This window comes from Cannabis sativa, chromosome 1 (assembly GCF_029168945.1).
Source record: "Cannabis sativa cultivar Pink pepper isolate KNU-18-1 chromosome 1, ASM2916894v1, whole genome shotgun sequence".
In the NCBI taxonomy this organism is placed as follows: domain Eukaryota; kingdom Viridiplantae; phylum Streptophyta; class Magnoliopsida; order Rosales; family Cannabaceae; genus Cannabis; species Cannabis sativa.
In genome coordinates, this window is record NC_083601.1 from 73690985 (window position 1) to 73763073 (window position 72089).

At 32.0% G+C, this 72089-nt stretch overlaps 3 protein-coding genes across 5 annotated transcripts; all 3 read right to left on the minus strand.

The window, feature by feature from the left end:
• Nucleotides 1-31403: 31403 nt before the first annotated feature.
• On the minus strand, nucleotides 31404-35866 carry LOC133033713 (protein trichome birefringence-like 33). Of its 2 annotated transcripts, none has more exons than XM_061108769.1 (6): nucleotides 35119-35866; nucleotides 34791-35028; nucleotides 33262-33433; nucleotides 32957-33156; nucleotides 32695-32853; nucleotides 31404-32018 (listed from the first exon to the last, which is right to left on the minus strand). In XM_061108769.1, the coding sequence occupies exons 1-6, from the start codon at nucleotides 35309-35311 to the stop codon at nucleotides 31679-31681; spliced, it is 1302 nt and encodes a 433-aa protein (XP_060964752.1). In that variant the 5' UTR covers nucleotides 35312-35866; the 3' UTR covers nucleotides 31404-31678. The 2 variants fall into 2 exon arrangements, with proteins under 2 accessions (XP_060964752.1, XP_060964753.1); XM_061108770.1 differs by having other exon boundaries at nucleotides 34791-35019; nucleotides 35119-35522.
• A 1078-nt stretch (nucleotides 35867-36944) lies between these two features.
• LOC115706552 (uncharacterized) lies at nucleotides 36945-42004 on the minus strand. Of its 2 annotated transcripts, none has more exons than XM_030634240.2 (11): nucleotides 41641-42004; nucleotides 40909-40951; nucleotides 40477-40530; nucleotides 40314-40377; nucleotides 39960-40016; nucleotides 39746-39846; nucleotides 39620-39658; nucleotides 38153-38241; nucleotides 37993-38068; nucleotides 37698-37745; nucleotides 36945-37588 (listed from the first exon to the last, which is right to left on the minus strand). In XM_030634240.2, exons 1-11 carry the CDS (start codon nucleotides 41802-41804, stop codon nucleotides 37508-37510), a joined length of 816 nt encoding a protein of 271 aa, XP_030490100.1. In that variant the 5' UTR covers nucleotides 41805-42004; the 3' UTR covers nucleotides 36945-37507. The 2 variants fall into 2 exon arrangements, with proteins under 2 accessions (XP_030490100.1, XP_030490101.1); XM_030634241.2 differs by having other exon boundaries at nucleotides 40895-40951; nucleotides 41641-41747.
• A 7073-nt stretch (nucleotides 42005-49077) lies between these two features.
• On the minus strand, nucleotides 49078-50304 carry LOC133035788 (uncharacterized). Its single transcript, XM_061112054.1, has one exon. The coding sequence runs from the start codon at nucleotides 50302-50304 to the stop codon at nucleotides 49078-49080; it is 1227 nt and encodes a 408-aa protein (XP_060968037.1).
• Between the last annotated feature and the right edge of the window lie 21785 nt (nucleotides 50305-72089).

Here is a 72089-nt window from a genome sequence, read left to right on the forward strand (position 1 = left end):
AGAATTTATAACCTAAATTCACTAACTTATTAATTCTTCGTTGAATCCACGCATAGAACTTAGAATTGCACTCTCAGTATATAAAATGCTCTATATGTTCCACCATATAGACACATCATTAGTTATCCATTGTTATAATCCTAATTTTATCAATGATCCTCTATATGAATGATCTACACTGTAAAGGGATTAGATTACCGTTACACCCTACAATGTATTTAATCCTTAAAACACTTAACCCCGTATAAATGATATTTCAGCTTATGTGAAATGAGATCTTTACCATTTATTTTCGTTTGTTCAAGCTCGAAGGAGACCATTTTTTACTTACTATTCGCCAGATAGAAGCTATAGATTCCATGTTTATGTTAGCGCTCCCACTCAATTGCACTACCGTGTTCCCAAAATGTACGTATCACCCTGACCTAAAAGTAGGCTTAACTAACAAATCCAAGAACACGAATAGCCTCCTGAGATTGAGCCTAATCATAACAGGATTAAGATCATTTGATCTAGGATCAACTAGGCGATATTGACTTGAATAGATATTACGGTAAGTTTAATAAATCTAAGTCAAAGTTCAATATCGGTCCCTTCCGATGCATACTCCATGCATCCAACCTGAGCTTTACTTTAACCAATGCTCTGGAAAGGACATAGCATTTCTCCAAATGCAAGTAAACTCTGTTGTAGATTATCATATCAGTAAAACCCTGTGTCTGATAAATCTAGGAAACTTTATTCACATAGTCATGTTTACTTTCTAATGTGTTGACAGTACAATAAACAGGATCAAGTATGTGAAAAGGGTTTCAGATGAATTTATACATTATGTACATATAATCATGAAATAAATCATGTGAACCATGCAACATTAAATGTTATTTCTGATCTATATTAATAAGTAAATCTGATTATATTGAAATGAGTTTTATTTAGGGCATAAAACCCAACAAACTCCCACTTGCACTAATATAAAACAAAATGTGCATTTCAAATAATCTCAACACCTTGATATACAAATCAAGTGTAGTAGTAGTAGACTCCTCGAAATAGGATCTGAAAGGTTGAATTAACCACAACCTTTTCTCCACCATTACTCTTCCTTAATCACAAAATTATTGATAATGTGAAATTCCTCTCTATATGTCTACTCTCTTGGGATACTGGATTATATACTTTTGGCAACTACTTTCGGTTAATAGGGAAATAACACTAGTAGTTTAGGCAATTTGGAATGGTGCCAAAAATGTATAGAACTTTCCTTAGACTGAATAAGTACCTTTCCTGTAACTTTAACATTCAGTCCCTTCCTGGTAGACCTATAGACTTCAGATAGGTTTTTACACTTCTCCAAAATCAATATTCCACCCCAGAGTAACCACCATCTAATCAGAAAGATTTTCTAGCACAAAGGCAAATTTCAAAATCTTATGTGGTGTAGTCTAAGAGTTTTAAACACACTCTTATAGACTAACATATAGTTCCTCTTCTTAATCTTAGGATTTACTTGATTGTCTTCCAATGTTCTTCTCCTGGATTAATCTGATACCTACTCATTACTCCCACTCAACAGTAGGTGTCTGGTCTAAGGCATACAAAAGCATATATAAGACCTCTCACTGTTGATTTAAGAAATTCTTTCATGGCTTTATCTTTTCTGGAATAGTTGAGACTTTTCCTTAGATAAATAAAATCTATGCCTAAGAAGTTGTGAAGCTTCTATAGATTGCCTTTAGAAAGAAAATGCTTCAGCATCTTACTAAAGTAAGTTGCTTGCATTAGAGTAAGTAATTACCAGGTATACCATAAGCCATAGGTTTAGATAAACTCAAACCTATAGTACTAGGAACAGGAAGTTTTGTTAAGTCCATTGAATAGACTTATAAACGAAAATTTCCTTTTATGTCCTTGTAATAGAAAACTTTAGGTTACTCCATGTTAATGGATTAAACCATAGTTCTATTGACTTTTCTTCTTAGTTTCTTATCTTGACAATTCATTACTTGTTTAAACTCACAATGGATTTTAATCACTAGTGTCTTCCAAGAAGGTGAGTTCCTACAAACTCTCCCACTACTATAAGGTACCGTGAATTATGTCTAAGAAAATTAAATGGTATTAACCTCTTTGGTTGTGACAAGACAACAGAGGCAGTGGGATCATCATATGTCATATAACATGATAGAACACTTTTGGAATCAAGAAAAATATCTCCTTTATTTGCTACTTTATTTTCATGCTTAGTAACTTTCTTAGAAAAGTAGTATTTGTTTGAACAAACACTTTCTTATCTATTGACAATGGGATGGTCCACCCCTAATCACTTAGAATAGCTAACAAACCATGGTTAACAGTTCTAGGTTTTCTTAAGATTTTGATTAGGTCATCCATGAATCTAGTAATGATTTACATTAAGTATACAACCATTACATCATTCTGAAATTTTACTACCATAGAAGTGTTGGGTTTTATGCCCTAAATAAAACTCATTTCATATAATCAGATTTACTTATTAATAAAGATCAGAAATAACATTTTATGTTGCATGGTTCACATGATTTATTTCATGATTATATGTGTATATAATGTATGAATTCTTTTTAAGTCCAGAACATATGAGTTGGTTAAAGATTATAGTGTTGTCAGCACAGTGGAATATAATCTTTATTATATGTTCAAAAGTAGATTCCCTGATTTGTCAGAACACTGGATTTAGACTGACATGGTATAATCAGCGATAGGTATTCTTACACCTTGGAAAAGTGTTATGTCCTTTCCAGGACATTGGCAAAGTTTACCAGTATCGGATGCATGGAGTATGCATTGGAATGGACCGATATTGAACTTTGAATTAGATTTTGAAACTTACCGTAAATATCTATTCAATTCAATATCATAAGTTGATCCTAGATCACATGATCGAAATCCTGATATGGTTAGGCTCAATTTCAAGAGTATTATTCGTGTTCTTTGATTTGTTAGTTAAGCCAGATCTTTAGTCTGGGCAATACGTACATTTTGGGAACACGGTAGTGCAATTGAGTGGGAGCGCTAACATAAATATGGAATCTATAGCTTCTATTTGGCAAATAGAAGTAAAGGATGATTTCCTTCGAGCTTAACCAAACGAAGATAAATGGTGGAGATCTCATTTCACTTAGGTGAAATATCATTTATACAGGGTTAAGTGTTTTAAGGATAAAATACATTGTAGGGTGTTACGGTAATTTAATCCTGTACAGTGTAAATCATCTATATAGAGGATCATTGATCACATTAGGGTTATAACAATGGATAACTAATGACGTGTCTATATCGTGGAACATATAGAGCGTTTCTATATGACTGAGAGTGCAATTCCAAGTTCTAAGTGTGGATTCAATGAGGAATTAATAAGTTAGGGAATTTACTTGGTAAATTCGGTTCGACTTATTGGAAGCTCGGTTATATAGACCCATGGTCCCCATACTAGTTGAGGCCATACTGCTTGTAAGACTCAGTTAATTGATTTTAATTAATCAATTATAATTCTAAAAGTTAGACTATGTCTACTTTATGAATTCTCACAGTTTAAGGATGAAATCGTAAATAAAAGGGTTTCTAGGTTTAATTATTAATTAAGAGACTTTGTATGTCTAATTAATAATTATTTTAAATGACAATATTATTTAATAATCTATTTTAGTTATTAAATAATTAGTTTTGGCATTTAAATGATTAGAATTGGAAAAATGACATTTTTGGAGAAATTGAAATAAAATTGAGGAAACTGCAAAATCCAAGTGAGGCCCATTTCCCTCTATGGCCGAGCACTCCCTTTGTGTTTCCCAATTATTATTTTTATTTTTTAATTGTCATGTAATTGCTAATCAAAGCCTAGCTATAATAGGAAAGTGGTGGATCACACTAAATAAGGCAGTTAATCAATTACACAGTAAAAGAGGAAACTGTTTATTTGGAAAGTTGTGCTCTCCCTTTTTCCTATATAATGCAACCTTGTTCTCTTCTCTTGTATGGATACTATCAGCCACGAAATTAAGAGAGAAAAGAGAGAGAATTTTCGAAATTCTTGTGAGATGAGTAGTGCCCACACACATCAAGTGGTATCTCAATCATAGTATAGAAGACTATGGAATTTCTGCATCAAAGAAGGAGAAAAGAAGATCTAGGTTCAGATCTTGGTGATGATCTGCTACAGAAAGGAATCAAGGGCTAGAGATCTGAACGGAAGGAGTCATATTATTCCGCTGCACCCACTGTAAGGTTTTCTAACTTTATATGTGTTTATTTTCATTGTTTTAGAATTCATATTAGGTTGTTAATCCAACATACTTGTTAGTAAATCTAGATCCTGGTAAAATAATTTCCAACAACTGGCACCAGAGCCATGGTAATGATCTACTTTCATGTAATATGAATTAAAACGATGATTGTTATGTTCTGTGTTGATTTGGATGGTTTCATGTTGGTTTATGTGTTGTTTGATGAATGTTGATGTTGTACAGTTTCGTTTTCCATGAAAAATATTTTTTCATTTTTTGAAAATATTTTATTTGGATTCCTTGTGAAAAATTGAGCAATTTTCGTTTTTACGGAACTCGATTCCGATAAAAATTGAGAAAGATATGAATTTTGGAAAATCGGGATTCAAGGCTGTCAAGGGTGGTGCTCGTGCGCACCAGACCCTCGGATCAGCCTCCCCATCCCCGCGCGTAAGCCTGGGCATGCACCCTGCAGCTGACCGAGGCTTCTCGGTCAAGACCCTGCAAGCGCCGAGTTTTCTCGGCGCCCCTCCCTCGTCCGCGCGCGTAGACAGGCTGCTTGCAGCCTCGTGGGCTGCTGCATGCAGCCACTTTCCCAAAATTGCGATTTTTGGGGTTTTTTTCCCAAAAATCCAATTTTTTCATGGGATTGTTTCCCAAAATTCATTTTTCCAATTTTAAATATTTCTAAATTGAAATATTTCCAATTTTAAATATTTTCAATTTGGAATTTTTCCAATTTTTAAATATTTCTATTTTGGAATGTTTCCAATTTTAAATATTTCTTATTATGGTGAGATTTAAAAATTTGTTAACTTCTTTAATATTTATTTGTTATTTAATTATAAGATTGGATATTTTGATATTTAAGATATTTTAAATTAAAAGATAACTTTGTCTTTTTATTTAAAATATTATATTAAAATTATCTTATATGACAAATTAAATAATTAATAAATTTGAAATTAACATAGATATTTTTATAGATATACTTACCATAATGTTTTTCAAATTCAAAAATTTGTTATTTTGTCAAATATTTAATTATTTATAAATTATAAGTTTAAAAATGATATTTTTTCTATATATATATATATCATTTTTTCCTTATTAGAAATTTATAAATCATATCTTAAATATTTAAATAACATAGATATTTTTGTAGAGATTTGAATATTGCTTAATTTGAGATATTTTGACATATAATTATGGTAATTATTATTTAACCAAATCTATTTTAAAATTGGTTTATTTTATTAAATTATAAGATCTGAAAGTGATATTGGAGATTCTTTCCTTTTAAATCATTGATCTTATTAGACATTTAATTTAATTTGATTCAAATAAACCTAGATATTTCAAAATTAGTTTCCTTTATTTGGTTAGTTTAAGAATAATAATTTAATTATATTAATATCTTGATTCACATCTGTTACATGGACAATGTTTGTTAATTTATATTGTTTATTCAAAAAATTTTAACAAACCTATTATTTATCTGATCTAAATTGCTATGATTAACTTGTTGACAGATCTTATGATCTGATTTTAATCATAGTCCAATTGACGATAGATCTTATAAATAATTTGTAACAGGTAAATTTTGTACTTCTTTCATCTGTGTAAACCTAGTAACATGATAGGGTCCATCCAAATCATTTGACCTGTGTGAGCCTATATGTTTGCTTTTGGGCTTAGATACATATAGGGAGCCCATTTAAGTTTTTACTAAGTAAATGGACTAGGTTGCTAATAAATTTTGACATAAGGAAATTTATTTAGGCCCAATTAGATTTGGGCTTATTCAATGAATAACAATTGTTTATTTTAAGGTTAAATTCCTCTCTTTTGGGCCTTGTGTGAGAGTTGGGGGCCATAGAAGTGGGTACGACATACTGAACCCAGCTCCCCCTCACATGAACTACCCCAATTGTGAAGGCCCATTTGCCTTATTTAAATAATTGTATTAGGTTAATTATATTAGTCTAACCTAATTAAAATTGAATTAGCAACATAATTAACTTTTAAAATATATGAAATTTATTTTTCATTGTAATATTTTAAAGTTAATTTTAGAAAAACACTTAGTCAATGATATATTCTAGATAGTTATTTCTAGTACTAGTTATTATTTCTAATATTAAATAGGAAAATATCATTGATTGTGAAATTAATTGTCTCTTAATTAATTTTGGTACAATCTAAGTTTAGTATATTTTCCTAGTATTAAACTAGAATTAATAATTAAGTTTCCTCTTTACTTAATTATTTATTTCTTGAATTTAATACATTTAATTAAATTGAAAATTTCAATATCTAAGTTGATTTTCATCATGATACTTTAATATTGTTATTTTCATGTTATTTAATTAAAGTTGAAAATTATTTTAAGTTCGGAATCTTATTTTAGAATAACTTAAGTTTGAATAATTTTCAGAATATATTTTATTTTATTTTATTAATCATTTCCCAAAATTTCGAAATTGCATTTCTTTAATGCAGAAATTTCGAATTTTATTTGAAAAATAGATTAAAGTTGAAAATTATTTATTTAATTTTGGACCAACTTAAATCAGTGACTTTTTCATTTAATGGTTAATTAAAATAAATGAACTAAAATATATTATAATTAGAAAATGGATTAATTAGTCCATGAAAGTCTAGATAGATATTATCTATTTTGCTTGAAGTATTTTTCTAGTGTATTTAATTAAATAGAAAATTAATATTTAAGTTGATTTTTAATCATGACACTTAAATATTTGAGATTTTTCTTAGATATTTAATTAAATAGGAAAATTATATTTTTTTGTTGAAAATTAATTTTTATTAATTTTGGGCCAACATAAAATTAGAGTAATTTTCCAGGATTTATTTTATTTTATTTTAAAGCATTTTCGAAAATGCAATATATATTTATAGAAAATTAAATTTGAGTTGTAAATTAATTCAAATTAATTTTGAAACAACTTAAATTGAATAATTTTCTAAATATTTATGGAAATTATTACTAAGATGGAAATAATTCACGTTATTTATCTATCTACGTATAATTTATAAATATTAAATTAAAATTTATATTTTGAATTTTTCATTCTAAATTGGAAATTTTAATTAAATAAATATATATTTAAAATAAATGGATTAAAATAAATATTAGAAGAAAATACAACCCTTCATTAAATAATGAGCTTTATTATTATAAGGATATTCGATCTCCATTGTTGGTTTTACATAGCTATTGTTTTAGTGAGTAATCCTCCCTAATGGAGGAACGTTCATTAGCAAGTTAGCACCGTTTAATCTCGAAAGATAAGTAATCTTGTAAGTTTTTTATATAGTTTATGACCACCCTAATGGTGGCGACTGTATAAGACTTGCAAGAATATGAAACAATGGTGGAAGCTCATAAGATAGAATAGCCTTGACTCTCGCCTAAACGGGACAACGCGGATTCACATCTTGATCGAATAAAAGGTTGCTAGAATGTTTGACATTTTAGATGAGCTGACAACTCTATTCAATGAATGATAGCTTTGACTCTCGCCTAAACGGGACACTGATATCAGTTTCTTGAAAACCTTGGAAATTATTTAGGATTGTATGTTTTAGTATTTTCACTTGTCATTCCTACTTGCTATGTGCTTCATAATTTCTGAATTGTGTATGAATTTGTATTGAACCATGTTATTTTCTGTTATTAAATTGTAGTTTAATTTCGAATCTTCATTGTTGGTCTAACTTGATTTGTTTTTCTAATGAGATAAATCCCTAATGGATTTTCACCATTAGACTAACATAATAGTGTTAGATCTCGAAAGATAAATATTGTATATGCAACATCTAGCTGTTCATCAATTGATGACACCTTAGTCTAGTGTTTTACAATATGAAACAAGAAGATTGTATAAATAAGATTACTTTGACTCTCGCTAATCGGAGCATCGTTGGATTCTTATTTAAAACGAAATTATCCTAATTCCTCTTAGCTTATTCATTTCGAATTAGCTTAACAACATATCATTGGATGAATGGTCTATAAATCATATAAAGTCATATTTTCTCTTAAGAAATTAGATGACGCATATGATTATATTCCCAGAATTCTATCCTTAAATGATATAAATCCTCAATCTTAGATATCTCCTACTTGTATAGGCAAATCATAGAGTTAGATTAGTAGTGGTGGTCCAAGAAAGAATGACTAATTATACAGTTACACTTTCACAAGTGTTTCATAACAATTTTCTTTCAATGGATTCAAACTGTATGAGTTTAGTATTCTGTGACCAGAATCCACTTGCACTATTCTAAGAACTCTTTGATGTAACTAAACTTAAGTCATCAAAAGATACAACCACATATTTTATAAATCTAAGGCATTTGTATCTTGTTCATAGTGGTTTTGACAAGATCATTCTCTGCAAAGAGTTAATATGCCTATATCCACTGAAATTAAGTTCATCTCATTCGCAGATGGATGTACATTCAGGGGTGGATATGAGTTTTCGTTGTATTCTTAAAACGATCACTCTAGATTTTACCTTAGGCAAAGGAAATTTGAAATGTTTGAAAAATTTCATGAATTTCTAGCAATGGTGAAGGTAAGTGGTTAAAGATCTTGCGAACTGATAGGGGTGGAGAAAAAGTTAGTAGATATGCAGTTCAAAGATCATTAATTTGATTTTGAATAATATCCAAACTTACCTCCTCAGAAATTCGAGTTGCATATTGATGATTAGTTACTAGTCGTTGCCTAAATCCTTCTATGGAAATATAATTTCAGAATGATGCAATGGTTGTATACTTAATGTAAATCATTACTAGATTCATGGATGACCTAATCGAAATCTTAAGAAAAGCTAGAACTGCTAACCTTGGTTTGCATGTTTGTTAGCTATTCTAAGTGATTAGGGGTGGAGCATCCCATAGTCATTAGATAAGAAAGTGTTTGTTTAAACAAATACTGTTTTTCTAAGAAAATGACTAAGTCTAAAAATAAAGTAGCAAATAAAGGAGATATTTTTTTCTTGATTCCATAAGTGTTCTATCATATTATTCGTTACAAGATGATCCCACTGCCTCTGTTGTCTTAATACAACTGAAGAGGTCTATACCATTTAGTTTTCTTTGACATAGTTCACGGTACCTTGTGTTGGAAATTATTTTACCAGGATCTAGATTTACTAACAAGTATGTTGGATTAACAACCTAATATGAATTCTAAAACAATGAAAATAAACACATATAAAGTTAGAAAACCTTACAGTGGGTGCAGCGGAATAATATGACTCCTTCCGTTCAGATTTCTAGCCCTTGATTCCTTTCTGTAGCAGAGCATCACCAAGATCTGAACCTGGATCTTCTTTTCTCCTTCTTTGATGCAGAAATTCCATAGTCTTCCATACTATGATTGAGATACCACTTGATGTGTGTGGGCACTACTCATCTCACAAGGATTTCGAAATTTCTCTCCATTTTTCTCTCTTAATTTCGTGGCTTTTCATGCATATGATGTGCAAGAGAAGAGAACAAGGGCTGCTTTATATAGGGAGAAGGGAGAGCACAACTTTCCAAATAAAACAGTTTCCTTAATTACTGTGTAATCAATCAACTGCCTTATTTAGTGTGATCCACCACTTTTCTATTTTTGCTAGGCTTTGATTAGCAATTACATGGCAATTAAAAATGAAAATAATAATTGGGAAACACAAAGGGAGTGCTCGGCCATAGAGGGAATATGGGCCTCACTTGGATTTTGCAGTTTCCTCAATTTTATTTCAATTTCTCTAAAAATGCCATTTTTCCAATTCTAATCATTTAAATGCCAAAACTAATTATTTAATAACTAAAATAGATTATTAAATAATATTATCATTTAAAATAATTATTAATTAGACATACAAAGTCTCTTAATTAATAATTAAACCTAGAAACCCTTTTCTTTACGATTTCATCCTTAAACTGTGAGAATTCATAAAGTAGACATAGTCTAACTTTTAGAATTATAATTGATTAATTAAAATCAATTAACTGAGTCTTACAAGCAGTATGGTCTCAACTAGTATGGGGACCATGGGTCTATATAACCGAGCTTCCAATAAGTCGAACCGAATTTACCAAGTAAATTCTCTAACTTATTAATTCCTCATTGAATCCACACTTAGAACTTGGAATTGCACTCTCAGTCATATAGAAACGCTCTATATGTTCCACGATATAGACACGTCATTAGTTATCCATTGTTATAACCCTAATATGATCAATGATCCTCTATATAGATGATTTACACTGTACAGGATTAAATTACCGTAACACCCTACAATGTATTTTATCCTTAAAACACTTAACCCTGTATAAATGATATTTCACCTAAGTGAAATGAGATCTCCACCATTTATCTTCGTTTGGTTAAGCTCGAAGGAAATCATCCTTTACTTCTATTTGCCAAATAGAAGCTATAGATTCCATATTTATGTTAGCGCTCCCCCACTCAATTGCATTACCGTGTTCCCAAAATGTACGTATTACCCTGATACAAAACTAGGCTTAACTAACAAATCAAAGAGCACGAATAACACTCTTGAGATTGAGCCTAACCATATCAGGATTTCGATCATGTGATCTAGGATCAACAGTTGATATTGAATTGAATAGATATTACGGTAAGTTTTAACATATCTAATCAAAGTTCAATATCGGTCCATTCCAATGCATACTCCATGCATCCGATATTGGTAAACTTTGCCAATGTCCTGGAAAGGACATAACACTTTTCCAAGGTGTAAGAATACCTATCGCTGATTATACCATGTCAGTCTAAATCCAGTGTTCTGACAAATCAGGGAATCAACTTTTGAACATACAATAAAGATTATATTCCACTGTGCTGACAACACTATAATCTTTAACCAACTCATATGTTCTGGACTTAAAAGGAATTCATACATTATATACACATATAATCATGAAATGAATCATGTGAACCCTGCAACATAAAATGTTATTTCTGATCTTTATTAATAAGTAAATCTGATTATATGAAATGAGTTTTATTTAGGGCATAAAACCCAACAAACTCCCACTTGCACTAATATAAAACAAAAAATGCATTTCAAATAATCATTAACACCTTGATATACCAATCAAGTGTAATAGTAGTAAACTCCTCGTAATGGGATCTGACAGGTTGAATTAAACACAACCTCTTCTCCACCATTACTCTTCCTTAATCACAAAATCCTTGATAATGTGAAATTCCTCTCTATATGTCTACTCTTTTGGGATACTGGATTCTATACTTTTGGGCAACTACTCTTTTGTTATACAGGAAGTAACCCTAGTAGTTAAGGCAAGTTGGAACACTGCCACAAATGTATAGAACTTTCCTTAGACTGAATAAGTATCTTTCCTGCAACTTTTAACATTCAGTCTCTCTCTGGTAGACCAAGAGATTTCAGATAGGTTTTTACACTTCTCCAAAATCACTACTCCACCCCCAAAGTAATCACCATCTCATCAGCAGACTTTCTAGCACACAGGCAAGTCTCGAAATCTGATGTGGTGTAGTCTAAGAGTTTTAAAACCACTCTTATTGACTAACATATAGTTCCTCTTCTTAATCTTAAGATTTACTTGATTGTCTTCCAATGTTTCTCTCCTGGATTAATCTGATACCTACTCATTTCTCCCACTCAACAGCAGGTGTCTGGTCTAAAGCATACTAAAGCATATCTGAGACCTCTCACTGTTGATTTAAGAATTTCTTTCATGGCTTTATCTTCTCTGGAATAGTTGAGACTTTTCCTTAGATAAATAAAATCTATGTCTAAGAAGTTGTGAAGCTTCTATAGATTGCCATTGGAAAGAAAATGCTTCAACATCTTACTAAAGTAAGTTGCTTGCATTAAAGTAAGTAATTACCAGGTATACCACAAGCCATAGGTTTAGATAAACTCAAACCTATAATACTAGGAACAGGAAGTTTTGTTAAGTCCATTGAATAGACTTATTAACGAAAATTTCCTTTCATGTCCTTGTAACAGAAAACTTTAGGTTACTCCATGTGAATGGATTAAACCATAGTTCTCTTGGCTTTCTTCTTAGTTTCTTATCTTGACAATCCATTACTTGCTTAAACTCACAATGGATTTTAATCACTAGTGTCTTCCAAGTTATAAGAAGGTGAGTTCCTAGAAACTCTCCTACTACAACAAGGTACCGTGAACTATGTCAAAGAAAACTAAATGGTATATACCTCTTAAGTTGTGTTAAGACAACAGAGACAGTGGGATCATCTTGTAAAATAAGATGATAGAACACTTTTGGAATCAAGAAAAAAATATCTCCTTTATTTGCTACTTTATTTTCAGACTTAGTCATTTTCTTAGAAAAGCAGCATTTGTTTAAACAAACACTTTCTTATCTAATGACTATGGGATGTTCCACCCCTAATCACTTAGAATAGCTAACAAACATGCAAACCAGCGTTAGCAGTTCTAGCTTTTCTTAAGATTTTGATTAGGTCATCCATGAATCTAGTAATGATTTACATTAAGTATACAATCATTGCATCATTCTGAAATTATATTTCCATATAAGGATTTAGGCAACGACCAGTAACTAATCATCAATATGCAACTCGAATTTCTGGGGAGGTAAGTTTGGATATAATTAGAAAATCAAATTAATGATCTTTGAACTGCATATCTACTACCTTTTTCTCCACCCCTATCAGTTCGCAAGATCTTTAACCACTTACCTTCACCATTGCTAGAAATTCATGAAATTTTTCAAACATTTCAAATTTCTTTTGCATAAGGTAAAATCTAGAGTAATCGTTTTAAGAATACAACGAAAACTCATATCCACCCCTGAATGTACATTCATCTGAGATGAAATTACTTTCAGTGGATATAGGCATATTAACTCTTTGCAGAGAATGATCTTGTCAAAACCACTATGAACAAGATACAAATGTCATAGATTTATAAAATATGTGGTTGAATCTTTTGATGACTTAAGTTACATCAAAGAGTTCTTAGAATAGTGCAAGTGGATTCTGGTCACAGAATACTAAACTCATACAGTTTAAATCCATTGAAAGAAAATGGTTATGAAACACTTGTGAAAGTGTAACTGTATAATTAGTAACTCTTTCTTGGACCACCACTACTAATCTAACTCTATGATTTGCCTATACAAGTAGGAGATATCTAAGATTGAGGATTTATATCATTTAGGGATAGAATTCCGGGAATATAATCATATGCGTCATCTAATTTCTTAAGAGAAAATAAGACTTTATATGATTTATAGACCATTCTTCCAATGATATGTCATTAAGCTAATTCGAAATGAATAAGCTAAGAGGAATTAGGATAATTTCGTTTTAAATAAGAATCCAACGATGCTCCGATTAGCGAGAGTCAAAGTAATCTTATTTATACAATCTTCTTGTTTCATATTATAAAACACTAGACTAAGGTGTCATCAATTGATGAACAGCTAGATGTTGCATATACAATATTTATCTTTCGAGATCTAACACTATTATGTTAGTCTAATGGTGAAAATCCATTAGGGATTTATCTCATTAGAAAAACAAATCAAGTTAGACCAACAATGAAGATTCGAAATTAAACTACAATTTAATAACAGAAAATAACATGGTTCAATACAAATTCATACACAATTCAGAAATTATGAAGCACATAGCAAGTAGGAATGACAAGTGAAAATACTAAAACATACAATCCTAAATAATTTCCAAGGTTTTCAACAAACTGATATCAGTGTCCCGTTTAGGCGAGAGTCAAAGCTATCATCCATTGAATAGAGTTGTCAGCTCATCTAAAATGTCAAACATTCTAGCAACCTTTTATTCGATCAAGATTTGAATCCGCGTTGTCCCGTTTAGGCGAGAGTCAAGGCTATTCTATCTTATGAGCTTCCACCATTGTTTCATATTCTTGCAAGTCTTATACAGTCGCCACCATTAGGGTGATCATAAACTATATAAAAAAAAACTTACAAGATTACTTATCTTTCGAGATTAAACGGTGCTAACTTGCTAATGAACGTTTCTCCATTAGGGAGGATTACTCACTTAAACAATAGCTATGTAAAACCAACAATGGAGATCGAATATCCTTATAATAAAGCTCATTATTTTAATGAAGGGTTGTATTTTCTTCTAATATTTATTTCACTCCATTTATTTTAAATATATATTTATTCAATTAAAATTTCCAATTTAGAATGAAAAATTCTAAATATAAATTTTAATTTAATATTTATAAATTATACTTAGATAGATAAATAACGTGAATTATTTCCATCTTAGTAATAATTTCCATAAATATTTAGAAAATCATTCAATTTAAGTTGTTTCAAAATTAATTTGAATAAATTTACAACTCAAATTTAATTTTCTATAAATATATATTGCATTTTCGAAAATGCTTTAAAATAAAATAAAATAAATCCTGGAAAATTACTCTAATTTTATGTTGGCCCAAAATTAATTAATAAAAATTAATTTTCAACAAAAAATATAATTTTCCTATTTAATTAAATATCTAAGAAAAATTTCAAATATTTAAGTTTCATGATTAAAAAATCAACTTAAATATTAATTTTCTATTTAATTAAATACACTAGAAAAATACTTCAAGCAAAACAGATAATATCTATCTAGACTTTCATAGACTAATTAATCCAATTTCTAATTATAATATATTTTAGTTCATTTATTTTAATTAACCATTAAATGAAAAAATCACTGATTTAAGTTGGTCCAAAATTAAATAAATAATTTTCAACTTTAATCTATTTTTCAAATAAAATTCGAAATTTCTGCATCAAGGTGATGCAATTTCAAAATTTTGGGAAATGATTAATAAAATAAAATAAAATATATTTTGAAAATTATTCAAACTTAAGTTATTCTGAAATAAGATTCCAAACTTAAAATAATTTTCAACTTTAATTAAATAACATGAAAATAACAATATTAAAGTATCATGATGAAAATCAACTTAGATATTGAAATTTTCAATTTAATTAAATGTATTAAATTCAAGAAATAAATAATTAAGTAAAGAGGAAACTTAATTATTAATTCTAGTTTAATACTAGGAAAATATTCTAAACTTAGATTGTACCAAAATTAATTATGAGACAATTAATTTCACAATCAATGATATTTTCCTATTTAATATTAGAAATAATAACTAGTACTAGAAATAACTGTCTAGAATATATCATTGACTAAGTGTTTTTCTAAAATTAACTTTAAAATATTACATGAAAAATAAATTTCATATATTTTAAAAGTTAATTATGTTGCTAATTCAATTTTAATTAGGTTAGACTAATATAATTAACCTAATACAATTATTTAAATAAGGCAAATGGGCCTTCACAATTGGGGTAGTTCATGTGAGGGGGAGCTGGGTTCAGTATGTCGTACCCACTTCTATGGCCCCCAACTCTCACACAAGGCCCAAAAGAGAAGAATTTAACCTTAAAATAAACAATTGTTATTCATTGAATAAGCCCAAATCTAATTGGGCCTAAATAAATTTCCTTATGTCAAAATTTATTTTAGCAACCTAGTCCATTTACTTAGTAAAAACTTAAATGGGCTCCCTATATGTATCTAAGCCCAAAAGCAAACATATAGGCTCACACAGGTCAAATGATTTGGATGGACCCTATCATGTTACTAGGTTTACACAGATGAAAGAAGTACAAAATTTACCTGTTACAAATATTTATAAGATTTATCGTCAATTGGACTATGATGAAAATCAGATCAATGGATCATGATCTGTCAACAAGTTAATCATAGCAATTTAGATCAGATAAATAATAGGTTTGTTAAAAAGTTTTGAATAAACAATATAAACAAACAAACATTGTCCATGTAACAGATGTGAATCAAGATATTAATATAATTAAATTATTATTCTTAAACTAACCAAATAAAGGAAACTAATTTTAAAATATCTAGGTTTATTTGAATCAAATTAAATTAAATATCTAATAAGATCAATGATTTGAAAGGAAAGAATCTTCAATATCACTTTCAGATCTTATAATTTAATAAAATAAACCAATTTTAAAATATATTTGGTTAAATAATAATTACCATAATTATATGTCAAAATATCTCAAATTAAGCAATATTCAAATCTCTACAAAAATATCTATGTTATTTAAATATTTAAGATATGATTTATAAATTTCTAATAAGGAAAAAATGATATATATAGAAAAAATATCATTTTTAAACTTATAATTTATAAATAATTAAATATTTAACTAAATAACAAACTTTTGAATTTGAAAACATTATGGTAAGTATATCTATAAAAATATCTATGTTAATTTCAAATTTATTAATTATTTAATTTGTCATATAAGATAATTTTAATATAATATTTTAAATAAAAAGACAAAGTTATCTTTTAATTTAAAATATCTTAAATATTAAAATATCTAATCTTATAATTAAATAATAAATAAATATTAAAGAAGTTAACAAATTTTTAAATCTAACCATAATAGGAAATATTTAAAAATTGGAAACAATCCAAAATAGAAATATTTAAAATTGGAAAAATTCCAAATTGAAAATATTTAAAATTGGAAACATTTCAATTTAGAAATATTTAAAATTGGAAAAATGAATTTTGGGAAACAATCCCATGAAAAAATTAGATTTTTGGGAAAAAATTCCCAAAAATCGCAATTTTGGGTTTTTGCTGCCAGTAGGCTGCAACTGCAGCCAAAATAGGCTGCATGACACCCTATACGCGCGCAGAGTAGGTGGTGACGCCGAGAAAACTCGGGGCTTGCAGGGACTTCGACCGAGAAGCCTCGGTCAGCTGCAGGGTGCACGCCCAGACTTACGCGCGCGGATGGAAAGGCTGATCCGAGGGTCTGGTGCGCATGAGCACCACCCTTGACAACCTTGAATCCCGATTTTCAAAAATTCATATCTTTCTCAATTTTTATCGGATTCGAGTTCCGTAAAAACAAAAATTGCTCAATTTTTAACAAGGAATCCAAATAAAATATTTTCAAAAATTGAAAAAATATTTTTCATGGAGAATTTTCGTACAACATAAACATTCATCACATAAGCACATAAACCAACATGAAACCATCCAAATCAACACAGAAACATGCAATCATCGTTTTAATTCATATTACATCAAAGTAAATCATTACCATGGCTCTGGTGCCAGTTGTTGGAAATTATTTTACCAGGATCTAGATTTACTAACAAGTATGTTGGATTAACAACCTAATATGAATTCTAAAACAATGAAAATAAACACATATAAAGATAGAAAACCTTACAGTGGGTGCAGCGGAATAATATCAGTTTAAATTCCCTACAAAAGTGGTCGGCCATGCATAGTGGATTTGGGCCTCACTTTTTGTAATTTTGCAGTTTTTATCTTTTCTGCATCTGATTTTCTTAAAAACGCCAATTTTCTAATTCAACCATTTAAATGCCAATTCTAACTATTAAATAAATATAAATAATTGTTAAATAATATTGTCATTTATCATATTTATTAATTGAACCATACAAAGTATCATAATTAACAAATATGCACCCTAAAACTCTTTCTTTACAATTTCGCCCTTACTTAGTGAAAAATTCACAAATAGACATAGTCTAAATTGAGAATTATAATTGATTAATCAAAACCAATTACATGAGTCTTACAAGCAATATTATCTCAACTAGTGCGGGGACCATGGGTCTATATAACCGAGCTTCCAATAAGCAGATCAAGAATTTATAACCTAAATTCACTGACTTATTAATTCTTCGTTGAATCCACGCATAGAACTTAGAATTGCACTCTCAGTATATAAAATGCTCTATATGTTCCACCATATAGACACATCATTAGTTATCCATTGTTATAATCCTAATTTGATCAATGATCCTCTATATGAATGATCTACACTGTAAAGGGATTAGATTACCGTTACACCCTACAATGTATTTAATCCTTAAAACACTTAACCCCGTATAAATGATATTTCAGCTTATGTGAAATGAGATCTTCACCATTTATTTTCGTTTGGTCAAGCTCGAAGGAGATCATTTTTTACTTACTATTCGCCAGATAGAAGCTATAGATTCCATGTTTATGTTAGCGCTCCCACTCAATTGCACTACCGTGTTCCCAAAATGTACGTATCACCCTGACCTAAAAGTAGGCTTAACTAACAAATCCAAGAACACGAATAGCGTCCTGAGATTGAGCCTAATCATAACAGGATTAAGATCATTTGATCTAGGATCAACTAGGCGATATTGACTTGAATAGATATTACGGTAAGTTTAATAAATCTAAGTCAAAGTTCAATATCGGTCCCTTCCGATGCATACTCCACGCATCCAACCTGAGCTTTACTTTAACCAATGCTCTGGAAAGAACATAGCATTTCTCCAAATGCAAGTAAACTCTGTTGTAGATTATCATATCAGTAAAACCCTGTGTCTGATAAATCTAGGAAACTTTATTCACATAGTCATGTTTACTTTCTAATGTGTTGACAGTACAATAAACAGGATCAAGTATGTGAAAAGGGTTTCAGATGAATTTATACATTATGTACATATAATCATGAAATAAATCATGTGAACCATGCAACATTAAATGTTATTTCTGATCTATATTAATAAGTAAATCTGATTATATTGAAATGAGTTTTATTTAGGGCATAAAACCCAACAAACTCCCACTTGCACTAATATAAAACAAAATGTGCATTTCAAATAATCTCAACACCTTGATATACAAATTAAGTGTAGTAGTAGTAAACTCCTCGAAATAGGATCTGAAAGGTTGAATTAACCACAACCTTTTCTCCACCATTACTCTTCCTTAATCACAAAATTATTGATAATGTGAAATTCCTCTCTATATGTCTACTCTCTTGGGATACTGGATTATATACTTTTGGCAACTACTTTCGGTTAATAGGGAAATAACACTAGTAGTTTAGGCAATTTGGAATGGTGCCAAAAATGTATAGAACTTTCCTTAGACTGAATAAGTACCTTTCCTGTAACTTTAACATTCAGTCCCTTCCTGGTAGACTTATAGACTTCAGATAGGTTTTTACACTTCTCCAAAATCAATATTCCACCCCAGAGTAACCACCATCTAATCAGAAAGATTTTCTAGCACAAAGGCAAATTTCAAAATCTTATGTGGTGTAGTCTAAGAGTTTTAAACACACTCTTATAGACTAACATATAGTTCCTCTTCTTAATCTTAGGATTTACTTGATTGTCTTCCAATGTTCTTCTCCTAGATTAATCTGATACCTACTCATTACTCCCACTCAACAGTAGGTGTCTGGTCTAAGGCATACAAAAGCATATATAAGACCTCTCACTGTTGATTTAAGAAATTCTTTCATGGCTTTATCTTTTCTGGAATAGTTGAGACTTTTCCTTAGATAAATAAAATCTATGCCTAAGAAGTTGTGAAGCTTCTATAGATTTCCTTTAGAAAGAAAATGCTTCAGCATATTACTAAAGTAAGTTGCTTGCATTAGAGTAAGTAATTACCAGGTATACCATAAGCCATAGGTTTCGATAAACTCAAACCTATAATACTAGGAACAGGAAGTTTTGTTAAGTCCATTGAATAGACTTATAAACGAAAATTTCCTTTTATGTCCTTGTAATAGAAAACTTTATGTTACTCCATGTTAATGGATTAAACCATAGTTCTATTGACTTTTCTTCTTAGTTTCTTATCTTGACAATCCATTACTTGTTTAAACTCACAATGGATTTTAATCACTAGTGTCTTCCAAGAAGGTGAGTTCCTACAAACTCTCCCACTACGACAAGGTACCGTGAATTATGTCTAAGAAAATTAAATGGTATAAACCTCTTTGGTTGTGACAAGACAACAGAGGCAGTGGGATCATCATATGTCATATAAGATGATAGAACACTTTTGGAATCAAGAAAAATATCTCCTTTATTTGCTACTTTATTTTCATACTTAGTCATTTTCTTAGAAAAGTAGTATTTGTTTGAACAAACACTTTCTTATCTATTGACAATGGGATGGTCCACCCCTAATCACTTAGAATAGCTAACAAACCATGGTTAACAGTTCTAGCTTTTCTTAAGATTTTTATTAGGTCATCCATGAATCTAGTAATGATTTACATTAAGTATACAACCATTACATCATTCTGAAATTTTACTATCATAGAAGTGTTGGGTTTTATGCCCTAAATAAAACTCATTTCATATAATCAGATTTACTTATTAATAAAGATCAGAAATAACATTTTATGTTGCATGGTTCACATGATTTATTTCATGATTATATGTGTATATAATGTATGAATTCTTTTTAAGTCCAGAACATATGAGTTGGTTAAAGATTATAGTGTTGTCAGCACAGTGGAATATAATCTTTATTATATGTTCAAAAGTAGATTCCCTGATTTGTCAGAACATTGGATTTAGACTGACATGGTATAATCAGCGATAGGTATTCTTACACCTTGGAAAAGTGTTATGTCCTTTCCAGGACATTGGCAAAGTTTACCAGTATCGGATGCATGGAGTATGCATTGGAATGGACCGATATTGAACTTTGAATTAGATTTTGAAACTTACCGTAAATATCTATTCAATTCAATATCATAAGTTGATCCTAGATCACATGATCGAAATCCTGATATGGTTAGGCTCAATTTCAAGAGTATTATTCGTGTTCTTTGATTTGTTAGTTAAGCCTGATCTTTAGTCTGGGCAATACGTACATTTTGGGAACACGGTAGTGCAATTGAGTGGGAGCGCTAACATAAATATGGAATCTATAGCTTCTATTTGGCAAATAGAAGTAAATGATGATTTCCTTCGAGCTTAACCAAACGAAGATAAATGGTGGAGATCTCATTTCACTTAGGTGAAATATCATTTATACAGGGTTAAGTGTTTTAAGGATAAAATACATTGTAGGGTGTTACGGTAATTTAATCCTGTACAGTGTAAATCATCTATATAGAGGCTCATTGATCACATTAGGGTTATAACAATGGATAACTAATGACGTGTCTATATCGTGGAACATATAGAGCGTTTCTATATGACTGAGAGTGCAATTCCAAGTTCTAAGTGTGGATTCAATGAGGAATTAATAAGTTAGGGAATTTACTTGGTAAATTCGGTTCGACTTATTGGAAGCTCGGTTATATAGACCCATGGTCCCCATACTAGTTGAGGCCATACTGCTTGTAAGACTCAGTTAATTGATTTTAATTAATCAATTATAATTCTAAAAGTTAGACTATGTCTACTTTATGAATTCTCACAGTTTAAGGATGAAATCGTAAATAAAAGGGTTTCTAGGTTTAATTATTAATTAAGAGACTTTGTATGTCTAATTAATAATTATTTTAAATGAAAATATTATTTAATAATCTATTTTAGTTATTAAATAATTAGTTTTGGCATTTAAATGATTAGAATTGGAAAATGACATTTTTGGAGAAATTGAAATAAAATTGAGGAAACTGCAAAATCCAAGTGAGACCCATTTCCCTCTATGGCCGAGCACTCCCTTTGTGTTTCCCAATTATTATTTTTATTTTTTAATTGTCATGTAATTTCTAATCAAAGCCTAGATATAATAGGAAAGTGGTGGATCACACTAAATAAGGCAGTTAATCAATTACACAGTAAAAGAGGAAACTGTTTATTTGGAAAGTTGTGCTCTCCCTTTTCCCTATATAAAGCAACCTTGTTCTCTTCTCTTGTATGGATGCTATCAGCCACGAAATTAAGAGAGAAAAGAGAGAGAATTTTCGAAATCCTTGTGAGATGAGTAGTGCCCACACACATCAAGTGGTATCTCAATCATAGTATGGAAGACTATGGAATTTCTGCATCAAAGAAGGAGAAAAGAAGATCCAGGTTCAGATCTTGGTGATGCTCTGCTACAGAAAGGAATCAAGGGCTAGAGATCTGAACGGAAGGAGTCATATTATTCCGCTGCACCCACTGTAAGGTTTTCTAACTTTATATGTGTTTATTTTAATTGTTTTAGAATTCATATTAGGTTGTTAATCCAACATACTTGTTAGTAAATCTAGATCCTGGTAAAATAATTTCCAACAAGAAGGAATTAGGCAACGACTAGTAACTAATCATCAACATGCAACTCGAAATTTCTGGGGAGGTGAGTTTGCATATAATTCAAAAATCAATTTAATGATCTTTGAACTGCATATCAACTAACTATTTCTCCACCCCTATCAGTTCGCAAGATCTTTAACCACTTACCTTAATGGATTTAACCATTGCTAGAAATTAATGAAATTTTTCAAATATTTCAAATTTGTTTGGATAAGGTAAAATCTAGAGTGATCGTTTAAAAAATTCAACGAAAAACTCATATCCACCCCTGAATGTACATCCATCTGCGAATGAGATGAACTACTTTCAGTGGATATAGGCATATTAACTCTTTGCAGAGATTGATCTTGTCAAAACCACTATGAACAAGATACAAATGCCATAGATTAAAAAAAAAATTATGGTTGTGCCTTTTTGATGACTTAGGTTTAGTTACATCAAAGAGTTCTTAGAATAGTGCAAGTGGATCTTGGTCACAGAATACCAAACTCATATTCCATACAGTTTGAATACATTAATAGAAAATGGTTCTTAAACCCTTGTGAGGGTGTAACTGTATTGCATCCTGGAATTAGAAATATAAGAAAATTTCTGTTTGGAATCTCAAATTAAAGTCAAAGACTTAAATTTATACCAAATATAATGAGTAATTCTATCTTGGACCACCACTACTAATTTAACTCTAAGTCAGATTTGCCCATACAAGTAGGAGATTTCTAAGATTGAGGATTTATATCATTGTGGAATAGAATTTTCGGGTTATAATCATATGTCATTTAATTTTTTAAGAGAAAATATAGAATGACATGAAATGATTTATAGGCAATTCATCCAATGATATGTTATTGAGCTAATTCGATATGAATAAGCTAAGAGGAATTAAGATAATTTCGTTTATTAAATAAGAATCCAACGATGCTTCGATTAGCGAAAGTCAAAGTAATCTTATTTACACAATCTTCTTGTTTCATATCGTAAAAATACTAGTCTAAGATATCATCAATTGATGAACAGCTAGATGTTGCATATACAATATTTATCTTTCGAGATCTAACACTATTATGAATGTCTAATGGTGAAAATCCACTAGGGATTTATCTCATTAGATAAACAAACCAAGTTAGACCAACAATGAAGATTCGAAATTAAACTACAACTTAATAACAGAAAATAACATGGTTCAATATAAATTCATACACAATTCAGAAATTATAAACATATAGCAAGTAGGAATGACTAGTGAAAATACTAAAACATACAATCCTAAATAATTTCCAAGGTTTCCAACAAACTGATACAGTGTCCCGGTAGGCGAGAGTCAAAGTATCATTCATTGAATAGAGTTGTCAGCTCATCTAAAATAGAAACCATTTTAGCAACCTTTTATTCGATCAAAATAAGAATCCAACGTTGTCCCGGTAGGCGAGAGTCAAGGTTATTCTCATTTTATGAGCTTCCACCATTGTTTCATGTTTTATAAGTTTATCTCTAAGTAGTCACCGTAGGGGAGAGTAATAGAGACGAAAACTTACAAAACACTTATCAAATGAGATCTTACGGTGTTAAATGCGTTCAACGAATAACCATCCATAGGGGGACGAAGTCTAGCGTCTCGAGGTTATATTGAAAACATTTAACTATTGTAAGACCAACAATAGAGATCGAATGTCTTAATAATAAAGCTCATTATTTAAAAAGAGTTGTATTTTCTTTGAAACTCTTTATTTAATCTATTTATTTTAAATACAGATTTATTTAATTAAAATTTACAATTAAAATGAAAAATTCTAAATATAAATTTTAATTTAATATTTATAAATTTTACTTAGATTGATATGAAAATAACATGAATTATTTCCATCTTAGTAATAATTTCCAATAAATATTTAGAAAAATATTCAATTTAAGTTGTTACAATATTAATTTAAATTAATTTACAACTCAAATTTAATTTTCTATAAATATATATTGCATTTCAAAAAATTAAAGTATTCAAGGATACAATTTTCGAAAATGCATGTTAAAATAAAAAAATTATTCTAATTTAATGTTGGCCCAAAATTAATTCACAACAAAAAATATGATTTTCCTATTTAATTAAATATATAAGAAAAATTTCAAATATTTAAGTATGAACTTAAATATTAATTTTCTACACTAGAAAAATACTTCAAGCAAAAATATCACCTATTTGGATTTTCCTTTGACTAATTAATTCAATTTCTAATAATATACTTTAATTCATTTATTTTAAATTAATCAATAAATGAAAACATCATTGATTTAAGTTGGTCCAAAATTAAAATAAATAATTTACAACTTTAATCTATTTTTCAAAATAAAATTCGAAATTCTAGCATTTAAGAAATGCAATTTCGAAATTTGATTAATAAAATAAAGAAAAAATATATTTTAAAAATTATTTAAATTTAGTTGAAAAAATAAATTTCAACTAAAAAATAATTTTCTATTTAATTAAGTGTCATGAAAAAGAAATATTTAAGTATCATGATGAAAATCAACTTAGATATTTAATTTTTAAATTAATTAAATGTATTAAATTCAAATAATAAATAATTAAGTGTAGAGAAGGCTTAATTATTAATCTCTAGTTTAATACTAGGAAAAATATACTTAAAATAAATTGTACCAAAATTAATTATTTAAATAATTAATTTCACAATGTATAATATTTTCCTATTTAATATTAGAAATAATAAGTAGTCTAGAAATAACAATCTAGAAAATATCTTATTTGTCTAAGTATCTTTTCCACAAAATTTGAAAAAAAAATATCTAATTTAAGTTATATTAAAAACAGAAAAATAGAACTTAAATATTTTCAAATTTAAATTTAATTAAATATCAAAAATTAAGTTGTAACCACTTAATTTAAAAATATTCTATTTTAAGTTAATATTCGAAAAGATATTAACTTAAAAAATATCTAAAATATTCCATTTTAAGTTAATATTCGAAAAGATATTAACTTAAAAAATATCTAAAGAATCTTAATAACCAATGCCTAAAATTCCTCAACTTAATTCTGAAATTTTAAATCCAAAAGATATTCAGATTTAAGTTGGTTAGTTGTAGATAACTAAATATCAACTTAAATAGGAATATTTAATGAAAATTTAAATTAAGCTTCAGAAAGAATCTAGATGGTTATAATTCTATATTTAATTAAATACAAGAAAATACATATAGTTTAGCTTAGAATATAAAATTCTTTAAACTATGGTTTTCTTAAATTAATTTCAAAATAAATGAAATTAATTATGTTGCTAATCAATTTTATTAGGTTAAACTAGTTTAATTAACCTAGTACAGTTATTCAAATCAGGCAAATGGGCCTTCACAATTGGGGTGGTTCATGTGAGTGGGTGCTGGGTTCAGTATGTCGTACCCACTACTATGGCTCCCAACTCTCACACAAGGCCCAAAAGAGAAGAATTTAACCTTAAAATGAACAACTGTTATTAATTGAATAGGCCCAAAAACTAAATGGGCCTAAATAAAATCTATCAAGAACTATGACATTTTATTTAGCAACAACAACCTATATGCATCTATAATGAAATTAAACACATAGGCTCACACAGGCACACTTTGGATGGGTCCTATCATGTTGCTAGGTCATACACAGATGAAAGAAGATTGTAAATATACCTGTTACAAATTATTTACTTGACCAAGGGAGACATCAGATCATTAGATCTGGCAAAAAGTTAACCATGGCTATTTGCAATCAAGCAATAATAGGTTTTGAAAACTTACAAACAAGCTAAAACACATACTCCTGCAACAAGGTTAGCTGGATAGTTCGATGTAGGATTTATTTAATTTTAAATAAATAATTTCGAAAAAAAATAATTAATTAAATAAAATAAAAAATTATTTTCGGAAATTAATATAATAAAATAAAATTTAAAATTTCGAAATTAATAAAAAAAATATTTAAAATTAAACCTACAATTTTAAAAAAATTAGGTTTCAACCAACCTAAATATCATTTCAAAATTTGCTAACTATTTTTAAATATTTAATGTTCTTTTATAAATAAAAATTAAATAAAAAATTAAAAAAGATAAATAAATATCTTTTTCAGATTTTAAATGTAATTTAAATAAATAAAATAACAAAATTTAAAAGTTAGCAAAATATCTTACATCTATTTAAAATTACATGATTATAGTTATCTTATTTTAAATTTAAATAAGGTCAAATTATATAAAAAAAAAAAGATTTAATTTAAAAATTTAAAATCTGACCTTAAATTTAAAAATAAGATAAGATATAATCAAATTTAAAAATAAGATAGATAATTAAACAAAAAAGATAGATATTTACTATTTTCAAATTCAAATTACACTAATATCATGAATTAAATTTAAAAAATATTAAATAAATTAATTATGATAATTAGAATTGAATTAGGAATAGTAAATGTATAAATACAGAACTACACAAAAAATCGGAAGTTAATTCCATGAAAAAGCATGAAAAAACGAAGAAAAACGAAAAATTGCGAGCTGTATCCAAATTGAATTCGTGAAACCTAGGCGCGCATGGGCTGGCTTGGGCGTGAAACCTAGGCGCAGGGGGCTGCTAGCAGCCTCTCCGCGCGCGCAGGTGGGATTCAGCTCAACCCCGATTTTTTCGAAACTTCAAAAAATCATAACTAATTCAAATTAAATCGAAATTGAGTTCTGTAAAAAAGTAAATTGCTTAATTTTTTCCATACTATCCAATAAAAATAATTCCAGAAACAGATATTCAATTATTTTTCACGAAAATTCACAAACATCAATCAATCATTAAATAACACTCAATACAACATGATACCATCTAAAACATCAAACAATCGTTTTAAAGTCCAAATTTCTTGCAAGCAAATCAATTACCATGGCTCTGAGGCCAGTTGTTGGAAATTATTTTACCAGGATCTTAGATCTACTCACAAGTATGTTAATTAACACCCTAAATATGAACTTTCTAAAACGATGAAATAAACACATATAAAGTTTAATAAACCTTACATTGGGTGCAGCGGAATAATATGACTCCTTCCGTTCAGATATCTAGCCCTTGATTCCTTTCTGTAGCAGAGCATTATCAATATCTGAACCTGGATCTCTTTCTCTGATTCTTTAGTGCTGAAACTCCTTCTTGCTGAAAGTCTTTCTTCACGATCTTCCTCACTATGATTGAGGTATCACTTGCTGTGTGTGGGCACTACTCATACACTAAGGATTTCAAAATTCAAGAGGGAAGAAAGAGAGAGGGAGTGGTCGGCCAGATAGGGAGAGAGAAGGCTCAGATTTTTCTCTGAAGGAAAAATAGAAAATTTAAGTGTAAATTTCCTAAAGCCTTCACTATCTATTTATAGCATTCCACTAGGGTTAGGTTTGAATTATTTGGCATTAAAATAATGAAAATATCAGTTTAAATTCCCTACAAAAGTGGCCGGCCATGCATAGTGGATTTGGGCCTCACTTTTTGCAATTTTACAGTTTTATCTTTTCTGCATCTGATTTTCTCAAAAACGCCAATTTTCTAATTCAACCATTTAAATGCCAATTCTACTATTTAATAACTATAAATAATTATTAAATAATATTGTCATTTATCATATTTATTAATTGAACCATACAAAGTATCATAATTAACAAATATGCACCTTAAAGCTCTTTCTTTACAATTTCGCCCTTACTTAGTGAAAAAATCACAAATAGACATAGTCTAAATTGAGAATTATAATTGATTAATCAAAACCAATTACATGAGTCTTACAAGCAATATTATCTCAACTAGTGCGGGGACCATGGGTCTATATAACCGAGCTTCCAATAAGCAGATCAAGAATTTATAACCTAAATTTACTGACTTATTAATTCTTCGTTGAATCCACGCATAGAACTTAGAATTGCACTCTCAGTATATAGAATGCTCTATATGTTCCACCATATAGACACATCATTAGTTATCCATTGTTATAATCCTAATTTGATCAATGATCCTCTATGTGAATAATCTACACTGTAAAGGGATTAGATTACCGTTACACCCTACAATGTATTTTAATCCTTAAAACACTTAACCCCGTATAAATGATATTTCAGTTTATGTGAAATGAGATCTCCACCATTTATTTTCGTTTGGTCAAGCTCGAAGGAGATCATTTTTTACTTACTATTCGCCAGATAGAAGCTATAGATTCCATGTTTATGTTAGCGCTCCCACTTAATTGCACTACCGTGTTCCCAAAATGTACGTATTACCCTGACCTAAAAGTAGGCTTAACTAACAAATCAAAGAACACGAATAGCCTCCTGAGATCGAGCCTAATCATAACAGGATTAAGATCATTTGATCTAGGATCAACTAGGCGATATTGACTTGAATAGATATTACGGCAAGTTTAATAAATCTAAGTCAAAGTTCAATATCGGTCACTTCCGATGCATACTCCATGCATCCAACCTGAGCTTTACTTTAACCAATGCTCTGGAAAGAACATAGCATTTCTCCAAATGCAAGTAAACTCTGTTGTAGATTATCATATCAGTAAAACCCTGTGTCTGATAAATCTATGAAACTTTATTCACATAGTCATGTTTACTTTCCAATGTGTTGACAGCACAATAAACAGGATCAAGTATGTGAAAAGGGTTTCAGATGAATTTATACATTATGTACATATAATCATGAAATAAATCATGTGAACCATGCAACATTAAATGTTATTTCTGATCTATATTAATAAGTAAATCTGATTATATTGAAATGAGTTTTATTTAGGGCATAAAACCCAACAGGAAGTGGCTGTCTTCCAACAATGTTACAGCTTTGTTTCAAGCATGTACCAGTTGAAACTCTTTGCCCGATCTGCTCTTTAGAAGATGAATCAACTTTGCATGCTCTTGTAACTTGTCCTACTGCTAAGAGGTGTTGGGACCGAGTGGGAATAAGAATTGTAGTACAGCAGGAAGACACGTTTCTGGTCTGGTGCATCAACTGATTTCAGCAGCTGGAAAAAGAAAAAAATGAGTTGTTGGTGGCTTTGTGTTGGTCGATTTGGAATGCGAGAAATGACAAGGTGTGGCAAGATAAAAGAGTCAGAGTGTATAGCATTGTTTCGTTAGCAAAAAGCTTTCTTAACCAATGGAAAAACGCACAAGAATCAGTCATTGAGACTACATTTTCTGGTTATATAACCGAAGATGCTGCAGTGTGTTGGGTGCCTCCACATGTTAATAGTGTTAAGATAAATGTTGACGCGGCTTTGTTCAACGAAACCCGACAGTTTGGAGTCGGATTGGTTGCTCGTGATACTCAAGGAATGCTAATTGAAGGTTGCACTAAATTGTTCCAAGGCCAAGTTTCTCCTCCTACAGCCGAAGCCATGGGATTCCGAGAGGTGTTGAGTTGGATTAAGAAGAAAAAATTATTTCCATTCAAAAAAAAAAATCAATATAAGTTGTTCGTCCTCCAATTTATTAGTTCATATATAGAATTGGTCAAAATTATTATTTTACCCTTCTAATTATCTCTTGAATTCCTTAAGTACTATTAATTCAATGTGAACATTTAATCTATAATTTCAATCATAGATTTGGATCCAACTGTAATCACTCCCAAAATTAACAATTTAAAGAAGTTAATATTTGATCCATTTGAAAAGCTTGTATTCTACTTATTGTATAACATGTTCACAAGCATCCATGTTATTAAGTTTTCAAAATTGAAGTTGTAGGAATCACCTCTTGAGAAACTTTAACAAGTGAATCAAAGAACCTAATAAATACAAATAAGAGTTTATGATAAATACTTAGGATTCAGGCTGATCTACTAATGATCAATATCATTGTGATATAAATAATTTTTTTATGATCATAAACGACACGTTGATAAAAGATATTAATCATATTGATCAGTCATGCATTAAATTATACACAGTATATTTACTAAATATCTATCTACATATGTAATCTGAATCAAAATCACATGTCACGAAAGTATAGTGCTTAGTAAACTGTACTTAGTAATTTTATATTAAAGATTTCATACTTTAATACACTACCAACCTATTTTATTCATATAATAGGATGTTAATTCTCTTATACTTCCTTACAAGATTATTCACTTTCTCTATATGAATATGAAATTTTCTTATATTAATTTTATTTCTATAATTAATATACTTATTTATAATATATTTATATTTTATATATTCTCTAATATATTATTTACTAAATACTCTTAACAGATTTAGGAAAAGAAAAAAGAAAAAACTTATTTAATTTACATTACTATTGTGAACTTATATTACCTAATATATATACACGAATTTTATAGTAGGGTGTTACTTTTGCCCTTAACAGTAAGAGTGTTTCTGTTTTATGAAGAAATTATAAGTAAAAGATGTATCTATGAAGGTGTACATTATATTTATAGTAAGCATTATACTAATTTTTAATAAATTGTGAATAATACATAGTATTAAAAATAAAATTAAAAATAGTTGATAACACACATGCTTAAATTTTAAATTCAACATCAGAAATTATTTAGAATGCCTACTATATATAACTACACTCTTAATTTTCAGTATTTAAATAAATTTTAACCAATATCTTAATATTACAATCTACAATATAATTATAGTAAATATCCTAACATTGAAAGAAGAATTCACAATAAATAATTACACGAATTAAAAAATAACAAAAAAAAAAAAAAAAAGACAAAACAAAACATGTTTGAATCATATTTTTAGTACCATAAAATTATTTAAAATTTCTAAAAAAGATTAAATTATCTGTTATAATAAAACACAGAAAAATTCCAAGTGCCAAAAATGAAAACACAACTTGTAATAAAACATTTCCCCATATAATACTAATATAAGTGTAAAAACATCCTCATTATGATGAATCAATCAAACAAATTTTCTTGTATTATATATATGCCTATCATCTATGAAGATTTTACACCGAACCTCCTCTTTCCCCTTCTCCCACTCCTCTCCCAGAATACAAAATTGCCCTTTAATCGTTGTTAATGTTACACTTTGGAAAAGAGAAAAATCAAAAGACCCCCGCCCGCAATAGCTAAGATCACTCATCAATATGTGTGCGGCAACATGTACATCACAAGTAAAAGATCATTAGGACTCTCTGATGTTTGGACTAAATAAAAATCAAGGGTAAAAGAGTTTGGCAAAAAGAAGCTCATTCCAAGTATCTTGAAGACCCGGTAAGCACCAGTGTGTACAATCGGCATAGCTGACGGGATTGGCTATTTGCTCAGGAGTCAATGGACTCCATTGCTTCTTGTATATTGATGTGTGTGCGTCTTTCCGGTATAATGAGAGTTGTGTGATGTTGAGAAATGTAACGGGAAACTTCGATTTACGGAATACGTCTCCGATCACCTCCATTATGCTTTTTCTGCTATCAGAACCCCAGTAATTTGGATCTTCTATCATTCTTGTTTCGTTGTAGCAATTACGACCTGGAACACCGCCCCAATCTCCACTCCTATAGGCCAATAACATCAGAATTTAGTTCATAATGGAGCTTAGGAACTGGAATTTTTATGTTGTAGTACTAGTTTTAGGACCCGGAAACAGTTCCAATTCTGTCACGAATTATGACATTGCATAGTTTAAGATAATATTAAAATGATAAGATCTGATTAAAATAAGATTAAATACCTTCCCGTACCTAAACATGATCAACAAATATCTTTCTGAAAAGTAGTAGTGCTAGTTAGCAGTTACTACTCAGGGAGCATGTAAGGGTAGGATTTAAAATTTGGGAATTATCCCATATAATATTTTTTAACTTATTTTTTCAAATTTATGGTTTGGGTTGCTCCGGTAGTTTCTATGTAGGTTGTTATACAGATTTTAATTGCGATTTAGGTTGCTTTTTAGTTATTATAGGGGCTTTTGTGTGGAATTTCGTAAAAAAAAAAAACAAAACTGTTTTGAACAAGTTCTTTTCATATGTTACTCTAGGATAGACTATAATGGCCTTTTGGGGCACTAATCTGTAACCCTTTTCCGAATTTTGAGTTAAATGACTTCTCCTTTAGAAAGTGCAATAAACTATATGCTTTTTTTGCCCACATTTTAATAATTTTCTCTGTTCATCGTGGGAATCAGGCCAGCTATAGAAAAAGAAAAAAGGAAAACGTAAAATAAAATCTTACTTCGCATGAGTAGGGGACATGCTAGTAAAGAATACTCTTGTCTTTTTCCGGTCCATATTGATCCTCACCCATCTCAACATACTCCTCATTGCCATACGATAAGCATCTTCTGTCGATAATTCCATGATATCCTTAGCTTCGTCATCAAAAGATCCACGCCTAAAAGAAATAAGAATGAGTAAGTTACACAAGTTCAGCTAGAACTAACTGAGAGGTATTAATAATGGGATGAATATTTTAGACCCAAGAGCAAGAAATGTACAATATTTTCATCTTCAAGCCAGTCATCCACCACAAGTAAGTGTTAAACACCATTATATCAACACCCTTCCAATGTTTGCCATGCTTATTGATAGATCCTTTCCTCACAATCCTATCAGATACCCTATGGATGACAGCATTGTCTGAATTTGATTCAAGAATAAATGGTGCCCAATAGAACTCAATTGTGGCATTATATTCCTAAACAGATAAAAATAAAACCAAAAAAAAAAGGTTAGTAAGAAAGTTTTCCAAAAGATAGCAACTTGAACAAGACATCTTTCAAGTGAAAGAAACTAAAGTCACCTTGGCAGTGAAAACTGTCAATGAATCGAAGGTTTCCATTGATTTTCCATCTTCAGGAATGAGTTTGTGAAGAAGACAAACCATGGAGACGTATTGACCTCTGTTCAGAGAATCTCCTACAAACATCATCCGCTTGCCTCGCAGGGTCTCAAGCATCAGCGTGGCATTGAACCTTTTAGGATTTGTGACAACAACGTTAAATTGTTTTGTAATCTACAGTTAAACAATAATTTAACATAAACTAACATGTTTTCTTCTTTTTGCATGACCTACAATCATATACTGAAGATAAAAAAAAAAAAACAAAATAGTTCTAAAAAGTTATGTTTCAAATCAAAATGTGAATTGCCCACTTGTATTGTGGGACTGCGAAGTGGGCCCAGATCAAAGAAGGCCCACAGCTTCTCTTGGGCTTCTTATTGGCCCATGAGTTTTTCAACAAAGCTTTTCACTGAAGAGCATTACTTCTTACTGAGAAGCCAAACCAACAAAATTGAAGACAATTCAGTTCAAATTTCATAGAATTATTATTGAGGTTTTACAAAAATTGTCTTTTTATAAAACAACATAAAACGACCATAACAAGAACAATAAAAAATAACAGTAAAAACTTAATACAATAAACAATATAAAAACCTATTTTGAAATTCTCCACAGTAAAAGAAAAATAAAAATAAAAAAAAAATCAAAATTTTGTAGAAATCCTTTTATTATTTTGTTTGTTTGCTTAGAAAATAAATCAGAAATGGGTTCCGTGAACTGGAATTAGCCAACCAAAATGGGCACTAATCATTTGAACGTTTTGACCCATCATGGACATTCTCTACATACGCCCCCACCCAAAAATAACACCAAAAACTCCTCTGGACCTCATGTGGGTTCACTCCCGCACATTAGATACTATGACTGGCCCAACTTAGCCCATCCCCACCTCAAGAGGGACTGGCATTTCGAACACTCTACACTCATTACTGACACGTGGATCAAGCCCACAAATAGTGGGCCCATCCCATAACGGGCCCTCCGTCACTTTACACTCACAGATTGTGGGCTCGTAACTTTGAAATGAAAATGCGTATCAGAGCACCAAAACTGTTGACCATCTAGATTCTAGACGAACAAAGACCCAACAAATCTAGACACGTGAACGGCCATGATCATCTAACTCGCCGGCAAACAGGTCCAATGGCCAATAAGACACAAAAAAAAAATCTCAGGCAAGCCGTCGTACCCATTCTTCGCGTTGTCGGTGAGTTTACAGAGTCGAAACATTTTCGGAAAGAGAGATCGATTCTCAAGATACAAATTCAATCATATAATTGTAAGAAAACGAAATTAAAGAAGAGAAAAGCAAAAATCAATTATGAGCATCCATAAACCCCCAAAATAATCAGAAACTCAATTTCGATTCTCAATTTTGAAGTTGGGAATGTAAAATTCACAACCTAAAATTATGTTGATTAAAAATTTAATTTAAGGCTCAGCTAAGAAGTGTGTCTGGATAGTGAGAAAGCCAATTAGAATTTCACCTGGGTAGATCACAGCCGTTAGGTTGCCATCTCCAGTGTTGATAATTCGTCTCTGGTCGACCGTGTTCAAGGCAGGTCAACTGAGGTTGTATATAAGGACAATCCGATTCTTCGTAAAGCGGTCGAGATTCGTCATAAACCCAACGTCCGCTGAAAATGTCGCAACTGGGGTCAGTTTTACCGATGGCGAAGGGAAGGGCCTTCTCTCTCTTCTTCTCTACCCCGAAAACTAAACTCGCTTCAGTAAACCACGGTTTCTAATCAAAAAATATATAAATAAACAAAGAAAGAAAGGGAATCATAAACGAGTTAAGAGAAGAGAGCTCACAAGGTCCAGTGAAGTATCGGGGTGAGTCGGAACCGAGTTGAAGCTGCTGGTTGAAGACGCAGGCGACGTCCTCGCCGTAAAGAATGGCGACGAAGACAATGAAAGCTAGTAAGGAGAAGAGGTAAGGAGAGAGATGGCGAGGCTTTCTGAGAACAGAGGAAGAAGATGAAGACGAAGACAGAGGAGGTTTCATTGTTTCAAACCAACCTCTCTCTCTGCTGCCTATTATTCTCCTTCCTTATTTATTTATTGCGTCTGAGTTGAGTTAAACCGAGTTATGTGCAAGCTTTTATTTATTTAATTATTTATTTCATGTGCTCATTGAGTTGGTGACATCCAATGCTTAGAAAAAAATAATAAAACAGATCATTGTTCTTAATTTTTTTTATAATTAGCTTAATTAATGCGCAATAATGTTATTATCTACTAGTACTAATTACATTCAAATTGTTTTATTGTTAATAGTATTATTGAGATTTTGTTTTATTGTTTAATTTCAATTTTATGTAGAGTCTGAGTCAGTCAACTATCAATTTTTTTTTCTTAATTAGAAAAGGAAAAATTAAAAGATCGGAAGGGAGTGATAAGGAAGTGCAGTAGTAGTGGGGGGTACATGATTTTGTACTTGGAAAAATGGAGGTTATGATTTTGCTTGCCTTTTAAGCCAAGTGTCTTAATGGAACAATGAATTTCTTTTTCTTAACTAATACATCACCATAACATTATAATTTATTTTTTAAAAATAATAATAATAATAATTGATGAATGACCATAGTTCAATTAAATTTATAGATAGGCTGTGGTAGAGTGCAATAGGGTAAACTGGTGAAATTTCAGCTTTCAAGTAGTTGGCAGTCTCACCTGCTTCCTTTCTTATTTCTTAACCAAAACACCAATTAGCTCTAGTCTGTTCACTCACAGACAACCAGAAACTGATAATGGTGATGTGTTAACAAATATAATTTTAAATGCTAACTACAAATTAGTGATTAGTGCCTCTTAATTTATTTAACAACCGGCGAATAGTAGTATTACTGATTGTTTAGTGGAAAAGAAAAATTATATGTGCTCATTTGGATAGGATGTGAGGACCGAACGTATTAAAGGGAAAGGAAAACAAAAGTAGTTTGCACTCAAAGCTATTTTAGCAATCTTTTTTACATAATATTAATCTGCTTAAAAATGGATATTTTATTTGAAGAAAGAAACAGAATGTGAAGATTCAGAAATGAAGAGTGAAATAGTTATATACATCATTCATCTTTTGTCATTGAATTACTTCTAAATAGCCTTCTTCATGGGTTAACATATATTTGGTTATTGAGTTTTAGCAGGTGCTATGCTATCCAGGTGGCTTTGCAATGTTGTATCAGGTATGTTTTTGTCCTGTTTCACTGATTATAAAATCTTCAAATTTCTTGAAAAATCATAGTAACGTTTCTTTTGAAATTTTTCTTTTATAAAAAAGGTTAGAATAGGACTATCACCAACTACCATGTGACCCAACAATAAAAAAAAAATAAAAATAACCTCCACAGATATATTTCTCAAGGATTTCCTTACGCAATATGTTGACTCTTAAGTATTATAATTGTTGTGTTAAAAAAAAAAGTAGTATAATTGTTCAATAGTTTTTGGTTTATTTCAACCAAAATTAGCAATCTAATCCTTCCATCTACCACACCATATGAAAATTTACAATAGGTGCATCAAATTCAGTCATGCTAATTTCTAACATATGCCAATTTAATGCATCAACCTGATTGTCCAGTAACCAACCACATACTCCACTTTCAATATTGAGATTTAAGATTCAAAATCACTGGTACCAACAAAGAAAAAGACCCAGATAATTTATAATGACCCAGTTTGGATCCAAAAGAAAAAGAAAGATCATCGGAAGAACCATATCTGAGCCAGAAGTGGTTTGAGTTATTACATACAAATCCTCTATACAGGTTTAGAATATGATCGTTTAATAAGAAACAATACAATAAAATACAAGTAAATCCAGATACTTGAGAAAATACTTGTGTTTGCTTCTATTTTTTATTTTTTTTCTTTTTAAGGGAAAAAAAAATTCACGAACGGTGTATGCCATGTATTAGACCAGAAAATAGTCTAAACAAGACTAAATAGATTTCAGTATATTCAAAATAAGAACAATGCTAGCAATAGTTACAATAAAGAATCCAGGGACTGCAGCTACTGAGTGTCCTAAATATAGCTGTGGTGCATGATCCAAGTCCTAGTTCTGTTACAAACAATGGGAATTCGAAAGAGTAGACTGCTTCGGAATGGAAAAAAAAATGCTCAACTTGTACTTCATTGCTGAAATGTTCATGTCAGAGAAGAAATTAACAAAATGAACTCACCATATGAATGATGCTCAGAAGTTGACGGGGGAATATGAGCTACGGTGACCTTGAGAAGGTCCCCTGAATTTTCGCACCAGAGATGCAAAAAGACTCTGCAATGGGAAACAAATAGAAATGTTCCAGTCACTAATTATTATAGAGAATAAAAATAATTTATAAAAAATTGAAAGTATAGGATTATTGAAAAACACGGCAAATTACCTGTGTTCTTTGTGGTATACTACTCCAAAACTCTAAGTTTGGAATTATCTACAAAAAAAAAAAGAAAAAAGAAAAAGGAACGTCAAACATTGTTAGAAGTAGAGGAAGATGAAAAGGTGGGAAGTTACTGGGTGCAGCATGGCTAGTAAATATTAGGACATACTTTCATTTTCCAGAATAATGTGAGAAAATGCATAACTCTCGAGAAAAAGCATTCCCCTTTCAAAATTTTATGTGGTATATAACAAAAATTCTTGAAAACTTAGCATATATTTAATACTGTGTATCGACATACATCTATGCCACGAATGCCTTGGAAGTAGCGGTATACTGTACCAACCAGCAGATATGCTCCAAAAAGACATGCAGAACTGAGACCAGACAAAAAAACATTAGTTCATGCAAACAGCTCGGTAAAGAGGTAAGCTGGATAGTTGTAAAAGTAAAGCTCATACATTAATAAGAAGAAGCTAAACCAGCCCCATCCTCTCCCATGAATATCCACAATCTCAGCACAGCCAGAAGGATGTCTCAGCACTGTAGCCTGTCAAATCAAATTATAATGGAAACAGTGCAAAGTGAAAAACATGCTCATTTGGAAAACTTTATTCCATGGAATCTCATAATCTCTATTATTATGATGCGCATCCCAGGCCTCCAATTAGGTTCACTTATGCTAGAAGGGGTAAACAATGTAAAACCAATGATGAGTTGGCATAGGAAGGGGTATTTTGGTAAATGTTAATAATGGTGAGCTGGCTTTTGTATTGAGGGTGAGTGTTTGGATTCAGTATGCAATTTGTAAGAGAATTCTCTTCTGCATCAGGGGAGAGCTGCCTTGGCTCTCTGCCTTTTGAGGGAAGATTGACTCTAGTTTCATTTTAATCAATAACAGCTCCCATATTACCTAAATCCATCTGTGTTTACTGTTTTATTACTGTTACTGTTGCTGGTTATTGTTGCTGGTTGTTTGAAGTTGCAGCAGGTGCTCATCATATTATCACCCAATTAAGTTGATTATGAGCCACATCAATAGCATAATAAAGCAATTGTACCCTTTTCTTATTCCCTCAACTACCAATATTCCCTACTTAATAGGCTTAAGAATGCAAAAAATGCAAACAATATATAGCAAAACACTAATAAAAGTTTTAGCTAGAAGTTGATCCATACAAAAGTGGATAAATTATGGTGCCGTTTGGTAACACTTATATTTTCTAATTTTTTAATTACAAAATGAAATTAAAATTTTTGTTTTTAAAAATTTTGCTTTTGAAAAACAAAAATGCGTTCTGTAACCACTTTTGTATTTCAATTTTAAAAACAGAAAACAAAAGTGTGTTCTGTAAAGTTTATTTTCATTTTCATTTTTTGATTCTCAATTAAAAAATTGAAAGGTAAAAACAGTTTTATAGAACATGTTTTTGAAAAATATTTTCACTTTTTCAATTTTAAAAATAGAAAACTGATTAAAAAAATGTTACCAAACGGCACCTATATAAGTGCACAAACTGAATAAAAAATTCTGTAAAATACAAATGGGACAGGTCTACTTAAATAATTTTCTTAGACTCCCTAACTGTATCATCCAAGTTAAAGCTGGGTACAAAAGCAGATTATAGCTAATTAAGAAACTAACCAGGATGAGTTAGAAATTGGCATAGGAGTTTGAACCTCTAGTAAAAAGTTATTAACAATTGCATCAGTATTTGATGAAAAATTATCACTAATATTCCCGGCATACAAATGATTTCCACATAAGCTGGAGGTTATGTTCTTCTTAATAGAATGAAAAAGTGATTTCCAGTAGGAGCTATCAAAATAATTTTTGTGCATTAAAGTTTCTTCCCCCCCCCCCCCCCAAAAAAAAAAAAAAGAAGAAGAAATTACAAAAATAACTCTTAATAATCAATAGCACTTACATAATCACATATCCCAGTTTTATTCAGCAGCTGTGGTCCCTGTAGAGAAAAAGAAAAGATAGTAACCAATAAGTTACTAAATCTCTAGAATCTTATGAATCACAAAGATAGTAACCAATAAGTTACCTGAACTCCATTAACATCACAAATCACAGACACTGTAAGTGAACAGCTGTCCTTTCTGCTTGACATCTTAACAATGACACCCTTGTGAGGCATCTTCTCATCTGCCAAAAATTATAATTAAGCAAACATTCAGTATCCATATTTCATTTCTATTTGGCAATTCGGGCCTACTTTTCCCTGACTTATAATGCCATTTCAAACAAGGAACATTTACCGATAATGTTAATCTTTGTGCTTAAGGCATGCCCGATGGTAGTGCACAGAGGGTAACCTGTATCAAGCATCAAACCAATAACATATTACAGCTAATAAATTCAATACTTCCCCGTAGTTTAGATTTATCAGAAGGTAGAAGACATAGATCTCAAGCATATGAGAACTACCAAAGGCTAATTTGAACATGAACAGCAACTTTATTTTTGAAACTCAATACGAAATTGATCACTCCAACACTTGCTCATTGGACTGAGGCATGTTTTGGAATTATGCAACAGGAACTGAATATTTCCAAATTATCAAATATACAATAGATGAAACAAGCAAGGATGAAGCCTCAGAAAATCATTACCTCCTACAGTGTGAGCTACAAGTGCACTGCACTCCATGCCACAATGTGATGGGCCCCCACAATCCTACAATTACGAGCAGAAGAAGTAAATAAGCAGAATTTTTTGGGAGGAAAGGGGTAAATTTGTGTTCGTAAAATGAAATTTTTTATTTGAATTCATTACCCTGCAGTCAAGACATCTAGGCAGATCGTGGTTAAAAACCATTCCATCACAAAGCTGCACAAAGAGACCAATGAAAAAAGAAAAAAAAAACAACATAAGGAATAATAGAATCTAAAATAAACATAATTAAAAAAGCAATTCAATGATTTTTAGTACAAAGCTACGATTTGAGAAAGGAAAACACCAACCACAAGAAACAATGTTCCTTAGTTTCTTGGCAATGGTTTATATCAGTGTTTTTTAACTAATTATAGAGAAGTTTTGTGTCAGTTTACAGTCAGTTTATTTTAACCTTCTAGCCAAAAATACAAAAAGGGAATATTGAAGTCCATATCTATTATAATTAAGCCTAACAACAGCAGTTATTCGAGATGATCACAGTGATAAGAACATTCAAATAAAAACAAAGATGTGTGACCTGATGGAGCCAACCTGAAACCATATCACAGTCCCATTTACTGCCACCTTATAAAAGCTGTAGAAGTGAAATTTAAGCGGCAAGAAAAAAAGCCAAGAAATCAGTTAGAATTTGGTCTCATTAAATATAGAAATATGTACACAAATGTAATATGGATTGCTTATCCACTATATAAGCTGAACCTGTTATTTGAAAAACGACATCCACTATCAATATTAATATGGTTTCCGTACAGATAGAAATAATTGTCATTCAGACAATTTGTTGGATAAAAACATCAAGGAGGCACAACCTAGTTTCTCCAAATGAATGATTGTCATGTCAAGCTCTTTCAGCAACATAAGCATGAAAATTAAATAAAAAATATAAGCATGAAAATTAAATAAAAAATATACTGCCTGAAATTTCTAAGAGGATATTTTACTCTAAAATAACAACTACAGTTTAAATACTCATATCCTGCTTGATACCCAATAAGGATTTTTAAGCAGTAAGAAACATCTACATTGGAAAGCGTCTATAACAATGGACACAAAATGCAAATACCAAAAAAATAAAATATAAGAAATAAGAAATGCCCATGTCAACAAACGGAACCCAAATTACAGATACAGAATCAAAACCCACAAAAAATGAGCTACAACCCAGTTGAGAAAATAGCACAGATCACGGATTTAAAGGTGTAATATCATAAATCGCGTGAAAGAAAAAAGATTGAAATGAGTTAAAGAGAAAGAAGAGAATACCCATCTTCGCTGAGAACGCCATGAGGGTATTTGGGGAGAGGAGAAGCTAAGCTGAAGTTGTAAAGCTTGTTACGGTCGCTAACACTGAATTCGCAGATGGAGAAGGTGTATGAAATCGTTGAGAGAAGAATAAAGCACTTTAGTAAATCTGCCCAGATTACCATTTTTACTTTTTGATTCTCCACGAAAGGAGACTGAATTGGTTCTCCCTCAGATATTCATCAGTTCGCGTTGTATATTGTATTGAGTGGAGTGGGTGTTTGGAGCAGTCCCAGCTCAGGTGCGGAAGCGAGACAAGACGACTCCACGAGACACAACAACTTACGCGGCAAACGTATGAAATGGTGTGATGAGGTGCGGTGCCGTAAGTTTATTAATAATAAATAATTTTTGTTGTTTTGAATGAGAAATAATAAATAGGGATAAGTTGAGAAATCTTTTTTTTATCCAGTCTAATATACTTTTATTCTTTACTTAACTCGTACATAATTTCAGGGGTATATTTTAAAAAAATATAAAAATAGAAGTAAAAATTAAAACAAATAAAGTAAAGTAGGTATACAATGTAATTTCCGCTAATAAATAATTAAATAATAGGGTTTATTTTATAAATATGGTTTTTTTGTAAGTGGTTAATGGTTTAGAAATATATGGAGAAATAAAGAAATTTTATAAAAACTAGAAAAATGATTAAAAAATTTAAAATATGGAAATAACTAATTAGTATATATAATCTCTCTCAACTAATTATTTAGAAAGTTGAGAACCCCCATTTTTTAGAACCCCATTTTTTCCAGTGTTTTGCTTAAGCCAAGATTTTTTTTTTTTTTAGCAACAATCAAATTATTTTTTATTGAGTAATAGTTTAATTTTTTGTTTGACACCCAATAACAAATTTCTAAAGTTTTTTTTTATAACTTTTAATATTCTACACAAATATTTATGAAGTTTTGTCATTGATCTTAACTTTTTTTTTAAAAAAAAAAAAAAAATTGGATTTTAAGTTTGCTAGTGCCACACATAATGAAATAACATATATATATATTTAGCTATTTACCCTAATTAATATGAAGAAAAAAAAAGAATGTTAATTTTCAATATATAAAGATTAAAAAAAAAAAAAAAGTAACCTAATAGTCATATAAGTGATACTTTTTAACACCATATAATTAATTTGGAACCTTAAAAAAAGCAATAACAAAAAAAAAACGTAGTAAAAAAAAGTAAAAAAAAAATTATCCTGATACTTTTTGGACACTATAGAAGTAACTATAAAAGTAACCTGGAACAATTAATAAAGATAATGATAAAAGGAACCTACTTATTTTAACATTATTAAAGTAACCTAAATAATTACATGCATAACAAATAGTAACCTAGTACTTTTAAATGCCATAAAAATTAACATATGCTAGAGACAACATCACAAAGTAACCCGATATATTTTTAATACCACTACCATTACACATGTAGTCTATTGGCAATATCAAAAAGTAACATAATATTTTTTTAACTCCACTACCATTACACATGCAACTTATTGGCAACATCAAAAAGTAACTCGATGATTCTAAAGTAACTTGGTACCTAGAATATTGAATTTAGTTGTGTGCTACATTTTGACTGCTTTTAATGCAAACATAACATTTTTTTTTCCTTTTTGTCTTTTATTATATTTTTGAAAGTAACTCGGTACTTGAAATATTAAATTTTCTTGTTATTCTATATATTTTTTACACATGTAACCTATTAATAACATCAAAAAGTAACCTGATATTTTCTAAAGTAACTTGGTACCTGGAATATTGAATTTTGTTAGTAACATAATTTTTTATCTTTTGTCTTTTATTTTGCTTTCTAGAGTAATTTGATACCTAAAATTTTGTTGATGTGCTACATTTTTTTACACATATGTAACCTATTCGCAACATCAAAAAGCAACCCAATATTTTTTAAAATAATTCGATACCTGAAATATTAAATTTGGTTGATGTGTTATATTTCTTACACATGTAACCTATTGACAAATCAAAAGTAACCTGATGTTTGCTAAAGTAACCTGAAACCTGAAATATTAAATTAGGTTTAGTGTGTTATATTTTGACTGGTTTTAATGCAAAAGTAACATGTTTTGTTGTTTTTGTCTTTTTGTCTTTTATCCTGCTTTCTAAAGTAACTTGGTACTTGAGAATTTAAATAAAATATCATTGCATTCCTTTATAAAATATAATATCAAAATGTTAATTTATATTCAAATAAATAAAAAAAAAATACTTTGTAATACTTAAGTTAAAAATAAAATAAACCTTCTACATATATTAATAAATAGATTTTTTAAAGAAAAAATAAAATAGAAATTTAAGTTAAGAAAGAATGATTATGTAGAGTTAAAATAAATAAAATAATTATGATATAAAAATAATATAAATGTATATATATATATATATATTAATGATTTGCTTTAAAAAATATTAGAAATCTCTAAACATAAGTTAATAAAATGAAAATGTGGCTTTATTTAATAAAAACTTAAAAATATGGAAATATTTTTCCATACAACTAACTTAAATTGTAAAAAAACCATAAGTTAAGTAAATCTCTAATTTTTCCATATCTATGAAATTTAAGGAAAAAATGCAATATTCTACGTAATTTCCTCTAAATAATATTGCTCATTTTTTAGCTTGAGCAGGGCCAGCCCTAAGCATAGGTCGGCTAGGTCCGCGCCTAGGACCCATTCATTTTAATGGCCCAAATAAAAAAATATATTTTAAAAAATATACATATTTTTTTAAAAAAAATTTAAAAATACCATTTATCTTTATAGTAAGGGCTCAAAAAATTTTTTTTGCCTATGATCCATTTCAACTTAGGGTCGGCCCTGAGCTCGAGCATATATTTAGTTGTTGATCGTGTTATTAGGAGTAGGGATGTTACTTTAAATTTTAATCATGTAATCATTATGGATTGAAATTAATAAAGATGATAAATTTTTTTAAAAAAAATAAAAAATATAAAATATAAAAAAAATAAATAAATAATTAAATAATGTACTCCTCTCAATTAGAGGAAATACTATGTAAAGAAAATGATTATAAGAAACTAGGCAAAAATTATATAGAAATGTTTACATTGACTCTTTATTTATAAAAGGAATAATACCATTTTGGTCTCCTGTGATTTATCTAAATACTACTTTGGACCTTCTGTTCCCATAAATTCTAAAAAGAACCTTGTAATTATTGAAATGGTAAAAAAGAGTCCCCTAATTATGATTTTGGTCAAATTTATTTTTCCAAAGACCAAAATACCCTTTTTTTATTCATTTCTTCTATTTCTAATTTATTTACTTTAAATTCTCCTTTTAAAACCATTAAATAATTAAAATATTAATATAATAATTAAATCTAATAAAAATAATGCATTAAATTTATATATATATCAATTTATCATAGAAATTTAGAAAGGTGTCAATTTATTCAATAAAATTTGAAGACATGTATTGTTATTGTATCAATCAGTTTAGTGAGATTTAAATTGGTGTTCATTAATCATTGTTCTAAGAGTTGATTTCAATAAAATTATACAGCAATACAATAACATCCAATAAATAAGTCAAAACAAATGATTAAAATATGGTGTATATCGATGCTTAAAATTGTAAAATTACATATATCCTGCTAATTAAATTTTACTATATTGGCTGTGATGGAAATAAATCAGGAGGGACTTGGGATGTGTTCACCTCATCATGATTAGTTTGTGTTGAGACCTGCAAATAATACCAAAATAAATACATATTAAAGTTTAGCCAACAAATAGAACAAATATGAGGAGCATTTTACCATAACTGATCAATACCATAATAGATTTATGCCTTTAGGTCGTCCTCTTACTCTTTTAGTGGTTTCCGTTGATTTATATTCTTCCAGATGGCTTGTGCCTTGACCTTGAGTAGATGTAGAAACACTTCTAGGTCGATGTAAAGCCCGCTTAGTTAATTTGGAAATTAGCAGTTATTTATGTTAATCAGGAAATTATTTATAGCTATTTAAATAATTTATCATTGTTATTTATGGAATTCAGATATGCATAATTATGTCATCAGTAGCTTTTATGTTTCGCATTTCCGGTGTCCGGTATTTTGGAACGCGGCGTTTGGCTCAGTAGAAATCACAACTTAGTATGTTAGTATTTTGGGGACGGGTTTTAGACATTGGGAATGTCGGGAATGGCCGGGAATTTAGAATGTCCCAAAAATACCCCTTTAGTATGATTTATGTGATTTTATGGTGGAGGGGCAAAATGGTCTTTTTGCCCCATTAGTGTTTTGTCTTATGTGATTTATTAAATGGAAATTAAATGTTTATTCTTAAATAATCTTTTTGGCTGAAATGGATTTAATAAAATGGTATATTATGCTTGAAAAATCCTTTTCCTCTCTTTTCCAACACTTAGTCAAATTTAAGAAAAAAATAGAAAACTCTTTTTCTCTCTTTTCCTCTCTTTTTCGGCTGAGCTTGGGGGATTCAAAGCTGGGATTTTGGTTGGTGATTTCTAGTGATTTTAGCAAGATCAAAGTGTATTTTCTTTAAGGTAATTCTTGGCTTTAATCTTTTCCTTGTTTTTCTTGAAATTCTTGATGAAAATGGGTGTTGCATGCTTGATTCTTGGATGTTGTTGCTGCTGATTATTATTGTTGTTGTTCCTTGTTTAAATGCTGAAATAATTAGGTTTTAGGAGATTGTATAGCATGCTTGAATCCTTGTTCTACTTGGTTAAGTGCTTAGGTGAAAAAAGTTATGAATTTTGAAAGAAAATGTTGTGTTTTGTTTCTGTGAATTGCTGAAGGTTTCTGTATGTTTTCAGAGGTGTTATTATGCTTAGTTAAGTAGAATTAACTAGGCTAGGATGCATGTTAGTGGATTTAACCAAGTTTGAGTTCTTGAACTCAAAGCTTGGTCTTTAATGGTGAATTTTGCATATGTGGTTTCTGGGTAGGTTTGATGCCTTGGAATTGTTATTTGGGGCATATAGAACAGGTCTGGAAAGTTTGGGACCAATTGGGTTTGAATTGGTCAAGTTAGGAGTTTTTTAGTTGGCTGCCTGCGAGGAACCGGAATTCCGGTTGAGCATCCGGAATTCCGGATGGGGTCCTGAATTTTCCCAGAACCGGAATTCCGGTTGGGCAACCGGTCTGCCGGTTGGGGATTTTTCAGAACCCTAGTTTTCCTCGTTTTTGGGTTTTTAGGGGTATTGCCATGCTTTTTATCGATAGGGAAACTTTTAGTTTCAAGTTTTAGTCCCCGGGAAGTGATTTAGCGTGTCACTTATAGCGTTGTGATTTTTATGGTTTAGGAGCCAGTAATCCGCCGTTCAGCTTCAGTTCCAGTCAGGTTGACCGGCACACCTGAAATCGGAATCCAGGTAAGATTAGTATAACAGTATGCATATGTAGATTACATGTTTAGCGTGCATGTAGGAAGCATGCTAGATTACATTAGATATGTATTTAGGCTTCGAATCACCCAACCCTGTCACGTCGGTACAGGCTGGAGTATGACCAGCAGCCGGAGTATGACCGGTTCGACCGATCAGGCTGACACTTGGTTGGTGGTTCAGTGCTATTGACCTATCCCGTCGGTACAGGCTGGAGTATGACCAGCAGCCGGAGTATGACCGGTTCGACCGATCAGGAGGATACTTGTCAATAGTACCGTCCCCTGAACGTTCAAAACTCAGTACCATGTTGGACATGGCAGTAGTGCTCAGTACCATGTTGGACATGGCAGTAGCGGGACTCAGTATCGTGTTGGACACGGCAGTCAGTTTTATGTATGTTATTATTATGCTTTTCTTACTGAGTCTGTCGACTCACAGTTTATGTTCATGTGTAGGTAAAGGCAAGGCAGTTGCTGATGGACCGTGAGCGAGCTTATGAGATTGTACATGTCGGGGCGGTTAGGCCTGGAGCGTACGATCCTCGGGACAGCAGGGCTGAGATTTTTGTAACTGTCGTTAGACGACTTTCATTTTGATGTAAAAGTTAAACAGTTAAAACGTTTGTAAATATTTTTATAAATCGGGATCCCGAGACTTTTGGAAAATGGTTTATAAGTTTAATGAAAAAGCAAAATTTTAATTAATCACGTTTTTCCATAAACCTCGTTGATTAGCAACGAGCTGCACAGTACGTTTAAAAATCACGTAATACGCCTAAGATAGTTAGGGTGTTACAGTCGACCTCTTACTCTTCTTGGGCATGAGCCTTTAGTAGATGTAAAAGCACCTTTAGGTCTACCTCTTGCTCTCCCTTGACTTTCCAAGTTTTGTTTTTCTTTCCCTTTGTTTCTAGTGGTTTCCTTTGATTTTTTTTTGAATTGGCTCTTCTTTGCAAGATTTTGCTATGTGACCAAATTGGTGGCAGTTCTTGCATTTCTTGGTGCTTGAAATTGGTTTCAAAGATCGTTCTTCCCCTGTAACTTTTCTGCGAGGATGCTTCTTTGGTCTTCCAGGTGGCCTTTTCACTTGAGGGGGTACCAAAAGTTCATCCTGAAATTGAGGCCACATTGTCTCATCAGGTATTGGATGAATCACATGGTAATAGGTCTTCTTCCAGCTCTCTGTGGTGAAATAATCTGAACAATAAGAATATATATCAGCTCTTATGTAATTTTTACAAGCAGATGCATGCACACATGGAATACCCCTAATTTTCCATTGACCACAAATACAGTAGCCTTTATAAAGCATCACCCCACATTTTTTTTCTCCTTATATTCAACTTGAAATTCATAATCTGCCACTCGAGTAACTTCAGCAAATCTAGCATTTTTAAGTAGTTGATTCACTTTAAGATGCACTGCAGGTGTTAGTTTGGTTTTGCATCTTTCAGCTATTACTTTCCTCGCATACATCATGTTCATTAATTAAGTTCTGAGACATTCCAATAACTCCATGGAAGGCTTGTAACGTACTTCATCAATCCAACCATTAAAGGACTCCACATGGTTGTTTGTAAGATGTTCAACCTTGGCATTAGGGTCAAAACAGCTCAAATTCCAATGTTTTGCATCAATATTAGATAGCCATACATATGCATCTCTGTTTAAAAGTTGAATTTGCTTCATTACATATTGGAAATGTTGAAAGTTCGCCGTCTCAGCCGCTGCCCAAAAAAGATTTTGTAAATTGGATGTACCGAAATGTTTCGTCATGTTGTTTTCAATATGAAAACAACAATAACGATGGAAAGCTCTTGAGATAGTTTGGACACCCTCTATCAGTCCCTAAATTTAATTAGAATCAGTTAAAACTAAAATTAGCAATGATCAAAGTAATATTTAATTTTAAAAAATGACTTGAAAATAAAATTACCTTTTGTCTATCACTCATCACACACCAAGGAAGACCATTATATGTTTCTCCAATTTCACGTCAAAGTAGATGAATGAACCACTTCCATGAATCTGTATTTTCAGCCTCAACAATGGCATATGCAATTGGATAAAAATGAAGGTTTGCATCTAATCCTATGGCAGAAAGTAAGATCCCCTTATAAGGGCCTTTCAAATGACAACCATCCAATCCAAAAAAAGGTCGACATCCAACCAAAAATCCTTGTTTTACCCCATTATAACATATAAATATTCTTTGAAACTGAGGTCTCCAAATTGGCACTCGAGATTTAGGTGGAACTTCCTCTTCTACCTCCTCAGATGGTTTATTTATGTCCACAAGCTGACTTTGAATAATTGCAGCACTACCTGGATTAGTTTGCATCACCATAAATGCATATCTCCTAAGTTTTCCATAGGACTGAACATGATTACCTTCAACTTCCCCCCTAGCAATTGCTCTAGCTCTCCAGAGCCTTTTATTATTCACCTCAATTCCCCAAGTATCCTTCAACTCTTCTCGCATACCTTTGAGACTCATATTTGGATGTCTACTGATTGGGCCAACCATCTTCTTTGCTATCCAACCACTATTGGCTGCCCTATTTGTCCTTACACATTGACATGTGTGGGTGTTGTTAAAGGTTTTGATGATGAACAACCTTTCGTTAGGAGACAACGACGCATGTATGCGCCATGGACAAGCATCTGCCCTACAAACAAATGTGACACGAATTCTTTCTTGTTTTACTTTTTGCAATTCAAAACCTTCTTGCACTGCATAGTCTCTCATTACCTGTGCAAATTGTCTATGGTCACTAAATCTTAGAAACTGTCTCAAAACAATTTTTCCATTGATATACACCTCATCAGTTTCTGGATTTGGAATGTTGCTATTAGGGTCAAGAAAATTATCTCTTCTTGAAGTGTGTGGGTTTCTATGACCTGCTTCATCACTATTATAATATTCTCCAATGTCAAGGTCAACATCACTATCTACATAATCACCCTCATCTTCATCTGTATCATCATCTTCTTCACTGTAATGCCTTCCTGTTTTCCACTCTAAATCACTATCATCGGTAGGTGATGATAGTGTCTCACCCTCCTCTGTTTCACCTTGTTCCCCAAAATGTAATTTTTTTCTTGTCTCATAGTTGTGTCTAGCAGCTACACTTGGTCCTGCAACATCTTGAGCAAAACCTTCTACAGTTCCCTTATCAGCATATTGAACTTGCAATGCATTCATCTCAGTGGAGTTCACCATGTTCACCCTATTTGCAAATACAAAAAATAAGTACATGCATTTGAAAAAATAATACACAACCAGTTAATAAAGAGTCAAGAACGCTTAAAAATGTTTTTATAACAATTGACATCATATTGTAAAGAAAAATCTAGTTTTTTTTCTTTTTAATTTTATGATTCATGTTTATTTTAAATAAAGAGCCAACAAAGGTTTTAATATAAAATACACATGCTGAAAACTAATTTTTACTAGCTATAGCAATTAGTTAGATATTCCACAATATATATACTAGAATATATATACTCAAGTGTTAAAAAGAAAGAGACACATACTGGTATACTAAAAATAAGGTAGCATAATCAAATTATTATATACATTTACTGGTATGAATACACTAACATACAAAATATAAAGCTTAATTTATTAGGAATAAAGAAGATTGCATAATATTAAAGCTTATGCATTCTATCTTATTTAGCAACAATACTGAGAGAAAAAGACAAACCACATTACAACACACAAACAGAAGCAATCCCAAACAAGCAAAAAAAGATATCACATCAAACTCATTAAATACCCACACAATACCACAAAAAATATACACATATACGATATACAATCATTATCAAAGTACTTTGAGATATTATTCAAACTAATCACTACAAAATCATTCAAAAAAAAAAAAAAACACTTTCACTAACTACCCAGATATTTTCAACCCAATAAATACCCATATCAACAATGGTAGAACATGTGGTTTTGCATTTAAATAGTTGTAAAAACCAAACTCTCATTAACGATGAAGATACCGAACTAATACTAAGAAAAGAAGACAAACCCGATTTGATTTAAAATCGCCTTTGATGTTCGTTCACCACCTCCTTATTGTCAAAAATGGTACAGAGTAAGTTGTTCGTTGTGGTGGATGGGAGGGAGTCGTACATATTCTTGCTAAAGATGTTTTTTTTAGAGAATCTTGTTCAAGAAGTTTAGTGAGGGTGACGCTCAAATTTCCCTGTTTAGTTTATATTTTAATTAATTTTTTACTTATTTAATGGTTTTAAAAAAAGAATTTATAGTAAATAAATTAAAAATGGAAGAAATGAATAAAAAAAAAGGTATTTTGGTCTTTGGAAAAATAAATTTGACCAAAATCATAATTAGGGGACTCTTTTTTACCATTTTAATAATTACAAGGTTCTTTTTAGAATTTATGGGAACAGAAGGTTCAAAGTAGTATTTAGATAAATAACAGGGGACCAAAATGGTATTATCCCTTTATAAAAATACATCTATAAAGTGTGGGTATTAATTTTTTTTTAATGAACTTTTATTTATTAAAAGTAGAAATTACACTATATATAGGAAAATTTTAAGAGTTTACTTTTTTATGGCATAAATAAATAAAGCTAATGGGTTATGGGTTTTTTTGTTTTCTTACATTGAGAAAATTACATTGTATACCCACTTTACTTTATTTGTTTTAATTTTTACCTTCAAATTCATATTCTTTAAAAAAATACTCACTTTTATAGATGATGTTCCTATTATACCCCTTAGGTTAATATAAATTATGTGCTAGAGATAAGTGGAGGGTGAGGATATATTGGATAACTCATTCATAAAGTGGGTATATTTTAATAAAATTTAATATGAGAGTATTTTTGATTATTGGATACAAAAAAGAGGTATTTCTCAACTTCTCCCTTTTACATTTATATAAGTTTTTTTTATACCATATTTTTATAAAAAAAGATGGAAATCCTATATTTGTAAACAATAATAAGTTTTGTCGAAAAAGTTACCAGTGCCGGAGAAGTCGCTGGAAAAGTTATCGACGCCGGAAAAGTCGCCGGAAAAATCATCGTCGCTGGAAAAGTCACCAGAAAAGTCACCGTCGTCGGAAAAGTCACCGAAAAAGTCATCGTCGCCGGAAAAAGTTACTGAAAAAGTCACCAGAAGTATATATCTCAAATATAAACAAAAATAGAACTGGTTATAATTGAAATATAATCGGTTCTGTAACACAAAGAATAAAAACAAATAAAACAAAATAACTCAAACTAATTATAATTAAATTATAACCGGTTATAACTAAAATATAACCAGTTATATAACATAATGAATACAAACAAGTAACACACAATAATTCAAACCGATTACAATTAAAAAATAAAGGGGAAATCAGTTTCTAAAACACTGAAACATAAATTCAAAACAAAACTTGTAAAGCCCGCTTAGTTAATTTGGAAATTAGCAGTTATTTATGATTAATCAGGAAATTATTTATAGCTATTTAAATAATTTATCATTGTTATTTATGGAATTCAGATATGCATAATTATGTCATCAGCAGTTTTTATATTTCGCATTTCCGGTGTCCGGTATTTTGGAACTCGGCGTTTGGCTCAGTAGAAATCACAACTTACTATGTTAGTATTTTGGGGACGGGTTTTAGACATTGGGAATGTCGGGAATGGCCGGGAATTTAGAATGTCCCAAAAATACCCCTTTAGTATGATTTTAGTGATTTTATGGTAGAGGGGCAAAATGGTCTTTTTGCCCCATTAGTATTTTGTCTTTTATGACTTTATGAAATGGAAAATAAATAATTAATTAAGTGTTTATTTGGCTGAAATAGATGATTTATGTGATTTATATTTCCCTTTTCTCAAATTTCAACACTTAGTCATTTTAAAGAAATTAGAAAAAAATCACTCAAAGCTCTCTCTTCCTCCCTCTTTTCGGTTTGGTGTTGGGCTGCTAGGGCAGAGATTTTCCTCTTCAAAGCTTGTGATTTTCTCCTCCTCTAAGTGTAATTCAAGTCTAGGTTTGATTCCTTTTATTTCCCTTTGTGTTTTATTCAAGAAAAATGATGAAAATGGATGAAATGCATGTGATTGTGAAATGTTCTTGCTGCTGTGATTTTGTTGTTAATTTATGGATTCAAAGCATGATTTTTGATGTTAAATGAGTTGTGTGAAGCATGAGTAGCTAGATTGTTCAAGCTTTTAAATTATATGTGAAAATTGATGATTTTTGTGAGAAAATGCTATGTTTAGTTTCTGTTATTTGGTTGTTATTGTTAGTTTGCAGAGGTGTTTTAATGCTTAGTTAAGTAGAATTAACTAGGCTAGGGTGCATGCTAGTGGGTTTAACCAAGTTTGAGTTCTTGAACTCAAAGCTTGGTCTTCAATGGTGAAATTTGCTTGTGAGGTTTCTGGGTAGGTTTGAGGCCTTGGAATGGTCATTTGGGACCTATAGAGCGAGGGTACGGAAAGTTTGGGATCAATTGGGTTCGAATTGGTCAAGATATGTGAATTTTTGGTTCTTTGCTGCGAACCGGAATTCGGTTGAGCATCCGTAATTCCGGATGGGGGTTCGTATTTTTCCAGAACCGGAATTCGGTTGGGCAACCGGTCTTCGGTATGGGGATTTTTCGAACCCTAGTTTTCCTCGTTTTTGGGTTTTTAGGGGTATTGCCATGCTTTTTATCGATAGGGAAACTTTTAGTTTCGAGTTTTAGTCCCCGGAAGTGATTTAGCGTGTCACTTATAGCGTTGTGATTTTTATGGTTTAGGAGCCGCAATCCGCCGTTCGCCTTCGGGCCGGTCGGGTTGACCTAAGACACTGAAATCGGAATCCAGGTAAGATTAGTATAACAGTATGCATATGTAGATTACATGTTTAGCGTGCATGTAGGAAGCCTGTTAGTTTACATTAGATATGTATTTAGGCTTCGAACCACCCAACCCTGTCACGTCGGTACAGGCTGGAGTATGACCGACGGCGGAGTATGACCGGTTCGACCGATCAGCCGACCTCGGTTGGTGGTTCGATCTTATTGACCTATCCCGTCGGTACAGTGGAGTATGACCGGCGGCGGAGTATGACCGGCTCGACCGATCGGGAGGATACTTGTCAATAGTACCGTCCCCCGAACGTTCAAAACTCGGTACCATGTTGGACATGGCGGTAGTGCTCGGTACCATGTTGGACATGGCGATAGCGGGACTCGCATCGTGTTGGACACGGCGGTCGGTTTTATGTATGATATTAGTATGCTTTTCTTGCGAGTCCGTCGACTCACGGTTTACGTTCATGTGTAGGTAAAGGCAAGGCGATTCTTTGCCGATGGACCGTGAGCGAGCTTATGGGATTGTACATGCTCGGGCGGTTAGGCCTGGAGCGTACGATCCTCGGGACAACAGGGGCTGAGATTTTGTAACGGTCGTTAGATGACCTTATTTTGATGTAAAAGTTGAATAGTAAAAACGTTTGTAAATATTTTTATAAATCGGGATCCCGAGACTTTTTGTTAAAATGGTTTATAAGTTTAATGAAAAAGCAAAATTTTAATTAATCACGTTTTCCCATAAACCTCGTTGATTAGCAACGAGCTGCACAGTACGTTTAAAAATCACGTAATACGCCTAAATTAGTTAGGGTGTTACAACTTGGTATCGTAGCCGCGGTGTTGTCTTCCGAAGATCGTCACGACATGTACAATCATCATCGCCAGCTAGCTCGGTTCACGGTTCGGTAAGCCTTTATTGCTTTAGTAGTTTATTTTATTCGGTTATGAAAAAGAAAAGCCTCGTTAGGAAGCATGTTAGTAGCCTGATAGTAGAATAGGCGCATGTTTCATTTCTAATTTCCAAATTAAGCGGCATTAGTAAGCTCGCCTTGAATACGACCTGATATGCCAACTCTTGGTTTCGCAGGCGGTTCTAACTAGATGGACGCCAGGCGGACTACCGGAGTCGAGGCAACTCGGTGGGGTCGAATCGGGGAGAGGGAGCTCGGTTTCCCCCACCGCTAGGGGCCGAGGTAGAGGTCCCCGGCGGGGGCTCGTGGTCGGGGTGATGAGAACCCGCCACAGGCTGCCCAGCTCCCCTGCCGATCGGGGAGCCCCGAATCGGGAGTTACGGTTTGCGGAGATGCAAGCCAGGATCGAAGATCAAGACCTCGAGATTCAGAGGTTGAGACGACGGGGTGCTCTGCGGTTCTGTGCCGCAGTTTCGGTGGCACCCGCCCCCCGCCGCCTGTGCCGAGATGGTAGTGGCGGCCCATAGATTGGAACCGTTGTATGAGAGGTTCCGGAAGCAAGCACCTCCGGTATTCCTGGGAGGTCCAGATGTGTCGAAAGCCGAGCAGTGGCTTACGGTGATCACCAGAATCTTGAATTTTATGGGTGTCACCGCAACGACGCAGTGGTGTGCGCCACATTTCGGTTCCGGGAGGACGCCACGGTATGGTGGGACATGGTGTCTCAGATCCATGACGTCACCACCATGACTTGGGAGAGGTTCCAAGAACTCTTCAACGCGAAGTACTACAATGAGGCGGTTAGAAGCGCCAAGAGGAAAGAGTTCGTTCACCTGACCCAGCGGGAGAACATGAGCGTCACTGAGTATACTACTCAGTTTGACCGGTTGGCGAGGTTAGCCTCGGGAATTGTGCCAACCGACTTCAGCAGAAGGAGAAGTATACCGGACGGGTTGAATCCCAAGATCGTGCATGACCCGATGATTACCACCGACGACGGCACCACCTACGCCGGATGGTGGAGAAGGCACCGCGAGCCGAGGGCGCGGTGGGATGTATGTCGGATTCGGCCCGGTACTCGGTTGGTGGCGGAGCTCCTACCCCTCTGCATCGGGATTTAGCGGGGAGTAGTGGTTCGGCCGTTGATCGCAGGAAGAGGGCACCCATCGCTTCGGCGGCTCGAGTCGAACAAGAGGTTCGGGGGAACCGGAACGAGAGGGAGTCGTCCCGGTGGTAATGAGACTCGCTTCTCCTATCCGCAGTGCCCTAGCCGCAAGAGGCACCATCGGGGAGAGTGCAAGGGGCGGGGATGCTTTCATTGTGGCATGCCCGGAGCACTTCAAGAGGGAATGTCCCTGGCTCGGCCGGAAGCACCGAGAGCTCCGGCGATACCCACTCCGGCCGGTGGTATTCGCGATCACGCAGCCGATGCGGATGCCGGCCCATCGGTTGTTACGGGTCGGATTCTTATTAACGACTCGCTTTATTCAGTGCTGTTTGATTCTGGGGCTACACGTTCTTATGTGGCGGCCAGAGTCTTTCGTAAGTTGGGGAGACTCTTTGATAGATATGAGTCGTGGTTTGGAACCCCGTTACAGCGGAGAATTGGTTATCTCCAATAGGTGGATTAGGTCTATGCCGATCGGGATAGATGGTAGAGAGTTGAACGGCGATCCGATAGAGATGAGCTTAGTCGAATTTGATATTATTTTAGGAATGGATTTCCTATCTAAATATTCGGCGAGCATTGACTGTAAGAGGAAGATGGTGGTCTTCCAACCGGAAAGTGAAGAACCGTTCGTATTTGTGGGTTCGGTTCAGGGATCTCGGATCCCGGTGATCTCGGCTATGTCAGCGAGAGAATTATTGCACGGTGGGTGCTTAGGGTTTCTGGCTGTGGTGGTGGACACCACTCGGCCAGACACCATCTCGGCCGAGAGGACATCAAAGTGTGGTTCGGGAATTTTTGGACGTTTTTCCCGAAGAACTTCCGGTGGTTACCACCTCATCGGGAGATTGACTTTGTGATTGACTTGGCACTGTGGGTGGATCCGGTTTCTAAAGCCCCGTATAGGATGGCTCGAAATTTGAACTTAAGGAATTGAAGATTCAGCTCCAAGGGTTGCTTGACATAGGGTTCATTCGGCCCCGGTGTGTCACCCCGGGGAGCCCCGGTTTTGTTCGTGAAGAAGAAGGATGGATCTATGAGGATGTGCATCGACTACGAGAGTTGAACAAGTCGACGGTGAAGAATAAATATCCATTACCTAGGATCGATGACTTGTTCGATCGGCTTCGGGGAAGACGGTCTTTTCTAAGATTGATCTCCGTTCGGGTTATCATCGATTGAGAATCCGAGAGGAGGACATTCCAAAGACGGCTTTCCGCACTAGGTATGGACACTACGAGTTCCCGGTTATGTCATTCGGACTAACCAACGCTCCTGCGGCATTCATGGACCTGATGAATAGAGTATTCAAGGATTTCCTCGATATCTGTGTGATTGTGTTTATCGACGACATCCTCGTGTACTCTCAGTCAGAAGAGGAGCATGAGTTACATCTTCAGATGGTACTGCAACGACTTCGAGAACATAGACTCTACGCCAAGTTCAAGAAATGTGAGTTCGCGATTTGTCTCGGGTGTCCTTCCTAGGACACATTGTGGGTAAGGACGGGATCAAGGTGGATCCCGGGAAGATCGAATCCGTCAGGGATTGGCCGAGACCGAAGACAGTGACTGAGATTAGAAGCGTCTTGGGATTAGCTGGGTACTACCGTAGGTTCGTGGAGGGGTTCTCCAAAATTTCAATGCCCCTAACCGAGCTTACAAAGAAGAATCAGCGATTTATCTGGTCAGATAAATGCGAAGCTAGTTTTCAAGAGCTGAAACAGAGATTGATTACTGCTCCGGTACTAGCTTTGCCTTCGGACGAGGAGAAGTTCGTGGTTCATCGTGACGCATCCAAACGGGGTTTGGGGTGCGTATTTATGCAAGCCTATCGGGTTATCGCTTATGCCTCCCGTCAGTTAAAGGATTATGAACAGCGATACCCGACTCATGATTTAGAATTGGCCGCGGTGGTTTTGCACCGAAGATTTGGCGGCATTACTTGTATGGTGAGAAGTGCGAGATCTATACCGACCATAAAAGTCTCAAGTATTTCTTTACTCAGAAAGATTTGAACATGAGACAAAGGCGTTGGTTGGAATTAGTGAAGGACTATGATTGTGAGATCCTTTACCATCCCGGGAAAGCCAATGTAGTGGCCGATGCCCTGAGCAGAAAGGGTCCCGGGCAAGTATCTAGCATGGTTCAGATCTCACCTCAGCTAGCAGAGGATATGGTTAGATCCAGCATTGAGTTTGTGGTAGGTCAGCTTCACAACTTAACGCTGCAATCTGATCTGTTAGAAAGAATAAAGGTTGCTCAGACGTCAGATCCGGAGTTAGTGAAGATCCGAGATGAGGTATTGGCTGGTCAAGCCAAGGACTTTTCAGTGTCAGCTAGTGGAGTGCTTTTATATAAAGCCAGGGTTTGTGTCCCGAACAGTGTGGACTTGAGGAACGAGATCTTTGAGGAGGCTCATTCTACTCCATATTCTCTACATCCCGGCACCACCAAGATGTACCAAGATTTGAAACCGTACTTCTGGTGGAGCGGTATGAAGAAGAATTTGGTAGAATTCGTTTCGAGATGCCTCACGTGTCAGCAGATCAAGGCTGAACATCAGAGACCAGCAGGGTTGTTGCAGCCTCTAACCCTACCAGAGTGGAAATGGGAGGATATTACGATGGATTTTGTGGTCGGGTTACCTAGGACCACGGGTATGTATGACTCCATCTGGGTAGTGGTGGATCGATTTACGAAATCTGCTCATTTTCTGCCGGTTAGAACAACGTTTACAGTGGATCAGTTGGCAGAGTTATATGTCAGGGAGATAGTGAGACTTCACGGGGTACCGAAGTCTATAGTTTCGGACAGGGATCCGAAATTCACCTCCAAATTTTGGCAGAGTTTGCAACGGGCAATGGGTACGAAGCTAAAATTCAGTACAACATTCCATCCTCAGACAGATGGTCAGTTCGAAAGGACAATTCAGATATTGGAGGATATGCTGAGAGCCTGTGTTATGGACTTTGAGGGTTCATGGAGTAAATACCTACCGTTAGTGGAGTTCTCGTACAACAACAGTTACCAGAGTACGATAGGGATGGCACCCTACGAACTGTTGTACGGTAGGAAATGTAGATCCCCTATCCACTGGGATGAGACAGGGGAGAGGAAATACCTAGGTCCAGAGTCAGTTCAGCGGACCAATGAGGCAATAGAGAAAATTAAAGCTAGAATGCTTGCCTCCCAGAGCAGACAGAAGAGTTACGCAGATCCGAAACGTAGGGATGTTGAGTTCCGAGTAGGGGACCTTGTGTTTTTGCGAGTATCTCCGATGAAGGGGATCAAACGTTTCGGGAAAAGAGGCAAGTTATGCCCTAGATTTACAGGACCTTTCGAGATTCTCGAGAAGATAGGTCAAGTGGCATATCGGTTAGCATTGCCTCCAGCTTTATCAGCAGTGCACAACGTATTTCATGTCTCAATGTTGAGAAAATACGTTTCAGACCCCTCTCATATACTCAGTTATGAGAGCCTTCAGCTTCAGTCAGATATGTCTTATGAGGAACGGCCGGTGCGGATCCCGGATAGAAAGGATAAAGTCCTTCGGAATAAGACCATAGCGTTGGTCAAGGTTCTCCGGAGAAACAAGAAGGTGGAAGAAGCCACCCGGGAGCTTCGAGTCGGATATGCGAGCTCAATATCCAGAGTTATTCAGGTGAGATTTCGGGGACGAAATCCTTTTAAGGGGGGAATAGTTGTAAAGCCCGCTTAGTTAATTTGGAAATTAGCAGTTATTTATGATTAATCAGGAAATTATTTATAGCTATTTAAATAATTTATCATTGTTATTTATGGAATTCAGATATGCATAATTATGTCATCAGCAGTTTTTATATTTTGCATTTCCGGTGTCCGGTATTTTGGAACTCGGCGTTTGGCTCAGTAGAAATCACAACTTACTATGTTAGTATTTTGGGGACGGGTTTTAGACATTGGGAATGTCGGGAATGGCCGGGAATTTAGAATGTCCCAAAAATACCCCTTTAGTATGATTTTAGTGATTTTATGGTAGAGGGGCAAAATGGTCTTTTTGCCCCATTAGTATTTTGTCTTTTATGACTTTATGAAATGGAAAATAAATAATTAATTAAGTGTTTATTTGGCTGAAATAGATGATTTATGTGATTTATATTTCCCTTTTCTCAAATTTCAACACCTAGTCATTTTAAAGAAATTAGAAAAAAAATCACTCAAAGCTCTCTCTTCCTCCCTCTTTTCGGTTTGGTGTTGGGCTGCTAGGGCAGAGATTTTCCTCTTCAAAGCTTGTGATTTTCTCCTCCTCTAAGTGTAATTCAAGTCTAGGTTTGATTCCTTTTATTTCCCTTTGTGTTTTATTCAAGAAAAATGATGAAAATGGATGAAATGCATGTGATTGTGAAATGTTCTTGCTGCTGTGATTTTGTTGTTAATTTATGGATTCAAAGCATGATTTTTGATGTTAAATGAGTTGTGTGAAGCATGAGTAGCTAGATTGTTCAAGCTTTTAAATTATATGTGAAAATTGATGATTTTTGTGAGAAAATGCTATGTTTAGTTTCTGTGTTATTCTTTGGTTGTTATTGTTAGTTTGCAGAGGTGTTTTAATGCTTAGTTAAGTAGAATTAACTAGGCTAGGGTGCATGCTAGTGGGTTTAACCAAGTTTGAGTTCTTGAACTCAAAGCTTGGTCTTCAATGGTGAAATTTGCTTGTGAGGTTTCTGGGTAGGTTTGAGGCCTTGGAATGGTCATTTGGGACCTATAGAGCAGGTCTGGAAAGTTTGGGATCAATTGGGTTCGAATTGGTCAAGATATGCGAATTTTTTGTTGCTGCCTGCGAGGAACCGGAATTCCGGTTGAGCATCCGGAATTCCGAATGGGGGTTCAGATTTTTCCAGAACCGGAATTCCGGTTGGGCAACCGGTCTTCCGGTTGGGGATTTTTCAGAACCCTAGTTTTCCTCGTTTTTGGGTTTTTAGGGGTATTGCCATGCTTTTTATCGATAGGGAAACTTTTAGTTTCGAGTTTTAGTCCCCGGGAAGTGATTTAGCGTGTCACTTATAGCGTTGTGATTTTTATGGTTTAGGAGCCGATGTCCGCCGTTCGGCTTCGGTTCCGGTCGGGTTGACGGCACACCTGAAATCGGAATCCAGGTAAGATTAGTATAACAGTATGCATATGTAGATTACATGTTTAGCGTGCATGTAGGAAGCCTGTTAGTTTACATTAGATATGTATTTAGGCTTCGAACCACCCAACCCTGTCACGTCGGTATAGGCTGGAGTATGACCAGCAGCCGGAGTATGACCGGTTCGACCGATCAGGCTGACACTGGTTGGTGGTTCAGTGCTATTGACCTATCCCGTCGGTACAGGCTGGAGTATGACCAGCAGCCGGAGTATGACCGGTTCGACCGATCAGGAGGATACTTGTCAATAGTACCGTCCCCTGAACGTTCAAAACTCAGTACCATGTTGGACATGGCAGTAGTGCTCAGTACCATGTTGGACATGGCAGTAGCGGGACTCAGTATCGTGTTGGACACGGCAGTCAGTTTTATGTATGATATTAGTATGCTTTTCTTACTGAGTCTGTCGACTCACAGTTTACGTTCATGTGTAGGTAAAGGCAAGGCAGTTGCTGATGGACCGTGAGCGAGCTTATGGGATTGTACATGTCGGGGCGGTTAGGCCTGGAGCGTACGATCCTCGGGACAAATAGGTCGAGATTTTTGTAACGGTCGTTAGATGACCTTATTTTGATGTAAAAGTTGAATAGTAAAAACGTTTGTAAATATTTTTATAAATCGGGATCCCGAGACTTTTTGTTAAAATGGTTTATAAGTTTAATGAAAAAGCAAAATTTTAATTAATCACGTTTTCCCATAAACCTCGTTGATTAGCAACGAGCTACACAGTACGTTTAAAAATCACGTAATACGCCTAAATTAGTTAGGGTGTTACAAAACTAGTTCTACAATAAAAAACCTCATAAAATCGATTATAATTTTTTTTCAAAAAAATTGAGATCAATTTCAAAAAATATTGAGGCATAAATATGAAAATAACCAGTTCCATAACAAAATAAATAAACACAAATAATAACACACAATAACTCAATATAATACAAAGAAACTATTTATATTTATCAACTAGTTAAAAATTTAAGACAAAAAAAACTGGTTCCGTAAAGCAACTAAAATAAAAACCCACACACACAAACCATTTAAATAAAATAGCTTAAACAAAAACACATTCAACATGCTCCAACCCACCAAATAATTACACTCATATCATATCTACCTCAAAAATAATCATTCATTATGTCTATATAACCGGTTCTATCATATTATTTACAAATTATTATTGTTGTTATTGCAGTACTTAGTATCATGTCATATTAAATAATTATAAATTCATCATATTTTTCATTATTGTATGTTGTTATGGCAGTAATTTAGTTTGTTTTATTTAGAGAGAAAACCTATTGGAAGGGATAGTGATGACTACAAGTGAAATAGGATGATGAATTGTCTTTGAATATGATTAAGTGACGACTATATGTGACATACGGTGATGATAGTAGTTTTGAATCATATAATTTTCTAAATTTCTCAATTTTTTGTTTTTGTATGGATCTCTATTTTGTGTGATTATTCTTCAATTTCTAATATTTTCTTCACTATAACCTTTAATAAATAACTTAATATCTAATTAGTTACAATTCTTTCTTTGTTCTCATTATTAATTAATGGATTTTATTTGGTATGTTTCTTCTATAATAAAGTAATTTGGTTTGTTTTATTTAGAGAGAAAACTTATTGGAAGGGATATTGATGACTACAAGTGAAATAGGATGATGAGAACATCTTTGAATATGATCAACTGACGACTATAAGTGAGATACGGTGATGATAGCGGTTTTGAATCATATAATTTTCTAAATTTATCAATTTTTTTTAATATAGATCTCTATTTTGTATGATGATTCTTTAATTTCTAATATTTTCTTCACTGTAACCTTTAATGAATAACTTAATATCTAATTAGTTACAATTCTTTCTTTTTCTCATTATTAATTTATGGATTTTATTTGGTATATTTCTTCTATAATAACATTTTAAATTCATTTAAGTATAAAAATGAGTAGTTAATTTATTGTTTGATTTGTTTTGTATACAGAAAAATATGTTGGGAAGAATAATTAACTACAAGTTAGATATGACGATATATAATAACACTATATGTTGACTAGAAGTAAGATACGATAATGAGAACGGTTTTAAAATCATATGATGAGTTTTTTTTTTTATAAATTTATGTATTCTTATGACAATTCACCCTCAAAATAAGGGTCAAGCCTAGCATATTATTATAATTAATAAAATTAAAATTCGATACAATTTATTAGTTAGTTATCATTAAATAAAATTTATAATTTTTTATAATATAATTTTAAAAAATTTTAAATATCCGCCACGAAGCGCGGGTTGTTTACTAGTTCATATATAATAAATAAATTTAACTATGAATATTAATTTTAAAAATATTAAACCATTAAATTTTAGTTCGATAGCGAGAAATTTGAATTTCTATCCTTTATTTAGCTACTTAATTAAAGAAAATATATATAAAAAATACCTCTTTTTACACTATATCAAAAATATATTTATATAAAAAAATATTTAAGTTAATTTTAACTTTTTTATAAAAACTTTTTTATTATTATTTTCTTTCAGCTAATGGACTAATCCTAACCCATATAATGTAAAAATAATTTTTTCAATTAAATAAAAAAAATTAATTATAAAAATATTCTACAACGTTATTCATCAATTTGCTTATATGTTTATTGTAGTTGGAACATGCAATCCACTGTGCTAAGTGACAACGTTATTCTTTTAAATTAAACTGTTGAAAGGAATTTGGTCAATATGATATGTAATAAAATATAATTAAATTTACACTATTAATTAAAAATATGAACTACGTCAAAAGATTTTTTATCAAGTCTACACCTATGTATCATAAACAATGCAACAAACACTCCACAATCAAAGAAATTTGGTTGTCTTGGAACGTTTTGAGCACGATTGATGCAAAAACTAGCGAAGCTAAAAGTTGACGGTCTTTTTTTAATCTGGTTCGCCATTGCCAAATCTAGATTGCGCAACTGCAAAATTGTTTACAATACAAAAATTAAGCAATAAAATTATAAATCTCTCGTTTTCCATACAATGAATTCAATACTTACTATTTCTTTAATCTTATAAGATTGTCGAACTGGAGATTTTTCATCAGCAAGTGAGTCCCACACTTCTACCTTCTTTAGAAATATAATAACTCAAGCAAGGCAATAGTGGCTTGACGATAAAATCGAAATGTATATCTACAAGAACGTTTAGAATTACAACAAATAAAATATATGCAATAGGAATAGGATTAGGATGTAAAAAGAAAAGACTCAGCAATAAAACATTACTTCTTTGCAGAAATCAAGATTTCCCATGAATATGTTGTAGTAATCCATTTCCTTCTAAACTTCATGTAATGGTAAGTCACGATACGGTAAAGATTCTTTCTATTTGAAAATTAGAAATATGTTGAGATCAACATTATGTACAATTATTCTTGGGAAGGTATTAGAATAATATAAAATCAAATAAGAACTAACCAATAATCGACATGGAAGATAGCAAATGGTGGAGCAACCCCCACTCCTTCTCCTTTCTTCCTCCGTCAAGAATAGAGAAATCATAGTAATAACCTACTAAAAAACTAATTATTGCTCATTCCATACTATTGACTGAGATATCACATTTAAAGATGTATTTTATTTTTACCGATGATTCAACCCAAGCCTTTGGTCCAAGGTATCGAAAGTCTGAACGTTGTAGATAATTGTCTCCTAACACTACTATAAGATCACTATATATTATAAAAAAATTTCAAAATCAAAAATGACACAAGGATTCGATTTTTTGAAAAAAGATAAAAGAATAAAAATAAAGAATTAATTATAACATTTGTTTTGAGTCCGAAAATATGTACTCTAACACTTGTCTATCTTTCAATCTTAGCTGATTGGTAACTTTGAAATCTTCAAACAACACAACCTTACGAGCTAATGTGGATGATGAAATTTTACAATTTAATGATGGATTTGTTGTTTTACATTTTTTTTATGATCATAGGGTGAAGTTCATTCTCTAACATAAGTGCTTTCAATGCTTAAACTTCTTCTTTGAGATAACTCAAAGATGCCAATTCATATTTTAGATCATTTATCTCATTCTCCATTTATTTTTTGTTTTCATCTACAAAAGTAAGATAAAAAAAATTAAGATAATAAAAAAAATAAAGAATAAACTTTCAACAAATGTGAATAATAATTTACATAGAATACTTGTATAATATTTTGGTTGAGTCTTCAAACTTGGATACAAAATGGTAAGAAGTTTTTTGAGAATACATAAGTGAGTCACAACCAAGTGTTATAATATAAAAAGAAGTATGATGTAAAGGGAATGAAAAAGAATCTAGGAATGCATCTTTATTAGTCTAATTTTTAATTTATTAAATAAATTTTAAATATAGGTCCATGTTAGCAGGTCACTCTATTACAAATATATATCATCCTTAACCAAAAATCATCCCTATTTCACATAAATTACAAATATATCAAACCTTAAGCTTTTGTTTTCTTCTCTCAGCCACACTCTATTAACTTAGTTAAGATCATTATTATTAATTTTTCTCTCAATCTCTCTTTGTATATGTATATATACTAGTTAGAAACTATGTGCCGAGGTATGAAAATATTAATTTTATTTAAAGTTTAGTTTTTTATTTTTATTTAAATTTCTGTAACTAAAAGTATGATTATGCGAATGAATTATTTAATTAAATAGTAAAATATAATTGGGTATATATAAGTCATAACAAAATAATATTTATTATTTACTTATAGAAAATTTAAAGAAACAAGATATAGGTTTTGCAAAAATTTAAAGCAAACATTATGTAACAAAAATTAAAAAAAGTGTGCCATCATTAAATAGAAGAAAAAATTATTAAAAAAAGTCTTAATATATGGAATATTATTAGAAAAATTAAAAAGATTATAGTGAAACTTTTTCTTAATCTTCCATTGGTTTAGCTGCTTGAATGGTGAATTGATTGTACTTTGGACTCATCGTTCATTTTGGATCTACATACAGCTGAATTCTCCATTTTTTGGCCGATAATTTCTCGTAATTTTTTGGACAAACAACCTATGTTTCTATAAAAAAATAATTATTAATAAGATTTATTATACTTTTATTTATGAAGATGTATAAATTTTATATATTTATCTTTTTATATTTACCTAATATGACTTTAATTGAACTGCAGTACATGAGAATATATTTTCTGCAACATCTCCGAACATCACAGCATCTAGCAACTCGGTATCATCGTCGAGTTGTACATATATCCTTGCACTAATAATTTATACAAAATATGTCACGGTTGGTATGAATGTCAATTAAGTTCAAATATCACTTTAGTTATGATGTGTTTACCGTGGTTTAGGAAGACATCTTTTTTCGCAATTTGGATTTTCACAATCTGTTTCTTCATTGTCGTTGTAGAAAATAAATTTCTTATTACATGAATCACATGTATGTAATAAAAATCTTGGTTGATGTTTTTTAATATGATTTCAGTTTCAATCTAATAGTATGCTTTCTGCAAAAAAAAAAAAAAACTTTATCATTAAAAAATTCAATATTATGTTAATTATAAAAAATCAATGATGTTTAATTAATTTTTTTTTGTATTTGTTATATTTAATTAATTTATCAAAAAAGTCTTCCCATATTAAACTTTTTTTTTTTGAGAGAAAATAGGTATCCATTGCAGTAAGCATCAACATTCAGGATACAAATTACATAAGAAATTTTGATCTTTCCAACAAGCTTCCTAATCTAAGCCTAATGCATACTTTGCAAGGCATGGGCATCTTCATTATCCCATCTTGTAATGTGCCTGAAAATAGCATTAGGAAGGGAAGACAACAAGCTTTTTATCTTCTTTGCAAAACTATTCAAGAGAATGTTATTAAAAAAGTCTTCTTATATTAAACTTGAAACTGATTATATAACGGTCTCTGCTAACTGTCATTAGTTTTTGAAAAAAAAATGATCATGGGAAAACATACCTTCACCATACACATTGAGAGTAATCATTTTTTTAGGCTCAAACATAAAAAAAAAAAAAAAAAAAAAAAAAAAAAAAATCTTACCAACCAAACATCATCCCGTGCTAATCCTAAAGATATCTCTGAATTATGAAAAATTTCAAGAAACTGATAAGAGAATCAAATCACATTGACCGGAAATAAAAAACTTAACATTGTTAGAATTTCTCTCGATAAATTTGTGGGGCTAATATGCATTTATTTTAGGAGATTTTTTTAAAAAAAATTGTCATACATCGAAATTAAATATGTAGTTACCAAGTACTGCAAAAATAAAATACTTGAATATCTTGATCACTATTGAATGTTAACAAAACAAATTAATGATTCCTCTTAAGAATGAGATTTATTTTTATTTCTTTTGGAAAAGAAAAAAGATAAATCTAAGTCCTACCCTCATAAGCCAAGTTAGTAACACTGATATAATATATGCATAGGTTGATGAGTGATGAGAACAAAATTGAGACAATAGATGTCCAAGACAAAGAGAATAACCCAAGCTAAGAACCATCGAAAACACAGTTTATATAAAATTCAAGACCACCAACCAAAAACAAGAAACCAAAAGTAGATCCACTTCGTATCCAAGGCCTAGAGAAAGCTTTAAACCGTGTTGAAAAACCAAAGAACATAACATAACAATAATGCAATCAAAATCAACGAAACAAATAACTAAATTAAACATATTACAAACTGAAACAAAAGCATAGAACTATATGATTGTAACTGAAGCAGCACATATTTGAAACACATTTAGAACCCAAAGTTTACAGCCAAAAGATTTTTATCACGTAAAAGTTTCAAACCCCAAAAAAAAAAAGAAAAAACAACAAGTCAAAATTAAACTTCATAATTTAAGCCAGTATGATCAATGACAAAGCTCACCAACTGCATGTGTTTAGATCTCAATTGTGACATAGTTCTATCCAACAAGGTGAAGGTCAGGATGGTGACCTTCGGCTTCAGCAACATCACCTACAAGGCTTGAATAATTCTAATCCTTTAGTGAAGCTCTTCAATTTGCATTAAATTCAATTTACTTTACCATTTTTATTTTTTTCTTCCAATCCTCCGTAATCTAAAATCAAATTTAAAGATAAATTAACAAAAAAAATATATTACAAATATCCAAATTCAAACTCTATTTGACAAACCAGATAATTTAAGAAATGATCTCTAGAACATAAGCACAATATTGATGTATAATTAAATAGAATAAATAGAAAAACAATGTTGATGTTTATTGATAATATTAATGTAAACTTTGTTTTCTCCCTTATGAAACATAAGATTCTTAGTTTATGAAACAACATAATATTATTACAAATCATAATTATAGTACAAACAAACAAAAAATCTAAGAACAAAAATAAAAGAAACCTAATAATTACCTGACTATTCCCACACGATCTTCCCAATCAGAAAAAATTAGTGCATTCTACATAACAGAGTTAACGAGTTATTAGTGTATTACATTTTTATTATAAAATTATGAATACATGAATGTCAATATCACAAGAACAATGTATATAGCCTCATGTTACTCATGTTACTCAGCTTTAGCTCAAGTGGATCATGTAGTAAACGAGGAACCCAAGTCACCTATCAAGCAACCAAATGTAAGTTATTTTGATTTTATTAATAAGGAGTAGCAAGAGTTGGAAACACATATACTTTGAAAAACGAATGCTGCAATGACTCATTAGCAGCTGAACTACTTGATGGTCCGAAGAGCATTGTTGCTGCAGACCATCATCCAAAGAAAAACAAAAAAGACTCACAATTTGAACATAGTAGAGACATTAAATTAGAGCCAAAAGTTTCAAGTGAGTTGTCAATACTAGTTACATCCGGAGAGAACTAATGAGCACAGGATCCCAAAGACTAACACAATAATTGTGAAGAACCTGAATAGACGAAAAAGAAAATAGAAATATATAGATAATAATCAAAATAGAAATAAATTTTGTTTAAATAAAAAAATTAAAGTAGAGCACAAAGACTCGTACTTGTTTAAGTCTCCATCGTTCTTCAGCTTCTCATTCTCGAGCTTTACAATCAAAGGCATCTCTCGAGCTTTACAATCGAAGGCATCACACATATGTAAGTCAAGACCATCCCTGTTCATCTGCACCCTTTCTCTCTGCATTTCCTTTTCGAAGCATCACACCCATGAAATAGGTCAAGAACAACCCTTTCTCTCTGCATTTCCTTTCAGTTTTAAACGAGTTGAAATATTGTTCTTTAATTACCAATGTCATGTTACATTTTTTTTTTTTTACTTTTTGGATGCATAGCCTCAAACTTGTATTATCAATATCAGTTTATTTCAAGGAAAAGTGTGAGCTACACCCTCTAAACAGAAACCAATGTTAAGAAGCTAAAAATTACATATAAGTACAATAGAAATTCTGCTAATTTCTATAAAATCAGGGAAAAGACTCATGTGCACACTTCAACATTATAGAACTATATGGCAACTCAATCTCTTAACATTTTATAATTATATACCTTGTTTGTTTTCATCTGATTAATGACATGTTGAAGAGCGATTATACATGTGTGTCTTGGATACATATAAAACCTCTAGTAGGGCTGACAAAAGCTATAATGGAAGTGCATATATCTACTTTTTAGTGGCACGAGTTCTTTCCCCGTGGTAATGGGTTTATATATGAATAAATGAAGTTGTTATGCTTTAGCTCTTATCTATATATAAATTAATGCAGTTCCTATGATCAAGTGATATGTTGATTTGTCTAGCAAAATAAAATAGTGATATTGATTTGGTCTCACCTTTTGTGCAGCCAAAAATAATATTGGTGTTGTTGTTATACTATGGGCTCCAATTATTCTTGTATGTTTTCTGCTCTCCCTATATATATTTTTCTTATCATGTCAGCCTTCATGATTAGATTTTTGACATTACAAAATTTTGCAGGTCTATTTTATGGATTCCCAGATTTGGTATGTAATCTTCTCAACGTTATTTGGTGGTATTTATGGTGCATTCCGCCGACTTGGAGATGTAAGACATTCTTATGAATTTTAATGTAGTCTCTTTTTTTTGGCTCTTTCTCGTGATAGTTGTAATCGTTGCTTGGTGGGTTTTCTTTGATGCCACTACGTAAATGTTGCTTAGCAATAATCTCTCATGTTGGTTACAATTTTAACATTGCCACCATAAATTGGCTAAGCATGCTCATAATATAACCGCATTTTGCCATGATTTTTGGAATTGTAGTTAGATTAATTTTTTAAAATATCTCTATTGAAAACTGTTTAAAAAAATAGGGATTTAGTTCAACTACTTGGCCAATATTTTTATTTATTTATTATTTTAAAATTTTTGAAAATTATTGTTTGATGTTTAACAGAAAAAAAGTAAAATTTGTTAAACCAAGAAATATGGTTAGATAGACACTTTATACTAGGAGAAAGCTACGTGCAAGGCACGTATACTTAGTTTTATAATAGGTGTTTTATAATATAAATGAGAATGATTCAATAAATAATCATATATTTTAATTTATTATTATAGCTAATTGAATTTTTTTAATAAAGTGATTTATTGAAGAAAAACTTATTTTATTATTGAGTGTAGTAATTTTTATGTATATTCAAATAATTTAAATGATGGTATTGCAATCTAAAATAAATACTGATTGCAATATGTTAGTTTTAATAATTTAATATAATTGAAGAAATTATGATAATGTAATTGCAAACTTAATATTCAAGATATATTTAAACCTAATATTTTTAAATATTTATTTTCTTAAAAAAAAAAAAAAACCAAATAACAATACAATCTAAAATAAATAACCTTCAATGACTTTAGTGAAATACAAAAGCCAAAACTAAAAAAATTTAACCAATTCACAAAGTAGTCAACTTTTTCATTATTACTATTTTACTTTATTTTCTATCTTAAAAATAAATCAAAGAACAATACCTGTGGACGGAGAGACTTAAGCCATTGTGTAGGCTTAAGCCCTCACTCAATTTTATAATATATAAAAAACTTTTATGTTACATATATGTATTTAAATTTTTATTTACTATAAATGTGTATTAAGCCCTCACTCAATTTGTTCCTACCTAATTTAAAGGTAATACCACTAAAATTTAACACTAAATTAAAAAAAAAAAAGAAACAATCAACATTTTTTTTTCTAAGCATATATGTAACAGTCTATTCAAGCCCTCACTGAACCGAATTTCTCGCTCCGTCTTTGACAATATCATATAAAAATCAAACACATTTCATAACATACATTGTTTAGAAGTAGACTAAAGTACAATGACATAAAGAATTAATTTTTGTTATTTTTTAATTGTTATTATAAAAAATATCATATAATAAAAGAAAATAAAAAAGTGTAATATAAAGTATGAAATGGAAACTTAAAAAGCAAAATTTTAAAGAAAAAATAATGTATGGTTAGATCTCAGACGACCCACACTGTATATGTCTCTTTTTGTAATTTTTTCTCTTTATTTTCTTTCCCTGTTTCACACAAAGTACTAATCAGTATCTAAACAATACACCTATAATAGCAGTTAATAATTGGAAGATATGTAAGAAATAAATTGATATGATTTACAATTTACAGTGTTAATTCACATGAAGATTACAGCATAACTTTACTGTAAAGTCCTCTTTTGGCAAGTTAGGTGACAAAATAATTTTTCCTTTTTATGGTAAGATTGCTATGCATTCATTTTCGAAATCTTACCTCTTTTATTCGGTTATTAGTTGCCATTTTCCTTGTTTGGAAAGTTGCACTTTCAGCTGAACTTTCCTTTGTTGAAAACTTCTCAAAAGAGAAGGAATTCTCTTTTGGAAAGTTGTCTTTTTT

Bases quoted from the DNA above. Each gene is read 5' to 3' on its own strand.
- LOC133035788 (XM_061112054.1), bottom strand. From the start codon at position 50,304: ATGGTGAACTCCACTGAGATGAATGCATTGCAAGTTCAATATGCTGAT.
- LOC133033713 (XM_061108769.1), bottom strand. From the start codon at position 35,311: ATGAAACCTCCTCTGTCTTCGTCTTCATCTTCTTCCTCTGTTCTCAGA. The intron at 33,434-34,790 runs GTGAAATTCTAA...AAATCCTAAAAG, and splicing joins AACGGCTGTGATCTACCCAG to GTTCAATGCCACGCTGATGC. The intron at 32,019-32,694 runs GTAAGATTTTAT...ATTGGCCTATAG, and splicing joins ATGTCCCCTACTCATGCGAA to GAGTGGAGATTGGGGCGGTG.
- LOC115706552 (XM_030634240.2), bottom strand. From the start codon at position 41,804: ATGGTAATCTGGGCAGATTTACTAAAGTGCTTTATTCTTCTCTCAACG. The intron at 38,242-39,619 runs GTAAGTGCTATT...TTGATTTGACAG, and splicing joins AAACTGGGATATGTGATTAT to GCTACAGTGCTGAGACATCC. The intron at 37,746-37,992 runs GTATGTCGATAC...TTTTTTTTGTAG, and splicing joins AAGGCATTCGTGGCATAGAT to ATAATTCCAAACTTAGAGTT.